Below are 62,852 nucleotides of genomic sequence, written 5' to 3'. Positions count from 1 at the left end.
AACTTATGAAGAGTACCCCGGTACGGATTGTGAATAGAAAGATCTAGTGTTGCGACGACGGACCATTCCTTATGTAAAGGTGCAATGGAGCAATCACTCAAAAAGAGAGGCCACTTGGAGCTCGAGGAAGAAATAAAAGCCAAACATCCTCACTCTTTGGTATTACAGGTACGTAAATTTAGCGGACGAATTTTTTTTTAGGAGGGGAGAATGTGAACCCCCCCCCCAAAAAAAGGGAAACGGGCCGGCCCGAAAAGACCGGGCCCGTCTCCTCTTTAACGATCGTGCCCTAGGCACGATCGTGGAAGAGGGGGCTGTTGAGGGGTGAGGGCGGCGGCGTTGGAGAGGAGGTCGCCGGAGGGTTGATGCCGGAGAGGAGACAAGCGTCGAGATTCACAATGGAACTGGCCGCGGAGGAAGACCACTTCCCTTCGCCGAAGATTCCGACGGGTGAAGAAGCGTGGATCCGAGGGGAGTTGCTCACGGTTCCTCCTCCGATTTCTCGCTGGAAGGATCGCTGGAACCCCCCGCCGGACCGAGGTAATCCTTCCTTTGTGTTTTATTTCCTGAATTTTGGGTGGTATGGGTGAAGAGTTGGCCGGTGAATCGTCGGAGAAGGGCCCGAAACAGGGTACCCCTGTTTCGGCCTCTTCTTTCCAATTTTTGGCCGCCGCCGGCCGCCGGCCGCCGGGATGGCCGAGATGCATGGCGGTGGGGCTGGTCGGGTTCGTATGAAGGTCGGAGAGGATTTACTAGGCTGTGTATGTGATGAGGGAGGGTGGATTCGAGGTCCTCTTCCTCGGGATCCCATCCTCTCCTCCTCTTCCCCTCGTCGGATGGCCACCAGCGGCGATGGCGGCGGCGGTCGTGGGCCACCATGGCTGCTGTCGGGTGGGGGGGAGCCGAGCCACCATCACGGTGGCTGTGAGGATGCTTGCCTTCTGTCAATAATGCAGGAAAAGGGGAGGACCCTTTCGGTTCTAAGGGAAGGAGAAGAAGAGGGATCTTCTCTCCTCTCTTTCTTTGGCCAGCCACCATCGCCGGCGACTGCGCAAGCAAAGACGGCCGATGATGGTTCGGCCAGTGGTGTTGTCGGGTTGGGGAAGGAGAGGGCACAGCTACCATGGCTATTACCCTTGGACCCAAGTAAATAGTAGGAGGGAGATTGTACTCCCAACCATGAAGGATTTTTTCCTTTCTTTTGGTCTTTTCATCGAGACCGGCCATCGTCGCCGGCATGGCAGCGGCCCCGACTGGCGACGACACAGGCCGGTGGTACAAGGGTGGAAGTCGGGCCACCCCGACTGCCCTAGATTTGGAGGGATTGAGATGTTTTGGGGACCTGATGATGGACCCCATAGTAGATATGAATTATGGTTTAGAATATTTAAATATTAAATAATTTAGTTGTGATTTATAATTGATGTTGTAGAGGAAGAGCCGGCGGTGCAGGAGATTTTTGATCAGGGGACTTAGCACCCCAGCGCGTAGGTTGTGATTCGGACCCGTGTTTGAGTCAGTCTACAATCTCTGTAAGAATCCCTACATCTGAGCACTTTATTTATACATATATTGGATTATCGTTGGATATATTTTATCAGTATGTTGCTATTTGTTTTTATGAGCTTGTATGATACATATGAGATGTGCATTTTGATTGCTATGAAAATATGAAATAATTAAATTGGGAAGAATTAACATATTTTTGAGAAATTATGAAAATATGTGATGTGATTGGAATTTGATTAACATGTAAAACTAGACATGTAAAATGGGTTGGACTAACCTTGTCATGGGATAGCCTCTACGAGCTTATGCGTAGGATAGCCTCCACGGGCTTATGCGTGGGATAGCCTCTACGATCTTATGCGTAGGATAGCCTCCACGGCTTACGTGTGGGATAGCTGCCACGAGCTTATGCGTGGGATTTGTGCAGTCTTGGACTGGGACATGAACTTGGTTAGTCCAATGCCAGAAGTGAAAAATTTTGAAACTTGGGAATCAGAGTAATATGTGAATGGATCACATAATGTGAAAAAGGATTTATGTATATGAAATAGTTATATATATTTGTTGTTTGTTGAGCTTTTTTGAATGATGAAATAGCATTTATTTGATGCTTGATTTATTTTATTAATATTTTGTGTGGGCTGTTGGGATTTTTAAGGGCTGGAAAAGCTCATATTACTCTTACTTTCTTTTTCAGAGGCACTGGATTTGTAGAGTCCATTGGGTGGGACGAGAAATGAGATCAACATGGAGTCTGACTGCTAGATAGATAGAAGTTAATTTATCTTTTGTTTATGGACATTGGAAATTATGTAATAATTCCGCACATTTTGGTTGGATTTGATTTAATTTCATTAATCATTAATTTTGGCATTTATGAAATTATTGAAATTATTTGTTTATCTTAGGCCTTGCATGATCTTTAGGGCACTGCTCTAGGGCTCATGCGGCCGGTCACGTACCGGACCCGGGTGATGGGTTCGGGGCGTGACAGAGTGGTATCAGAGCGGACCTGGCCCATAACTTATGTGGACTAGGGAACACTGCAGTACGGATCCATTGGGGTTGACCACGGACCGTTCGTGGTGTTTGTGATTAGATTTGAATGGATTTTGAACCCTTAGCCTGACGAGGACGTCAGGGCTTGAACAGGAAAAGTATGCGAGGACCCATGCGGGCATGTGTTTAGTCCCACATCGGTTATTCGCTGGGTAGATCTTGGGTACTTATACAGGATCAAGGAATCCAAACAATAACTTCCGGCTAGCCATTTTGGGTGAGGTCCTGGGTTGTTACAAATATGCTTGGACCTGTGCATGGAAGACTGGATTTTTAAACAAAAGCAATTGCTGACATGTTGTCACAATAAATGATAGTTGGTTGAACTTGAGTTTGTTGTAGGTCCAAGAGAACTTTTCCTAACCAAACCGCTTCACATGCAGCATCTGGTAGCTGCGATGTACTCTGCTTCTGCTGAAGATAAAGCAATTGATTTTTGTTTCTTTGAACTCCATGAAATCATCTTTGAACCAAGACAAAAAATTAGCCAAACGTGCTTTTTCTATCATCAATTGAACCAGCCTAGTCACTATCGAAATAACCAACAAGATTGTTATTTTCTTCTTTAACATATTTTATGCTTTGCCTTTTGACTTCCTTGAAGATATCTCAGAATGCGTTTTGCAGCAGCATAATGTAGTTTGCTTGGTTCTTGCATAAATCTTGAAACAACATTCACAGCATAAATAATGTCAGGCCGTGTGTTGGCTAGATATATTAATGAACCAACTAAACTTCTTATGAGCTGTGCATCAGCTTTTTCAGCATCATCATCTTGTTTTAACTTTTCATTCAATGCCATTGGAGTTGAAACTGGTTTGCTCTTGTCCATTTGAAATTTCTGTAACATATCTTTAATGTATTTCTCTTGTGAGATAAAAATTTCTCCTTTGGCTTGCTTTACTTGGATTCCAAGAAAATACTTCATTAATCCGAGATCTGTCATCTCGAATTCCTTCATCATGCTTTGCTTGAATTCTTCTACAACTTGTATGTTAGCACCATGTAGATAAGTTCATCAACATAGATACATGCAACAAGAAAGTTAGTAGCATCAAATCTCTTTACATAAAGAGATGGTTCACTTGGGCTTCTTTGGAATCCATTTGAACAAAAGTATTTATAATCCTTCTGTTCCAAGCTCGTGGAGCTTGCTTCAAGCCATATAGAGCTTTATTGAAGTTTATAGACTTTGTGTTCCATACTTGCCACTTCATAGCCTTAAGGTTGTTTGACGTATACCTCCTCCTTCAGTTAGCCATTGAGAAAAGCAGATTTGACGTCAAGTTGGAGGACTTGAAGCTCAAGTTGTGCAGCAAGAGCAAGAACAATATAGATTGTCTCCATTCTTGCAATTGGTGCAAATTTTTGGTAAAATCGATGCTAGGCTGCTGTGAGTATCCCTTGGCGACAAGTTGAGCTTTATGCTTTTGAATAGATCCATATTCTTTTATACTTGATTTTGTAAATCCATTTTAGCCCGATCAGTCTTTCCCTTTTGGCAGGTTGACGAGCTCCCAAGTTTTATTCCTTTGAAGTGTTGCAATCTCATCATCCATTGCCTTTGCCTTTTTCCGTTCTTCCTTTACAACAGCTTTCTCAAAATTCTGAGGTTCATAACCAAAGAAAGCAAAGTGAGAAGTGTTATAAATATCTTGCATAGATCGAACTTTCTTTGGTAAAGAATCTGTATCCATGGTTTCTAAAAAAGAGGGAGAATGGATTGAACTTGATGAAGAAGAAGAAGTTTGTGAAATAGATGGTGAAATTTGTATTGGTGAAGAAATTGATGTTGGTGTAGAAGGAGTTTGTTGGTGCTCTTCTTGTTTAGCTTGTGGCTCCATGAATTCATATGAGTTTGGCATTTGAGATGAGTTCTGTGTCCAATTCCAGTTAGATGCTTCATCAAAATTACATCTCTTGAGACGACAAGCTTCTTGGTTTTTGGATTGAACAATCTGTAACCTTTGGATTCATCACTGTAACCAATAAATATTAGTTTTTCTCCTTTTTCATCAAATTTCTCCCGGTATCGTGATGGAATGTGAGAATAGGTAATACAACCAAATACTTTAAGATGATGTACTGTTGGTTTTCTTTTGTGCCATGCTTCAAATGGAGTTTTGTTAAACACTGTTTTTGTAGGAGATATATTAAGAATGTAAATAGCAGTATGCACAACTTCAGCCCAAAAATTATTTGGTAAGCCTTTTCCTTTCAACATGCTTCAGGCCATTTCAACAATGGTGCGATTCCTTCTTTCAGCAACTCCATTTTGTTGAGGACTCATACGAACTGTGAGTTGTCTTTGGATACCATTATGTTTGCAGTACTCCATAAATGGTTTGTAGATAAACACTCCTCCTCGATTAGTTCGAAGAGTCTTGATTTGGAATCTACTTTGTTTTCTCAACTAGTGCTTTGAATTGTAGAAACATAGAGAAGGCTTCAGACTTGGCATGCAAGAAGTAAACCCACATCATTCTAGTATAATCATCAACAAACAGAATGAAGTACCTTCGGTTGTTGTGTGATGGAGTTACTGTGGGTCCACATATATCAGCATGAACAAGTTCAAGAGGTGCTTTGGTTTTCCATGAAGACTTTGGAAATGGTAACTTATGCATTTTTCCATATATGCAGCCTTCACATACTTGACTTCTTCCTTCGATGGAAGGGAGACCAATCACCATATTTTTTTGCTTGAGTAGATGCAACCCCTTCATATTCAAATGTCCATATCGAAGATGCCATAAAGTTGACATATTGATAGTTTCACTTTTGAATACGACATCTTGTCATAACATAGTTAGAGGAAAAACATTGTTTGTGCTTATAGGAACAGTAGCAACTAGATAGTTATTCTTTTTATCAAAAATTTTGCAGCTATTGTTATTGAAGTTGATAGCATATCCTTTTGAGTAAGTTGCCCAATGCTTAGGAGGTCATGAGATAAATTTGGCACATAAAGAACATCATTAATAAGCCTTTTGTTACCTCCTTTGGTGAGAACTTCAATAGATCCTTTGCCTTCAATAGTTTGGAGTTTGCCGTCTCCGAGCATAACTTGGAAGAATAATTTTTGTCAAGTTGGATGAAGATCTTTTGGTTCCCCGTCATGTGGTTGCTACACCCACTATCCAAATACCATACATTTTGAGAATCTTTCTTGAACATTCATGCAAGAGAAGAGTTGTTGAGTTTCTGCTTCATTTTTAGTGAAGTTGGCTTCTTCATTTCCATTCTTCTTTCGGTACCAACAGTCCCTTTGTGAATGGTTTGGGGATCTTGCAGTACTTATTGCATCTATATCGATAATCTTTTGAGTCATGGTTGTTCTTCTTGCAAACTCGGCATCGAGGATTGAAAACCATCTGATTGTTGTTGGTTTGCTCCTCCTTGATAGTTGCCTTTTTCCTTCTTTTGGAATGCTCCTCCTCTGTATTTCTGTTTAAAATTCTTTTTCTCTGAGGTGTTGAGCTTGGTTTATGTTGCTGGGGTCCAAACCGAGAACGATTGGCACAGCGGGTGTGAACGGGGTTCCCTTGGAATTACTTCGGTTGCGCTCCACCTTCCGCCGGGAAACCTGCAAGCAAGCCTCGCACCACCACCGGGTGGTGGGGGCCCTCCGACGATCAAGTTAGGGGAGATCGAAGGAGAAGAAGAGGTAGCAGGTAAGATAATACTCTGGAAAATCTTGCTTACCCTCCCCTTCCCCCCCAGCCGCATATATATCAGGCTGGGGGGTTTTTCTGGGGATTGGTCATCGTGTGGCCCCGATGGGGTTGCCATTGACATGGTCGTTACAGGGCGTCGTGGGGCAGCGCTGGGTACGGCCATGGCAGGGCGTAGTGGAGCTCCGCTTTGTACGGCTGTTACAGGGGATCGTGGGCAGCGCCGGATACGGCCGTTGCAGGGAGTAGTGGAGCAGGGGGCCGCGGCGTGCCTCAGGGGAACAGTCTGTTGTTGTCAAGAGATTGCCGACTTGAGGTCGGATTGCTGGATCAAGGGGCAGCCGACTTGGGGTCGGGCTGCGGAGCCGAAGATATCCGACCCGAGGTCGGATTGCTGGATCAAGGGGCAGCCGACTCGGGGTCGGGCTGCGGAGCCGAAGATATCCGACCCGAGGTCGGATTGCTGGACCAAGGGGCAGCCGACTCGGGGTCGGGCTGCGGAGCCGAAGATATCCGACCCGAGGTCGGATTGCTGGATCAAGGGGCAGCCGTAGTCTTCCTGGGCGCGCGTGCCGGTCACGTGGGGCATGGTGGCTAAGTTCCCCCGTAACAGTAGCCCCCCACTTCCGAGCCTGGAACCAGGAGGGGAACGGGTGAAGGGAGTGACGCTTCGAGATTGCCGCCATCCCTCGGAAAGGTGCGCGCGCTCCGAGCTCCCCACCTTCTTTATGGCGTATGGCGGTTGTCGCTGATCTGGCGGTCTGCGGATTTCGGCGGACATCCTTCCTTAATGGCGTCGATTCGCCTTTGGGGCGCGAACGATCCTTCGGCAGCCAGGCGTCCTCTGGCGTCACCGAGGCGTCACCCGCCTTTCCGCCTATTTAACCGGGGGCCCTCCCCCGTCCGCCTTTCTTTTCACAGGCATCCTCGAGTTTCTCCCTTGTGCTGCTGCCGTTGCCGTCGGACTGTTCGTTCGCTCCTCCTTTGACTCTCTCGGAGCCGTTCTCCCTTTCCTTCGCGGACGTGCTCGCCGTTCCAGACCCAGGGGTTCCTCTAAGCTGACTCTCTGTACTTTTCTTTGTTCTTTTCTTTGTATGTTGGCGTTTTGCCATGTTGTATGGGTCTCGGCCCTGATGCAACGAAAGTTAATGCAAACAAAGTGTTTCCTCATTTCACTTTCGTCCTTCCTCTTTTTAACTCCTGGTAGCGCCTCGCCGACTCCTGACTCTTGAAGTTCTTCCGGCGCTAGGCCAGGCATCCGAGGGTTAGGCCTCAGGAAATTCTTCCGGCGCTAGGCCAGGCATCCGAGGGCTAGGCCTCAAGAAATTCTTCCGGCGCTAGGCCAGGCATCCGAGGGTTAGGCCTCAGGAAATTCATCCGGCGCTAGGCCAGGCATCCGAGGATTAGGCCTCAGGAAATTCTTCCGGCGCTAGGGCCAGGCATCCGAGGGTTAGGCCTCAGAAAATTCTTCCGGCGCTAGGCCGGGCATCCGAGGGTTAGGCCTCAGGAAATTCTTCCGGCGCTAGGCCGGGCATCCGAGGGTTAGGCCTCAGGAAATTCTTCCGGCGCTAGGCCGGGCATCCGAGGGTTAGGCCTCAGGAAATTCTTCCGGCGCTAGGCCGGGCATCCGAGGGTTAGGCCTCAGAAAATTCTTCCGGCGCTAGGCCAGGCATCCGAGGGTTAGGCCTCAGGAAATTCTTCCGGCGCTAGGCCAGGCATCCGAGGGTTAGGCCTCAGAAAATTCTTCCGGCGCTAGGCCGGGCATCCGAGGGTTAGGCCTCAGGAAATTCTTCCGGCGCTAGGCCAGGCATCCGAGGGTTAGGCCTCAGAAAATTCTTCCGGCGCTAGGCCAGGCATCCGAGGGTTAGGCCTCAGGAAATTCTTCCGGCGCTAGGCCGGGCATCCGAGGGTTAGGCCTCAGGAAATTCTTCCGGCGCTAGGCCGGGCATCCGAGGGTTAGGCCTCAGGAAATTCTTCCGGCGCTAGGCCGGGCATCCGAGGGTTAGGCCTCAGAAAATTCTTCCGGCGCTAGGCCAGGCATCCGAGGGTTAGGCCTCAGGAAATTCTTCCGGCGCTAGGCCAGGCATCCGAGGGTTAGGCCTCAGAAAATTCTTCCGGCGCTAGGCCGGGCATCCGAGGGTTAGGCCTCAGGAAATTCTTCCGGCGCTAGGCCAGGCATCCGAGGGTTAGGCCTCAGGAAATTCTTCCGGCGCAAGGCCAGGCATCCGAGGGTTAGGCCTCAGGAAATTCTTCCGGCGCTAGGCCGGGCATCCGAGGGTTAGGCCTCAGAAAATTCTTCCGGCGCTAGGCCGGGCATCCGAGGGTTAGGCCTCAGGAAATTCTTCCGGCGCTAGGCCGGGCATCCGAGGGTTAGGCCTCAGGAAATTCTTCCGGCGCTAGGCCAGGCATCCGAGGGTTAGGCCTCAGGAAATTCCGCTCGTTGGTCGGCCAAGGCTGGTGCAAGCCGAGGCGACCGGTCGGGGCTTCAGGCTAGTCTGCTCCCGGGATGATCATCGGGTTAGCCTGGCATCCGAGGGCCGAGCCTCGGGAAATTCCGCTCGTTGGTCGGCCAAGGCTGGCGCAAGCCGAGGCGACCGGTCGGGGCTTCAGGCTAGTCTGCTCCCGGGATGATCATCGGGTTAGCCTGGCATCCGAGGGCCGAGCCTCGGGGAATTCCGCTCGTTGGTCGGCCAAGGCTGGCGCAAGCCGAGGCGACCGGTCGGGGCTTCAGGCTAGTCTGCTCCCAGGATGGTCATCGGGTTAGCCTGGCATCCGAGGGCCGAGCCTCGGGGAATTCCGCTCGTTGGTCGGCCAAGGCTGGCGCAAGCCGAGGCGACCGGTCGGGGCTTCAGGCTAGTCTGCTCCCGGGATGATCATCGGGTTAGCCTGGCATCCGAGGACCGAGCCTCGGGGAATTTCGCTCGTTGGTCGGCCAAGGCTGGCGCAAGCCGAGGCGACCGGTCGGGGCTTCAGGCTAGTCTGCTCCCGGGATGGTCATCGGGTTAGCCTGGCATCCGAGGGCCGAGCCTCGGGGAATTCCGCTCGTTGGTCGGCCAAGGCTGGCGCAAGCCGAGGCGACCGGTCGGGGCTTCAGGCTAGTCTGCTCCCGGAATGATCATCGGGTTAGCCTAGCATCCGAGGGCCGAGCCTCGGAGAATTCCGCTCGTTGGTCGGCCAAGGCTGGCGCAAGCCGAGGCGACCGGTCGGGGCTTCAGGCTAGTCTGCTCCCGGGATGGTCATCGGGTTAGCCTGGCATCCGAGGACCGAGCCTCGGAGAATTCCGCTCGTTGGTCGGTTAAGGCTGGCGCAAGCCGAGGCGACCGGTCGGGGCTTCAGGCTAGTCTGCTCCCGGGATGATCATCGGGTTAGCCTGGCATCCGAGGACCGAGCCTCGGAGAATTCCGCTCGTTGGTCGGCCAAGGCTGGCGCAAGCCGAGGCGACCGGTCGGGGCTTCAGGCTAGTCTGCTCCCGGGATGGTCATCGGGTTAGCCTGGCATCCGAGGGCCGAGCCTCGGAGAATTCCGCTCGTTGGTCGGCCAAGGCTGGCGCAAGCCGAGGCGACCGGTTGGGGCTTCAGGCTAGTCTGCTCCCGGGATGATCATCGGGTTAGCCTGGCATCCGAGGGCCGAGCCTCGGAGAATTCCGCTCGTTGGTCGGCCAAGGCTGGCGCAAGCCGAGGCGACCGGTCGGGGCTTCAGGCTAGTCTGCTCCCGGGATGGTCATCGGGTTAGCCTGGCATCCGAGGACCGAGCCTCGGGGAATTCCGCTCGTTGGTCGGCCAAGGCTGGCGCAAGCCGAGGCGACCGGTCGGGGCTTCAGGCTAGTCTGCTCCCGGGATGATCATCGGGTTAGCCTGGCATCCGAGGACCGAGCCTCGGAGAATTCCGCTCGTTGGTCGCGCCCCTATCACTTGCCGCTCGACGGGGTTTCTCCGTGGCCAGCTGCGATCGTGTTTCTCCTCCTCTCGAAGCGTCGCCTGGGGAACACCAGAAGGCCATTAAATGCTAATTGAGGCGTTACCTGGGAAATCGGACCGGCCAGTTGCTGCTTGCGAGGAGTGCCAGTTAAGCGGCCGCGATACGCGCGTTCTTCGAGGCGGATGCGGCCTGGACGCATGCGGAGATATGTGGGCTGCGGGATACACGCCGCCCGGAGTATCCTGCACGAAGAATGCAATTAAGGAGAACGACGCTTAGGAGATCGTGGGGGGATAAACCTCGAGAGCCGGAACGGCTCCTGATTCGATGTGCCCGCATTTATTGGAGCCACCCGCATCGGAACGACCAGGGGGCCACAGTTTGGCTATAAATATAAGCGCAGGTGCGGTGGAGCCTGCCAAGCCGGAGCTGTTCAGGTTGCCATGGATCGTGGACCTCCTCTCCGGCGCGTGGCTGGGAAAACCCCTGCCGGAGGAACGGGAGGCACGCCCCTCGCAACTTCCGCCAACTAGTCGTTTCATCTGGGATCAACAGGGAGATTCTCCCCGGTGGAACTCCGCTCTAGGCGTTTCATCCGGGATCACATCCCCCCTCTTTTCAGTCCCACCTCCCGATTGAGCTCTGCGCTAGACGCTTCATCCGGGACGCGCCTCCTCGCGCTCTTCTCCCTTGTATTCCTTTCCTCCCCTTCTCCTGGGGAGGACCGGAATATCCCTTGGAGGTGGCGTTCCTCTAGAAGCAGTGCGAACTTCTTCTTCGTCCGCGCCGGCTCTTCGTCTGTTGCGTGAGGCGTCGATGGCGCCTCCGGAGGGAAGCACCCACGTCCGGTGGGATTGCAGCTGCTTCGGGTGGAGGGTTCGGGATCCCGGATCTTCAGCTCCACGGAGTCCCCACCTCTTCCTTACTTTCTTTACTCCCCAATTCTCCTCCGGGAATTCTTTGTAATCACACGAACACGCCATTGTAACCAGGAATTATTGAGATGAAAAGGACTATACATTTTTTGAACTGTCTTTCTGGCTTTGTCTTTCTACTGGCAATACACCCGCAGGTTAGCGGAATTCCAGCTCCTTGGAATTTCTCGACCATCTAGGGCCTCCAACTGGTAGGAGCCAGGTCGGTTTACCCAGCGAACCCTATACGGGCCTTCCCAATTTGGCGCCAGCTTCCCACCTTCCGCGGGTTGAGATGCTTTGGCTCGCCTTAGCACCAGATCTCCGATTCTGAAAAGTTTTGGTCGGACCTTGGAGTTATAATATCGGGCTACCCTCCGCTGATACATCGCCATCCGAACCTGCGCCATTTCCCTCGCTTCTTCCAAGAGGTCCAGGTTCCCTCGGAGTTGCTCCGAATTGGCCTCGGGTTGGTGCGCAGCCACCCGGGGCGAGGGGAGTCCGAGCTCCACGGGGACAACCGCTTCCGTGCCATAGGTTAGGCTGAAAGGCGTCTCCCCGGTAGGGGTCCGATGCGTGGTCCGATACGCCCAAAGGACGTTCTCGAGTTCTTCGACCCAAGCTTGCCTCGTCCGACCGATTCACGCCTTAATTCCTTGGAGGATTGTCCGATTTGTCACCTCGGCCTCGCCGTTGGTTTGGGGATGCGACACAGATATGAACCGATGCTCGATCCCGAACCCCTCGCAGAAGTCACGGAAATGCTTGTTGTCGAACTGTCGACCATTATCCGAGATGAGGACCCGGGGTACCCCAAATCGGACAATGATGTTTTTCTTCACGAACTTCCGGACTTGCGCCTCCGTGATAGTGGCCAGCGGCTCTGCCTCCACCCACTTGGTGAAGTAGTCGATTGCAACAATCAAGAATTTCCGCTGGGCGGAAGCGACGGGGAATGGTCCGAGGATATCCATTCCCCATTGTGCGAAGGGCCAGGGTGCGGTGATTGGTGCCAAGGGGACAGAAGGGACTCTCTGGACGTTGGCGTGGCGCTGGCAGGCGTCGCATTTCCGTACGTGACCCTTTGAGTCCTCCAACAAGGTAGGCCAATAATAGCCTTGCCTCATGATCTTGTGCGCCAAGGACCTAGCCCCCGAGTGCGATCCGCAGACGCCCTCGTGGACTTCGCCGAGGACGTAGGCCGCCTCCGAGGGGCGGAGGCACCTTAAGAGGGGGGCGGTAAATGAGGTCCGATACAGCCTCCCTTCATAGAGTACGTAGTGGGCGGACTTCCTGACAAGTCGCCGAGCTTGATCTTCGTCTTCAGGGAGGATTCCTTCGGCGAGGTAGGCGACGAGCGGGTCCATCCAAGACGGCTCCGGATCAATCGCCATCACCGCTCCAGCCTCGCCGATGCTCGGGGCATCCAGGGTCTCCAGGTAGATTGCCCTCGACAAGTTGTGCGCCTCTGCGCCCACCAAGCGGGACAACCTGTCGGCCCTGGCATTTTTCGCTTCTGGGGGACCTGCTGGAGGTCGACGCTGCCGAGGTCGGGGAATGAGTGCTTGCACCTTCCGGATGTAGTTCTGCATGGTCGGGCTCCGGGCCTCGAACTCCCCACGGACCTGCCCGACCACCAGCTGGGAGTCGGTGAAAACCTTCAAACGCCGGATGCCGAGCTCCCCTATGAGTTTGAGTCCCGCGACTAGGGCCTCGTACTCCGCCTCGTTGTTGGTCACTGAAAATCCAAACCTCAAGGCATACTCGGCTATCACTCCATCAGGACTGGTAAGGATCAGCCCGGCTCCTCCACCCTCGGGGTTCGACGACCCATCGATGTGAAGCGTCCAGGTCGGGAGGTTCGAGGCTGGGCATTTCCGACGGTCTAGGCTCCGCCTCCTGCACCGTGCACTCAGCGAGGAAGTCCGCGAGCACCTGGGCCTTGATGGCGGGTCGAGGCTGGTAGCGGATGTCGAACTCACCGAGTTCTACTGCCCACTTCACCAGCCGTCCCGCATTCTCGGGGTTGCTGAGGATCTGTCGTAGTGGTTGATCAGTTAAGAGGGTGACAGAATGGGCATGGAAATAGGGGCGGAGCCTCCTGGTCGCGGTCAGCAGCACGAAGGCGATCTTTTCAGCCTTCGTATACCGCGTCTCGGCATCCCGTAGGACCCGGCTGATGTAGTACACGGGCTTCTGGAGCTTTGCCTCTTCCCGAACCAGCACCGCACTGACCGCGGTTGGGGAGACCGCCAGATAGAGGTAGAGCATCTCCCCTTCTTGCGGCTTGGACAGCAGGGGAGGAGACGCCAGATATTCCTTGAGCTGGTCGAATGCTGCTTGGCATTCGGCCGTCCAGAGGAAGTCTTTCGGGTGTTTTAACACTTTGAAGAATGGTTGGCAGCGTTCGGCCGATTTTGCCACAAATCGTCCGAGCGCGGCGACCCTTCCAGCGAGCTCCTGAACCTCCTTCACTTTGGTTGGAGGGGACATACCTTGGATGGCCTTGATTTTATCCGGGTTGGCTTCGATACCCCGCTGGTTGACAATGAAACCGAGGAACCTCCCGGCCGAAGCGCCAAAGGCGCACTTCGCTGGGTTCAGCTTCATGCGAAACTTCCGCAAGGTGGTGAAAGTCTCCTCCAGATCCACGATGTGCTGGTCTGCCTGGCGACTCTTCACCAGCATATCGTCCACGTACACCTCCATGTTCCGGCCGATTTGCTCTTTGAAGATTTTGTTGACGAGGCGCTGGTAAGTGGCGCCAGCATTCTTCAGACCGAAGGGCATTACCTTGTAGTAGTACAGCCCCCGGTCTGTTATAAAAGCAGTTTTCTCCTCGTCCTGTGGGGCCATCATTATCTGGTTGTAACCGGAGAAGGCGTCCATGAAAGACAGCAGCTGATATTCGGAAGTCGCGTCGACCAGTTGGTCTATCCGCGGAAGCGGAAAGCTATCCTTAGGGCACGCCTTGTTCAGGTCGGTATAGTCGACGCACATCCTCCACTTCCCGCTCGCCTTCCGGACAAGTACGACATTTGCCAGCCACTCGGGGTAACTCACCTCCCTTATGAATCCTGCCTCCAAGAGCTTGTCTACCTCCTGGTCGACCACCCGGATCCGATCCGAGGCACAGTGTCTCTTCTTCTGCTTCACTGGCCGGTGGGTCGGGTCGACGTTGAGGGCGTGAGAAATGACCTCCGGGTCGATCCCAGGTACATCGGCCGCCGACCAGGCAAATACATCGGCATTGGCTCGGAGGAATTCCACCAATCGGGCCCGAGCTCCCGGGTCGAGATTGGCGCCGACCCGGACCGCCCGGTCCCGGCGGCCTTCCTCGAGGGGAACTTCGACCACACCCTCGGCCGGCTCCCCCTGCCGCAAGGCCACCTCGTCTCTGGCATCAAGGGACTCGACGTTGAGGGCTTCTGCGGGCTTCTTCCTTTGAGGGTCGCTAAGAAATATTGCCGTGCGGTCGGTTGGTCACCTCGGACCTCCCCGATCCCGACCGTCGTGGGGAACCGCATGAGCAAGTGGTACGTAGAGACCACCGCGCGAAGGGCGTTCAGTCCGGGTCGTCCGAGGATAGCGTTGTAGGCCGAGGGAACACGGACGACCAAGAACCCGAGTCGCACCGTGGCTTCTGCGGGTGCGACGCCCGCAGTCACAGGCAGCTCAACGACACCTTCCGCCGGGACAGCGTCACCGGTGAATCCTATGAGGGGGGTAGATATTTTGTGCAACAATTGTCTGGACAAGCCCATCTTTTGGAAGGCCTCGTAAAACAAGATATCAGCTGAGCTTCCACTATCCACAAGAACACGCCTTACGTCATAGTTTGCCATAGTGAGGGAGATTACCATGGCGTCATCGTGGGGGGTCTGAACCCCCTTTACATCCTCATCACAAAAGGTGATTACATTGCCGACCCTCTGCCTCTTTGCGACGGCCGCACCTGACGCCTCCGTCGAGCCCCCTGCGTTCCTCACGGGCCGGGGGCAGCCCCCAGTGATAGTGTGGATCACGCCCGCAACGGGTCGATTCTGCTCCCGAGGCTCCGGAGGAGCCGGGTCGGCCGGACGCGGGTCTGCGGGGGGACGTCGGTCGCTCACATATCGACCGAGACGCCCTCGGCGGATGAGAGCCTCGATCTCGTCCCGAAGCTGGAAGCAGTCTTCTGTGTCATAGCCGTGGTCTCGGTGGTACTCACAGTACGCCCGGGAGGGCCTCTTCCCAGGGATCTTCCGCATCTGTCTCGGGGCCGGGAGGTCCTCCCGCCCCTTGATCTCCATAAGGATCTGGGCCCGGGGAGTCAGGAGAGGGGTGTACCGGTTGAAACGTCGGGGCGGAGAACGAGGGCGTGGGGCGCCGTGGTTCTTCGCCGGCGACGGGCTTCTGCGCCGACGCTGGGGCGTCGGGCTCCTCCTCTGGCGTGCCTCTTTCCGCCTTTTCTTCCCAAGCTTTGGAGGGATCTCGGCGGCCTCCTTGCTCCGGTGGGCGGCCGCCTCCTCGGCGTCCGCATACTGGTTCGCCCGGGACAACAGCTCTGGGAAGCTCCGCGGCAGGCGTTTGTCCAGGGAGAAGGTGAGTCTGCCCTTCCGGAAGCCACACTTCAGGGCTGAAAGAGCTACCTCCTGACTTAGGTTCCGGACCTCCAGCGTAGCCCTGTTGAATCGGGTAAGATAATCTCGCAGGCTTTCTCCCTCGTTTTGCCGGACATCAAAGAGGGAGTCGGAGACCAGTCGCCGCCGGCTACTGACGGCGAAATGAGTGACGAAGAGGCGAGTGAACTGGTCGAAGGACCGGATTGAGTCAGCCTCCAGCCCGGCGAACCACGCCCTCGCCGGGCCACGGAGGGTTGCCGGGAAAGCCTTGCAGAGAAGGGGATCTGATGCTCCGTGGAGGAGCATAAGGGTCCTGAAACTCTCGACGTGATCCCGCGGGTCCGCCGCCCCGTCATAGGGCTCGATCGCCGGCATTTTGAACCCCGGCGGATTCGGGGTCCGCAGGATCCTCGAGGCAAGCGCCGGCTGGGAGGAGATCTCTAAGTCGGCGAAGGGATCTTTGGAATGGCCCTTCAGGACCTGGAGTTGTCGGTGGAGATCGTCCACCCGCCGGTCCAGGGAGCGCGACCGGTGGGTGGGAGACAAGGAGCGGCGAGAGGGGGACCGACTAGAGCGCGGGTTCCTCGAGGACTGGGGGGTCTGGGAACGCGCCCGGGCCCGCCTCTCGTACCCCGCGCAGCTTCGGTGGGAAGGTCCCGGTAGAATGGAGCGTGCTCGAGAATCCTCCTCGCGCCGGCGCTCCTCCCCATGGGAGAGGAAGGAGCGCGGGTTGAGGAGGACAGGCGAACGCTCAGGCAGCGGCGGCTCCTGAGCCCGCTGCGGCGCCCGGGACATCGTACCCTGCAGATTCTGCACCGCCTCCGCGAGGGTGCGAACCTGCTGGGTTAGCTGGTCGAACTGGGCGGCTTCGACCGTCTGAGCGGGCGGTGGGGAGGTGGAGTGTTGCTGAGAGTGTGTTGGAGATGCAGCGGCCCTCCGGCCAGAGGCGCGAGAGGCCCCGCGACCGGAAGCATTGGAAGCTCCACGACCACCTTGCCGTGCCATTACGATCGCTCTGAGATCCGGGCCCTTCCTCTAGCGCCAACTGTTGCTGGGGGTCCAAACCGAGAACGATTGGCACAGCGGTGTGAACGGGGTTCCCTTGGAATTACTTCGGTTGCGCTCCACCTTCCGCCGGGAAACCTGCAAGCAAGCCTCGCACCACCACCGGGGTGGTGGGGGCCCTTCGACGATCAAGTTAGGGGAGATCGAAGGAGAAGAAGAGGTAGCAGGTAAGATAATACTCTGGAAAATCTTGCTTACCCTCCCCTTCCCCCCCAGCCGCATATATATCAGGCTGGGGGGTTTTTCTGGGGATTGGTCATCGTGTGGCCCGATGGGGTTGCCACTGACATGGTCGTTACAGGGTGTCGTGGGGCAGCGCTGGGTACGGCCATGGCAGGGCGTAGTGGAGCTCCGCTTTGTACGGCTGTTACAGGGGATCGTGGGGCAGCGCCGGATACGGCCGTTGCAGGAAGTAGTGGAGCAGGGGGCCGCGGCGTGCCTCAGGGGAACAGTCTGTTGTTGTCAAGAGATTGCCGACTTGAGGTCGGATTGCTGGATCAAGGGGCAGCCGACTTGGGGTCGGGCTGCGGAGCCGAAGATATCCGACCCGAGGTCGGATTGCTGGATCAAGGGGCAGCCGACTCGGGGTCGGGCTGCGGAGCCGAAGATATCCGACCCGAGGTCGGATTGCTGGATCAAGGGGCAGCCGACTCGGGGTCGGGCTGCGGAGCCGAAGATATCCGACCCGAGGTCGGATTGCTGGACCAAGGGGCAGCCGACTCGGGGTCGGGCTGCGGAGCCGAAGATATCCGACCCGAGGTCGGATTGCTGGATCAAGGGGCAGCCGTAGTCTTCCTGGGCGCGCGTGCCGGTCACGTGGGGCATGGTGGCTAAGTTCCCCCGTAACAGTTTAAAAGCTTGCTCAAGAGGTTGAGTAGAAGACCTATTCATTCTTTCCTCATGAACTTGTAAAGAACTCATTAGTTCATTAAAACTGTAGGTAAAGAGATCTTTTGATTCTTCTATTGCAGTGACAACATGATCATAATTTGTAGGAAGACTTCTAAGAACCTTTTGAACAACTTTTCTATCTTTAATAGTATCTCCAAGACTTCTAGTTTGATTAACAACTTCAGTAACTTTGGTAAGAAAACTTTGCATACCTTGGCCTTCTTTCATTTGCATGTTGTCAAAATCTCTCCACAGTGATTGTAACTTTAATGAGATGACTTTCTCATTACCTTGGAAACCTTCTTTGAGTATTTTCCATGCTTGCTTTGCTTTGCTTGCTCCAAAAATTCTGGGATAGATAGTTTTGCTTATTCCTTCTTGAATGTATCGAAGAGCACGTGCATCTTTCTTCACATTCTCCTTGTACTCTCCTTGTTGTTCTACTGTCCAATTTTTTGTAACTTCTTGTGGTTGAGGTGGCTCTGCATATGAACCTTCGACCATGTCCCAAAGGTCTTGGGAGATAAATATGGTTTGCATTTGACTACTCCAATAGTCATAATGCTCACCATCAAGGATGGGAACTTGGTTTGAAGTGTAGGAGAACATGGTAGTTGATGAAGATGCCATCTTGACAAGTATTTTTTTCCAGGCTCTAATACCAAATTTGTTGGAACAAAATGTAAAGTTGATGGGATAGGATCATGAATGAAGCAAGAAATATTTTTCATTCATAGTTTTTTCTGCATCTTACAATCTTGCTAAAGCCATTTTTATATAGAATGACACTTTAAGTAACATTTAATGCCCTTGGAATACTAAAATGACTCTTTGAAATATAAGTACTTCTGAGATTTCCAAAGTGACACTTTGGATTACAAAATGACTCTTTGGATTACTAAGTTGACTCTTTGGAATAATAGAGTTGTATCAACACCGAAAAGTCATGTGCATTAATTGCAAATTACTTCCTAATATCTTCTTGGTGAGAGGTTGGATTAAAATCTGGGTTACGATTGTATCTTTTGCACGAAAAGAGTATTCATCTTCCTTCACGCGAATCCATCAATGGATCAACTAATGAACAGATCTCAAAGCACTCTGAACTCTGTTATTTATTCACCTACATAGATCTCAATGCAACCAATGGGTAATTCAAAGGACCTGTGAAAGATACAACTCTAATCCTTCAAGGCTTCAAGTAGTAAGCTTGGTGATCTGTTCTGGACTCTGGTACCTATGGAGTAGGTAAGAGCAGGTGGTGGGGTGGGTTGGATCCCCCTTTTTTTTTTTTTGTTTTGAAAAAATAATCGCACGTGGTACCTATCAGCTCTTATATATGTGCTTGATCTCAAGACTGTTTGTTAGAAAGTTTTCCCATCCACATTGGACTATTAGTTGACATCATGATGAGGTCAAGAAACTGTCAACCAAAGAGTCTAAAAACAACCAGTCAAATCCTCTTCACAAGTGACTGCCATTATGGTTTTTTAACAGAACTATTCTTCACAATATTTTCTATTACACAATTGCATCTACTCCTCGAGTTTGTAGCTAAATCCTCATCTTCTAGGTGAGAGGTTGCGTTCAAAGCTGGCCCGTGATTGGATTTTTGCAGGAAAGAAGTATTCATCTTCCTTTGGACGAATTCACTGTTGGATCATCCAATACACAAATCTCAAAAAATAATTATTATTTTAAAAATAATTATTTAAGAAAATAAAAGTGATTAAAAAAATTTAAAGAATTATTAATTAAGATCCTATTTAAAGAAATAAAAATGATTAAAAAATATTTTTGATATGAATAGTATCGTGTCAGCTAATATCTTGGATTTTATTGATTTATCTTGATTGAGAAAATAGGCCAGGACTTTTGCATATATTATATCCAAAGTCACCCTACAAACCGAGATCTCGACCAAGATGAAAATCCTGGTCCTATTTGATATTGATGCTGGGGGATCATCAAACTCTATGTAGATCATTTTGGCCATTATAGGTAGGATTGGATATAGTCTAGGAGCAAGATTCACTTTTGCATAAAGCCTCACCGTGTTTTCGGTGAGGGACCTCCGATGCTTAAGTTAGCGTGGAGTTTATGTTGACCAAAAAAGTTCTTTAGGCGTTACCAGATTGGGCTATTTATAGTCCTCACGGAGGTGCCCAGGTGGCGGAGATATGGCTCATCCTCATCATGGGAGGAGATGGCACTGGCCTAGTGACGCGCGGCCATGGTTTGCTTGAGGCACACAGTTTGAGCTGTCCCTGCCCACGGTATGGCTCTGGCGCATGCTGCAGGGTATGAAACTTGTCAGCAGGCATGGCTAGGGTAGCAAGGTGTAGTCCTTTGTTTCGGTGTCTTGGCGTGGCCATCAAACGAAGCATGGTGCGGTGAGGTTGTTGCTGGGCATGGCCGCGGCGCGTACTGGATGAGATTAGCTCAGCCTTTAGTAGGGACCGAGATCGGCCTTGCCCGCTTGGTAGGGTGCTGAGGTCGTGCCGACAGGGGGGGCCACGACAAATATTCGGTGAGGTTGGCTCAGTAGGCGTTGAGGTCAGGCCGATTTGGGGGCCACAATGCTTGATGAGGTCAGCTTGGCGGGTCCTGAGATCAGCTTAGCCTCCTTGACTTTAAGATCTGCTCAGCAGGACTCCCCGAGCTTGAGCCGGGGCGCGTCGTCGAATAGGCTGCCCCGAACTTAGCCGGGGTAGGTCGTCATTGTAGACTCCAAAGGAGGTTGCTGTAGGTCGTAGCAGCGGAGAGATCTGGCTAAGGTTGGCTTGACCTTCGGCGATGTCCGAGATCGAACTGGCTCTTAGTAGGATCGAGGTCCCGCCTGGTCGGTGTTGAGGTCTACTTGGCCAGAGTGGGGTGGTCCCATGTTGTGTGCAGGATGATTCATTTTGCCCCCCATCAATATTAATTATTAATATAGTCCACAAAAATATATTTATTAGTCCTATAAATTATTAATCCTATAAATATATATTAACTATTATTATAAAACTGATATCTTTATTTATGCTTATAATATATTTTTAGTACTAATATTTATTTTGATAAAAAATAAGGTAAATAGAAGTAATATATTAAATAATTTTATTATATAAATATAAAATACAATAATATATTTCTACTATAATTTAAAATTATCATTCAATATTAATTTGACAATAATATGATTAATAATATATTATAATATGATATATATATCATAAATACAATATATATAATATAAATATAATATGATTATATATATATTATTAATATAATATATTAATGGTGTATTGATATACTAATTTGTTTTGCTAGATTAAGAGATATTTTGTCCGCAAATTTTAGTCCATGATCATTTTCTTGAGGCGATCATGCATTTCCAATCTTAAGGACGAGTATCCTATCGCTGGGTTCAAGGCCGGCCCGAGCGTTAGGCGACTGAGGCAGTCGCCTAAGACCTCAAGCCAATGGAAGGCCTCCGAGAGGCGTGACCAAAAGGAAGCAAAGGCCCCATATAAAAACGAGAATAGGAGCTGGCTACGAGTCTTCCCCCTTGATGGAAGGGAGGTGGAGAGTTTCCTGGCCTGCAGAGGGGCAATTTGGAAAGTTGGGGACAGTAGTTTTGTTTTGGGTGGAGAGAGAGAGAGAGAGAGATTTGGTTGGCTTGATACACGCCTGAAGCCACTCTTATCTTTCATCCCTTCTCTTTTTTGGTTTTGGTCTTGGTTTTCCTTCCCTCACATTACTCCCAATCCAGCTGGGCCATCAGGAAAAAGATAGGGGGATTGGAGATGGACTTCTTGGAGGGTGGAGATTCTTTTAATTTTCTCCTCTCGGTTTCTTCTCCCCTCCTGGCTGGTAGAGAGAGAAAAGGAGGGAGGTTGGAGATTGAATGGCTACTGTGCTGTGATGTTGCAGTTGCTGCTTGGGTACTCGCTTGAAGGGGAGATGGTGGGATGGGACTTTTATTAATTAGATGAAGTGAATTTCCCATAATGCCGCTACTTTCTCTCATAGAGAGGACCCTTTTTGGACAAATTCTTTTATTTAAAAATTATATTAAACTAAAGAGGCTTTTTGTCTAGATTCATATATCTTTGTTGGAATAATGTACTTGATAGCTACTTATTATCATATTATTTTTTTAAAATTACATATTAAAATTTTTTATTATTGAATAAAAAGATGCCTCATTCATTGGATCCGCCACCGCCCAACCCCCGCTATAGATGGGACTTCTATTAATTAGATGGAGTAAATTTTCCATAATGCCCCTACTTTCTCAGAGGTTCCTTTCTGGACATATTCTTTTCTTAACTTGGCCATGAAGTGCCCTGGGATGACCTTCCCTTTTTTGCTCTTGCTTGACATGGTAAACAGTATTGCCAAGCATCATCCCAGTTATTTAATCAGTTTCATGGCCCTTCTTTTAGAGCAATTATATTTTTGCGCCTCCATTCAAAAATTATATTAAACTGAAGAGGCTTCTTGTCTAGATTCAGGTATCTTTGTTGGAATAGTGTACATGATAGCTACATATTTTCATATTATTTTTTTAAATTATATATTAAAAATTTTTATTATTAAAAAAAGAGAGGCCTCATTCATTGGATCCGCCTTAGTCCTCCAAATGTATTGAGCCGCCCCCCGCCCACCCACCCCCCACCGCCCCACCCCCGCTATAAAAAATACCGCCCGCCCTGCCCTCCCCACAAACCACACTCGAAACCAAACATTCAGAATTAAGATCTGGCTTCAATCTAGCAATGGCAGAAAAGGTTGCAAATTCTCCTATTTGTTGTGTCTTATCTATGTAATTTTCAAAGGCTTATGATGATTTTAACTCATTTCACTTATAGAAGTCACAATATCATGATCTTTTCCCTAAAACTTACAGTTATATGTTTATGTAGTACGAAGCTTTAGCATTCCCTTTTATATTTTTTTATCATTATAAAACTTGGAAGCAGGTCGTTTCATCACTCTTGAATCTTTTGTTTCGTTCTTATTTAGATCAATCTGACCATGTTTAACTTTGATATACATTATTTATCCTTTCTGTATTAGCTTTAGCTCACAATTATTATTAAATTATTTTTAACTATGCTAGTGAAAGCAAGTTTCAAGTTTTCTATTTTTTTTCTCACTCGCTCTCTCCTTCTTTCTTTAATATATAGCAGGCTAAATGCGTCGACTCTAGAAAAGTAGATAACTGCATTTTTGTTGCCTTCTTTTTTTTCCTTCCTTCCTTTTTCTTTCTTATTATTTTAATACTCATATTAAGACAATGGTATCATCATTTGTAATGCATATTTATTTTCGAATATTCCCTAGCTGAGATCCTTCATATTATTTTCACATTCACTAAACAAATCGTATCACATATCTCCAAGTTAGCCATAAAATTTGTTGGAGGCAACGAAAGCAAAGTGGGATGAAAAAGACTAGAAGAATGGATTTGCTTCAGAATGTTTTCTTTTCATTCAAAATGGGGGCTGATTACAATAATTCAGATACATCAGAGCTACTGCATTTTTAAAGTTCTGTATCTTTTTTTTAGAATGTTTTCTTTTCATTCAAAATGGGGGCTGATTACAATAATTCGGATACATCAGAGCTACTACATTTTTAAAGTTCTGTATCTTTTTTTTTCACATTTTTGTTGAGCCTACAATGAACGACATATTTCTAGTAGATAATCCTAGAACATCATTTAAGCTGATTCAACAAGTTCCAAAGTCTAGGGAATATAAAGAGTTATTCAACATTTAGTCAAAAATATCTTCTGCACAATCTAGAAAATTAATATATTAATCCTATAAATATATTTATTAGTCCTATAAATTATTAATCCTATAAATATATATTAACTATTATTATAAAATTAATATCTTTATTTATACTTATAATATATTTTTAGTACTAATATTTATTTTGATAAGAAAAATAAGGTAAATAGAAGTAATATATTAAATAATTTCATTATATAAATATAAAATACAATAATATATTTCTACTATAATTTAAAATTATCATTCAATAATAATTTGACAATAATATGATTAATAATATATTATAATATGATATATATCATAAATACAATATATATAATATAAATATAATCTGATTTTATATATATAAAAGGTTTGTGTTTTGCTTGCAATTCTAATTCTTACGAGCTAAATATAGGTTCCCCACTCCCTCTTTCTTCGGCAAGAACTTTTGAAATACATTTATGGTTGAACCTTTAGGCCAGGTTGCAAACTATGGTCATTGAAAGCCATAAACCAACTACCAAAGAAAGCCATAAAAACCCTAGTAATTTGTATGACAATACTACACATGACAGGCATCTATAGAGAAGTATTGTACTCCTCAATAATCTATATGTCCTACCTTGTATATGATGAATAGATTAAAAGAACAATCGGTAATCTCTTTCACACAAAAAAAAAAAATTCTGCATGATTAGCAATATTTTGAGAATTATAATATTAATTTTAATTATCCCAACATGGAGAGTCTTCTGATCCATTGCACCATATTTGTGATCTTGAGAATAATGATATCGATTAAGAACAGAAGAGAAGATAGCAATATTTTTTGATGGGGAGGTCGTGACAGATTTCTTTCTGGTTGACATGAGCATGACTGTGGTAATTTCAGCCAATCATCTGGTTATTGTTGTCCAAATATTTACATCCATGTATGTACGAGCATGAGTTATCAAGAGAGATGTCATCTCAAGATCAGCTCAAACTTTCTCCGCTTTGGGAGCGAAGAAAGCGATAACCATTGCACCAAAAGTATCAAACTAGGAAATTTAAGATAAGATGTGAAAGAAGATCCATAAAGTACCTCTAGATGTGATAGAAGACTCGTTGTACGAGGGAATAGAATTTGATTTTCTCTGCAAGGAAATACTGCACCTCATGGCCTTAAACATTCTGCATGAAAATCCACAAAATGATGTAGGAAAAAATGTCATTGCAATGGTGCCAATGGTTGGATGAGAATCGACGGACTGAGATTGGGGGCCAAAGTTTCCTGCACTCTAGTCCTCTTGCTGCAAGTCCATATCATAATTAATCAGGAGAAATTATATAGTCCATTGTATGCACTATATAGCTGTTCACCAGGCCAATCACCTCGGCTCATTCCTGTGGCTCAAATTTTATTAGGTCTGACCTAAAAATCTCTGATAAAAAGAACTCATCGAGCCAGGCAAAATGTTACACCTCAAACCTAGAGCGCAATAGACGCCGCATACCTATAGGGCGGACCATACGAGCATGCAATGCTACTAATTAAATCATATTATCTCAAAGTAATAATAATAATTCTTCAATTTTTAAAAATTTATTTAATCAAGAACTAAACAAATCATTATAATCAATTGTTCCAAAGCACATCAGGCAAAAATGCTAACTATTTATTATTATTCAATTCAAAAAAAATTGTTCAAACCAAACTAGTATAAGTAGTCTAAACCGGTAATTGCAAATATCTTCAAAATATCTAGCATACTTCCCCAAGTTCCGATCAATTATGATTCAGGATCTCAAAAATAAAGAAAGAAAAAGTAATGAGCTACACTAGCTCAGTAACCAACATAACACCACAAAATGAGGTCTACTTATACAAATTAAATAATTAAATAGCATGATAATGACTGAAAATAAATCAAATTTCAAATAATACATATATATCTTTTAAAATTTATTATTATTTTCATAAACTGATATTAAAGATCCAACATCAAGCTATGGCTATATAACTTAGTGGCATGGGTCAGATACAGGATGCACAAAGTGCCAGATGTCACTATTCTAATCACCGGTAGTTTAGTGTCGAAATCAGTTTCTCATATTATAAGTTGATGGGGCATTGGTGGGGCTAGATCATAACCGTGTTGAGAATACATAAATATTAAACAAATTTTTTAATTTATCTAGTCATATTATCTAAATTTCATAACATAATACATAATATATATATATATATATATATATATTAAAATAAATACTATTGTAATAATAACATGCTTGACCCATGTAATTAAGTGTAAAATAAATATCACAATCAAATATAATAAACTAATTACCACAATCAACATGATTTTTTTTGTCAAAATATCAACTAATATTAATTTAATTGATCTATCACAAGATCATAAACTATAGCACTTTATCCATCGTAGAGCATTTGAGCATAAAATATTCTTCAAGATTGATAATTATACTCAAATTCTTTCAAAAGCATAAGCTAAAAATCTAAGAGAAAAAAGAAAGTCCATAATAAAACGTTCAAAATCCGAGATCAATTAATGCTGGAACCAACATTCCACTAATCATAGACTTCAGTTGCTAGAAATTTTCTTTGCATGGTATATAGGAGAACCTAATAATGAAATAATATAATGATAACCTAATCAATCAAGAATCAAAAATACCATCTTTTCCTTTGAAAATGAAATTCTCCCTGACAAGAAAAACCATCAAAAACTTTTCCAAAGCAAAGCGATGCTATTTCTAACCAACCCAAAAATTATTCAAACTACCAACATTTTCGGGATTTACTAGTTGACTTCCGATCAAAATACCAATCTTCATTGTAAATTGAAGAGAGAGAATCTTATTAGTCTGGGTTCAATCAAAAATTTGGTCTTGGTTGTCAATAGCACGGGCCATCCTTGCATCTAATCCATAGGCCCAAGAGAAATCAGTTTTTTTTTTTAAAATTAATAAATAAATAAGGACAAAGTGAAGAGAAAAGAAGAAATAATAATAAGAAGAAAATGAGATGAAAGAGAGGGAAGAGGAGAGACGAGACCAAGGAACGGTGGTGGCAGCCAAGTTGTGGTGGTAGGGGGGTCAACGGCCAGCCGGAGGCGGTGGTGGCTGGTGGAAATGGGTCACATGGCCAAAACTAGAGAAGGAAAGCAAAGAGTGGCAGCGCCCCTAGCTGCCTCGATGGCAAGGAAGAAGCAAAAAGGTAGAAAGAAGCTCTTCGATGAGCTGTAGTGGCGATGGCACTCAACTGTGGTGGTAGATTTCAGCGGATTTCGGTGATATAGGTCTTGAAATAGAGAAACAGGGCAACAGAAAAAAACAGAGTGAGGACGAGATTTCGGGCGACAACACTTGGCTGTGGTGGCACACTGGAGAAAAGGAAGAAAGGGAGGAGGGGGCTCAGAGGTGGTCCATCGTGCGGGATGAGGAGGGGATTTAAAAGAAGGTTTCTGAAAAGGATAAGTCCGGCATAACAGTGATAACAACGGCCGTTCGCTGGTTGGCAGTGACCTCAATTGGCACCAGCCCCGTAGAGATCATGTCGGCAGCCATATCTCCAATGAATAGGAGATCGGGTAGAGGAATGTAGTTCTTTTATTCCAATCCTTTCTCTCTCTCTCTCTTTTTGCGAACTGAAGTCGTTTGGGCCTGCCAACTTCAGTCCAGAATAGGCCCAATGGGCCAGTTCACGCAAAGACTAAACACAAACAAGTTGAGTAAGCGAGGAGTTTGCTTTTAGGCACATTACAACAAAATTAGGAATCCCTAACATTATTTTAGTGTTGTTTTTCAAAAAATGTTGGGAAATGCTTGTTTAGCCCGCATTTAAATCAAATTACCGGGTCTTTTGTGAAATCCATTGAATTAGCGATATTATTTTCCAGTATTTTTGGGAATGCCATGGAACATTATTTTACCCAGCATTTTTGGTGAAATGCTGGTTATATAAATATATTCTTATTGTATGATTAGCCCATACAAGTTAAACATGCCCGTTAATAATGTACTTTTGCCAGCTTTAATAAAGTAACTAATTAAAAGCCTGGATTAAAATTAAAAAAAAAGTCCTAATTAAAAACTATAACTCCACGCCTAATTTCTCCCCCTCCAGTGCTCCATCCTCCGCCCAAATCTGCCACCGCCCAAATCACCACGAACAAATCCCTCCCACCAGCTGGATCGCAATCCCGGTTGCAATCCAAGTTTCATGATCAAAGGAACCACAAATTATTGTAGTCACTTTAAAAAAAAAAAGACTCGATGTTACAATCTAATTGGAATAATATTTTTTCTTTTCCTTTGAAAGAGTGGGAGGCTAAGGTATAAAGCAAACGGTACGTGCTCTCTATTCCAAATCTATAGGCAGCCATATCCGCCAAACGATGGCGGGGGAGAAAGAAGCAAAGCAAGTGAAGGTCAAGGAAATGACAAATGATAAGATTTTCGGAAGGAAAGCGAATGAATCTAAAACCTATTATGAGATTTTATATTGCAACACTGCTTATGATAAGATTAAAACCACGTTCATCATGAGCTCCATTGCCCCAACTGAGGCAGCGAATCAAAATCTCACAACTAATTCGGCATGGGGAGGACGAGAGGGGATATTAAAGCTCTCTACCAACATATGGGAGGAAAGAGAGAGGGGAGGCAAGGCTAGGGCTTGGGTCGGGCTTGGGCCAGGTTGATGTGAACCTGAGCCCGGCCCATTTATTAGGGAGCTCAAACGTCAGGCCCGACCCAGCCCGTCTACAATTCTCCAACCACAAGCGGGCCAGGCGAGCCACCCGGGATTTGAACAGGTCTAATTAGGCCTCAAACCATATGGAGAACCCTGAGGGAAGGAATGGAGACTCAAACCACTTGACTGGTGTGTGTGAGAGAGAGAGGAGTGGGGAAACGGGCAAGAAAAGGAGGAAGAGAAAGGCACAAGTTTGGGGGCGGGTCAGAGGAGGAATAGAGGAGAGAAACCTTGGGGGGGAGAGAAAGAAGGGGAAGTGCTATAGGGGTTCCCTAGCCACAACGGACCAAGGAGCCTAAGGGAAGAATGCTTCCAAGAGATTCTCTCTCTAAGCATGGGGTTGAGAGAGCCCTGCCTATGAGAAGTCTAACAATAGCTAGCAGCGCCAAATCAAATTCAAAATAAATTCTACTGGATTTGTTATAAATGTCCTTGATTACTTTATGTGAGAGCTTTTTTTGTTGAACATGGGATGCAACCTTTAACCAAGTTGATAGTCGATTGTCTAAGGCTTTGCTCATTTGCCCGCTATCGGATATAGTGTATTTACAAATATAGAATTTGAGTTGCAAGCATCTAAAACAACTATTTAGATATTTTCAATCGCAACTACAAATTGCATTTGGACTAAAAACATGAATCTAAATTTTGTAATTGAAAATATAGGCAAAATTAATTGATCATATTTCTAATTACAAAATTTGTTGCAATTGGAAGAAATCTCCAAAAGAGATATTGCACCTCTCTTCAACTATTGAAACTTAATATTCTATATTTTATTAAAATATAAATTATTATAACAAAATATATAATTAATATAATATTATATAAATTTTCTAAAAGTATATTAATGTAATAATTAATGTTATAATATTGATAATATAATTATTGTTTTATGATCATGCCATACTTGTTTAATTTTTTCTATTATAACATGATGATTCTTGTTGTACAATAATTATGTGTTATTAAAATAATATTCATGATTATAAAAATATATTTAAGGGAAAATTATTTTGTAGTGATATATCGATATAATTACTGTAGCAATTATTATTATAGTAATTTGTAATATTATTAATTTTTCTGTTATAGTTATAAAATTATATGATAATTAATATGCTATAATACAAGGTAAAAAGTTTATTATTTTCAAAGGATAACCTTATTGAATCATTTATAGAGCTATCTTATCTATTGTAGCTCCATAAAACTAAGTAGTCACAATTGTATTTGTTATTTTCAATTATAAGCAATGAAAAAGAAACAATTTTTTCCTAGCAAAAAAAGAAACAATTTTTGCAATTGCAATATCAAATGTAGCATTTATAGTTACAACCTATATTTAGCTCGTAAGAATTAGAATTGCAAGCAAAAAATATACCTTCTAGCCAAATATCTAATCCCATCGAAGCGAAGAAAAAACTTTCTTAATCTGTTCAACTCGCATCTCCCAAATGATTTAGAAAAAAATAAAAAAATTGCAAAATAAGATTTTGGCCTTTTTTTTCTTTCATTGACCAATAATGCATTAAGATATATAGCATCTATTTATGTTAGTGAGGTCCATTTTTGTACAGTTCGAATCAGATTTTTTTTTATAATTCAAACAATACTCAACCTTTCCGAACATAATTAGTAAAATTATATACGAAGAATTTCGACTTCTATATTAATTTTGCCTATTGATGCTCCACGTAATTTTTTATCAAAGGCTCCCGCTGCCCCGCAAAAAGAAAAACCGCACAAAAACATCCTGCCTGATTCACTAATTCGTGGTAAGATACTGAACCATAAAAAAGGTAGGAATGGATAAATAACACATAAATCAAGGGCTATGCGGATCCTCAGACATATATGAAATGGAATAAAGATGGACCAAGCTACTTATGGGAAAAAAATGAATGATTATGTTCCATAAAAAAGGGATAATCCATAACGTGACGCTGAGGATTGCTTCTTATTACGTCGCATTGAGTCAAAGGTTGTTTGTTACGTACGTAATTAAAGGGCACGTCAGGCACTGTGCTTTCAGCCAACGAGCTTAACTACTAGATGCTATTTCGACATCATAGACAGTAAAGAAAGGACTTAAAAATGAAAATAAAAATAATTGTTGTGCCCAACGAATCGATTTTGGTTTGACAATCAATTCCGTACTTGTTCGTGAGCCTATACGTGTCCCTCCAACATTGTAATGATTTAGCTTATGGCTTTTGGCAATAGCTTGTGGGTTGTTTTTGTTTACAACACATCATGATTGATAGTCCCTTGACTTCAAGTCAACCACCAGTCCAACGTGGATAGGAAAACTTTCTGACAACCAATCTTTAGATCGAGCACATGGGAGCTGATAAATAAACCTGAAGTGATTATTTTTTCAAAAAAATAAAGGGGACCCAAGGCACCCCACCACCCACTCTTTCCAACTTTATATATAGGTACTAGAGTCTAGAACAGACCAAGCTTAATATTTCAAGCTTCCAAGGTTTAGAAAGTTGTACCTTTCAAGAGACTTTTGAATTATGCACCAGTTGCTTTGAGATCTGCATATATAGATGAATGACTTGGTTTGGAACACTATCAAATTTGTGCATTGAGTAATCTAATGATGGATTCGTGTGAAGAAAGATGTATAATTCTTTCATACAAAAGATACAATCGCAACCCAGCTCTGAACCCCACCTATCACTTAAAAGCCAAGAGGGTGCGCTGCTAAGCTGCAAACTCAGAGAGTAGATGCGGTTGCTTCATAGAGGGTATTGTGAAGTAAATTCTATTAAGAGACCACAATGGCAAGCTACTATCATGCAGCCTCAGAGTCCCTGCCTGCTTGTACTCCATTGGCAGCTCAAAAAATTCCTACTAGTATATAATTATTGGCAAGCCAGCAGTGGTACCAATAGATATCTTATATCTGAGAGTTCTCGCTTCTCACCCTTTAATTACCTTCCCAGCAGCCTCTGGCTGATATAAATTTATTTATTCTTGGAGCAAAACACTAAGGAAAAAGAGCATCATATTATTCAGGCATCAAGTCCTTTCACACAATATTCAAAACAAAAAACACACCAAAATAACATTTTATTTCCACATTATTCTCCCATGAATCCAACATCCTTCACCCTTATTTCTGTTATTATTTTTTGGCAAAGGAAAACACGGATACACATGATCACATGATGGTACAGGAGGTTGATGGATCCTCCTCACAAATCAACCGGAATCCTCCATGAGAGGTTCCACCATTGGGCATTGGTCGACAAGAGCAGGGCGTCCAGCAACAAACCTGGCAAATTGGTGGTTGACATGGTGGTGGACATGGTACATTTTTTGGTAGCTCCATGCAGGGATCCAGGCATTTTGGATGCTCCCATACTATGATCTCAATGTCGTTGGTCACCTCGTTTTTAGTTTCTATTTCGGCAGTTTTTTTATCCTTAGCATCCTTTTTCTTCTCGGGAGTAGGTTCCTTGATCACCTTCTTAGTCATCGTGCATTTGGGATCCTTGTGAAGGTCGTATAATATGATTTGAATGTCGTTGTGCAGCTCGTTGGTAAGTTCTATCTTCTTAGTTTCTGGTGGGGGTGGCGGCGGCGGGTCTCGTACAATTACTATGTCTTTGATCACCTTGCAGGCCTTGCAGCGGAGCTTCTTGGAGAGCTTCTCGGGATCGAATGGGCCGGAGATTGTGACAGTATTGTTCTTCTCGCCATAGGAGATGGTTTTTATGTTCTCTTGTTCTTTGTTGATGGAGATCATGGGGGGAAATTGGATGATTGGTACGTGCAATCTTTAATTAGTAGCTAAAATACTGAACTAGAATGGAGGCAGTGAAGTGTGGGGAGGTTTAATTACGTACCTTGCAGCTTGCACAGGGTCTTTTGAATCTTTTTGTAGCAACAACGGCAGCCTAGATCAACTTTTATGGCTAACTTGGAGATCTGTGATACGATTTGTTTAGTGAATGTGAAAATAATATGAAGGACCTCAGCTAGGGAATATCCGAAAATAAATATGCATTACAAATGATGATACCATTGTAGTATTAAAATAATAAGAAAGAAAAAGGAAGGAAGGAAAAAAAAGAAGGCAGCAAAAATGCATTTATCTTCTTTTCTAGAGCCGACGCATTTAGCCTGCTATATATTAAAGAAAGAAGGAGAGAGCGAGTGAGAAAAAAAAAATGGAAAACTTGAAACTTGCTTTCACTGGCATAGTTAGAAATAATTTAACAAGAATTGTGATCTTAAGCTAATAGAGAAAGGATAAATAATGTATATCAAAGTTAAACATGGTCAGATTGATCTAAATAAGAATGAAAGAAAAGATTGAAGAGTGATTAAAAATCGACCTGTTTCTAAGTTTTATTATGATAAAAAAAATATAAAAGGGAATACCAAAACTTCATACTATCATTAACATATAACTGTAAGTTTAAGGGAAAGGATCATGATATTATGAGTTCTATAAGTGAAATGAATTAAAATCATCATAAGCCTTTGAAAATTACATAGATAAGACACAACAAAGAGGAGAATTTGCAACCTTTTCCGCCATTGCTAGATTGAAGCCAGATCCTAATTCTGGATGCTTGGTTTCGAGGGTGGTTTGCGGGAGGGCAGGGCGGGCGCAGTCTTGTTTATAGCGAGAGTGAGAGAGAGGGGGTGGGGGGTGGTGGGAGCCTTTTCTTTATTATTATTTTTTTAACTAAGTGGAAGTGCCATCGCACAAATGGAAATATTTTTTTAACGACCATCATATCCACCAAAATAACTTTTCCTATTTGTTATCAAGAGAAAAGTCATCCCAAGATTTGTTCAATATCGTTCTCCACTTTGGGAGGAAAAAATTCGATAGCCGTTGCATTAAATGTATTAAACTACGAAATTTATGAATCTTAAAGTGCTAAATTACCATCCGCATGCAGGGAAATCATAAGACCCACCATTGATGCATGTCTCGCTTCCTTCCACTTTGATGGATATGATGTAAAGGCCTCTTTACGATCAGCCTTCTCATATCTAAGACGATAAAGATGAAGTCTGTATTAAAGTTTAAAAGCCTGACAAACAAAGCCAATGCTAGCGCTGCGTTTGCTTCATCTGCGGGGCCTGATCTACTTCGAGGCTGCTTTTGTACTAATATGAGGTCGGCGGCGCCGACCCAAATTAAGTCAATAGAAGTTAGCTCGGACAGGCTAGCCTCGCATGCCGGTTTATACTTTATATGCTAGCTAGTAGTGGTCTTAGAGGCGGCTCAATGCATTTGAGGACTCTAAAGTAAGACTCTTTTTTTCATAAAAAATGATGAAAAATTTTTAATAAGTCCAGAATATTTTAATCTTTTTAAACAATAATTTGTCTAGCTTTTTAAGATGCAAAATTACTAATCAAATTTTTGTACTCAAGATTCATTAAAATACTATTTTCAAATATAACTAATTCATTTAATTTTTTTTATATAATTGACTGTACATAAGATTTTATTAATTTTAATTTTAAAAAATTTTAATTACAAATAAAACATACGTGGCTCAGTTTGCCGAGCATGCCAGCGCTGAGTTCAATAAAATTGTAGGGAGCAGTTGCGAAGAGCTTGATGAAGCCAGTGTCAGGGTCTGCTTGTCACTTGAAGCTTTTACTTTTACAATACATGACAGCATCTGCTATTTTGCAAAATCTCTCCTCCAAATAACAGCAGTTCTTCTGACGTAGCAGATCATGGCAAACCTGGAGAATCTGAAGCAGGCTTTTAAAGGGACCGCAGAAATTAACAAACAGGACATTGAAACAAATAAGAGGGTGTTGGAGGAATTTGAGGATCAGAACAAGCAGGACCGAAATGAAGGCTTGTCCTTCAAGAACCTGTGGGAAAAGACACCTCAAGGGAAGGCAGAAGCTAAGTTTGAAGCACAGAAGATTGGAGAAGTTACAAAGGAGAGGGCAGGATCAACAATCCAGAGAAATATTTGTGGTCATGTCAGTGCTGCTTGTGACAATTAATTGGAAATGCTATTTGTCACTACTCCCGAGGTAGAATGGAGAAAAGTTGCAGCATAGGGTTTGATATTTGCCGGCCTGCTTGCTCAGTACACTTAAGAGCAGAGCCTGTCATCAATAAATGAAAAAACAAATAAGAAAAAAGAGTAAAAGATGATAGTTGAATCTTCTTCCCTTCTTCTCCTTAGTGCTCTTATATCTGACTGTTGTCACCATGCATGCAGCGGAAAATAAAAATCTTACTGAATACTGTCTGCTCTATAAATTCTCAAAAATTTTGCAGAAGTAATCCGCTTTGTTTGTGTTTTTGAAAATTTAAACCATTTTTATTTTTTTATTAGAATAAGTGGCACATATTAAGTAGTATACTGATATTCTTATTTGAGTGGTATATTGATATTCTAACGGAACGGAGCGAAGCGACGATATTTATTTATTTTTGGAATAATTATGTAATATTTTATTTTACCAAAAATGTTGATAGGAATTAAGGTTTAACTATAAATATTTTATAACTCTTGTTATTTTTAGGTAATCTATTAGTAGATCTGTATGAAGGAAGATGCATAATTCTTTCATACGGAAGATATAATCGCAACCTAACTCTGAACCCCACCTGTCACTTAAAAGCCAAGAGGATGCGCCGCTAACCTACAAACTCGGGAAGTAGATGCGGTTGCCTCATAGAAATATTGTGAAGTAAATTCTAGTAAGAGACCACAATGGCAAGCTACTGTCATGCGGCCTTAGGGTCCCTGCCTGCTCGTACTCCATTGGCAGCTCAAAAAATTCCTACTGGTATATTATTGATTAGCCAGCAGCTTGTATCTGAGAGTTCAAAAAATTCCTGAGACCTCACTTCTCACCCTTTAATTACCTTCCCAATAGCCTCTGGCTGATATAAATTTATTTAGTTTTGGAGAAAAACCCTAAGGAAAAAGAACTTCATATTATTCAGGCATAAAATCCTTTCACACAATATTCAAAACAAAAAACACACCAAAATAACATTTTATTTTCACATTATTCTCGCATGAATCTAACATCCTTCACCCTTATCTCTGTTGTTATTTTTTGGCAAAGGAAAAACACGGATACATATGATCACATGATGGTACAGGAGGTTGATGAATCCTCCTCGCAAATCAACCGGTATCCTCCATGAGAGGTTCCACCATAGGGCATTGGTGGACAAGAGCAGGGCATCCAGCAACAAACCTGACAAATTGGTGGTTGACACGGTACCTTTTTTGGCAGCTCCATGCAGGGATCCAGGCATTTTGGATGCTCCCGTACTATGATCTCAATGTCGTTGGTCACCTCGTTTTTAGTTTCTATTTCGGCAGTTTTTTTATCCTTAGCATCCTTTTTCTTCTCGGGAGTAGGTTCCTTGATCACCTTCTTAGTCACCGTGCATTTGGGATCCTTGTGAAGGTCGTATAATATGATCTGAATGTCGTTGTGCAGCTCGTTGGTAAGTTCTATCTTCTTAGTTTCTGGTGGGGGTGGCGGCGGCGGTTTCTCCACTACAATTACTATGTCTATGATCACCTTGCAGGCCTTGCAGCGGAGCTTCTTGGAGAGCTTCTCGGGATCGAATGGGCCGGAGATTGTGACAGTATTGTTCTTCTCGTCATAGGAGATGGTTTTTATGTTCTCTCGTTCTTTGTTGATGGAGATCATGGGGGGAAATTGGATGATTGGTACATACAATCATTAGTAGCTGAAATATTGGACTAGAATGGAGGCAGTGAAGTGTGGGGAGGTTTAATTACGTACCTTGGATCTTGCATAGAATCTTTTGAATCTTTTTGTAGCAACAACGGCAGCCTAGGTCAACTTTTATGGCTAACTTGGAGACCTGTGATACGATTTGTTTAGCGAATGTGAAAATAATATGAAGGACCTCAGCTAGGGAATATGCGAAAATAAATGTGCATTACAAATGATGATACCATTGTTTTAATATGAGTATTAAAATAATAAGAAAGAAAAAGGAAGGAAGGGAAAAAAAAAGCAGCAAAAATGCATTTATCTGCTTTCCTAGAGCCGACGCATTTAGCCTGCTGTTAAAGAAATAAGGAGAGAGCGAGTGAGAAAGAAAAATGGAAAACTTGAAACTTGCTTTCACTGGCATAGTTAGAAATAATTTAACAATAATTGTGATCTAAAGCCAATAGAGAAAGGATAAATAATGTATATCAAAGTTAAATATGGTCAGATTGATCCAAATAAGAACGGAACAAAAGATTCAAGAGTGATGAAACGACCTGCTTCCAAGTTTTATTATGATAAAAAAAATATAAAAGGGAATACTAAAGCTTCGTACTATCATAAACATATAACTGTAAGGTTTAGGGAAAAGATCATGATATTGTGTGTTCTATAAGTGAAATGAGTTAAAATCATCATAAGCCTTTGAAAATTACATAGATAAGACGCAACAAAGAGGAGAATTTGCAACCTTTTCCGCCATTGCTAGATTGAAGCCAGATCTTAATTCTGAATGTTTGGTTTCGAGTGTAGTTTGCGGGGAGGGCAGGGCGGGGGCAGTCTTTTTTATAGCGGGGGGTGGGGCGGTTGGGGGTGGGTGGGAGCCTTTTTTTTAAAATATTTTTTTAACGACCATCATATCCACCAAAATAACTTTTCCTAGTTGTTATCAAGAGAAAAAATTCGATAGCCGTTGCATTCAAAGTATTAAACTACGAAATTTAAGATGTGATTACTCATGGGGAGGACCACTCCCTTTATGAATCTTAAAGTGCTAAATTACCATCGTCATGCAGGGAAATCATAAGAACCACCATTGATGCATCTCCCGCTGCCTTCCACTTTGAGGGATATGATGCAAAGGCCTCTTTACGATCAGCCTCGTCATATCTAAAACGATAAAGATAAAGTTTGTATTAAAGTTTAAAAGCTTGGCAAACAAAGCCAATGGTAGCACTGCCTTTGTTTTATCTGTGGGGCCTGATCTACTTCGAGGCAGCTTTTGTACTAATATGAGGTTGGTGGCGTCAACGCGAGTCAAGTCAATAGAAGTTAGATCCGACAGGCTGACCTGGGGTGTCGGTTAATACTTTATATGCTAGCTAGTAGTGATCTCTATATCTTTTGGAAATGGTTTCATAAAATTTTAAGAAGGGATGATCATCGCGAGACTAAAGGTGATATTGGTGGAGATAATGAGATGATCTTGTACTATGATGATCCTATATGGTAGTGATTCCAAAGCACACATACTCTTCAAATCACCACACAACCTAGCGATAGGATACTTGTCCTTAAGGTTGGAAATGCATGATCGCCTCAAGAAAATGATGATGGGCTAAAATTTGAGGACAAAATATCTTTCAATCTAGCAAAACAAATTAGTATATCAATACACCATTAATATATTATATTAATATTATATATATATATATAATCAGATTATATTTATATTATATATATTGTATTTATGATATATATCATATTATAATATATTATTAATCATATTATTGTCAAATTATTATTGAATGATAATTTTAAATTATAGTAGAAATATATTATTGTATTTTATATTTATATAATGAAATTATTTAATATATTACTTCTATTTACCTTATTTTTCTTATCAAAATAAATATTAGTACTAAAAAATATATTGCAAGTATAAATAAAGATATTAATTTTATAATAATAGTTAATATATATTTATAGGATTAATAATTTATAGGACTAATAAATATATTTATAGGATTAATATATTAATTTTCTAGATTGTGCAGAAGATATTTTTGACTGAATGTTGAATGACTCTTTATATTTCCTAGACTTTGGAACTTGTTGAATCAGCTTAAATGATGTTCTAGAGTTATCTACTAGAAATATGTCGTTCATTGTAGGCTCAAAAAAATGTTAAAAAAAAAGATACAGAACTTTAAAAATGTAGTAGCTCTGATGTATCTGAATTATTGTAATCAGCCCCCATTTTGAATGAAAAGAAAACGTTCTGAAAAAAAGATACAGAACTTTAAAAATGCAGTAGCTCTGATGTATCTGAATTATTGTAATCAGCCCCCATTTTGAATGAAAAGAAAACATTCTGAAGCAAATCCATTCTTCTAGTCTTTTTCATCCCACTTTGCTTTCGTTGCCTCCAACAAATTTTATGGCTAACTTGGAGATCTGTGATACGATTTGTTTAGTGAATGTGAAAATAATATGAAGGACCTCAGCTAGGGAATATCCGAAAATAAATATGCATTACAAATGATGATACCATTGTCTTAATATGAGTATTAAAATAATAAGAAAGAAAAAGGAAGGAAGGAAAAAAAAGAAGGCAGCAAAAATGCATTTATCTGCTTTTCTAGATCAGTCGACGCATTTAGCCTGCTATATATTAAAGAAAGAAGGAGAGAGCGAGTGAGAAAAAAAAATGGAAAACTTGAAACTTGCTTTCACTGGCATAGTTAGAAATAATTTAACAATAATTGTGAGCTAAAGCTAATACAGAAAGGATAAATAATGTATATCAAAGTTAAACATGGTCAGATTGATCTAAATAAGAACGAAACAAAAGATTCAAGAATGATGAAACGACCTGCTTCCAAGTTTTATTATGATAAAAAAATATAAAAGGGAATACTAAAGCTTCGTACTATCATAAACATATAACTATAAGTTTTAGGGAAGAGATCATGATATTGTGACTTCTATAAGTGAAATAAGTTAAAATCATCATAAGCCTTTGAAAACTACATAGATAAGACACAACAAATAGGAGAATTCGCAACCTTTTCCGCCATTGCTAGATTGAAGCCATATCTTAATTCTGAATGTATGGTTTCGAGTGTGGTTTGCAGGGAGGGCAGGGCGGGGGCAGTCTTTTTTATAGCGGGGGTGGGGCGGTGGGGCGGTGGGGGGTGGGTGGGCAGGGGCAGCTCAATACATTTGGAGGCCTAAGGCGGATCTAATGAATGAGGCCTCTTTTTTTTAATAATAAAATTTTTTAATATGTAATTTAAAAAGAATAATATGAAAATAGGTAGCTATCAAGTACACTATTCCAACAAAGATACATGAATCTAGACAAGAAGCCTCTTTAGTTTAATATAATTTTTGAATGGAGGCACAGAAATATAATTGCTCTAAAAGAAGGGCCATGAAACTGATTAAATAACTGGGATAATGCTTGGCAATACTGTTTACCATGTCAAGCAAGAGCAGAATAGGGAAGGTCATCCCATGGCACTTCATGGCCAAGGCAAAGAAAAGAATTTGTCCAGAAAGGGACCTGTCTATAAGAGAAAGTAGGGGCGTTATGGGAAATTCACTCCATCTAATTAATAAAAGTCCCATCCCACCATCTCCCCTTCAAGCGAGTTTATAGCGGGGGTTGGGCGGGTGGGGGGTGGGTGGGCAGGGCCGGCTCAATACATTTGGAGGCCTAAGGCGGATCCAATGAATAAGACTTCTTTTTTTAATAATAAAATTTTTTAATATGTAATTTAAAAAAAATAATATGAAAATAGGTAGCTATCAAGTATACTATTCCAACAAAGATACATGAATCTAGACAAGAAGCCTCTTCAGTTTAATATAATTTTTAAATAAAGAAATGGAAAAGTAATTACATTAAAGAAAGGCCCATAAAAAACTGATTAAATAACTGAGATAATGCTTGGCAGTACTGTTTACCATGTCAAGAGTAGAATAGGAAAAGGTTACCCTATGGCATTTCATGGTCAAGGTAAAAGAAAGAATTTGTCCAAAAAGGGTCCACTCTATGAGAGAAAGTAGGGGCATTATGGGAAATTCACTTCATCTAATTAATAAAAGTCCCATCCCACCATCTCCCCTTCAAGCGAGTACCCAAGCAGCAACTGCAACATCACAGCACAGCAGCCATTCAATCTCCAACCTCCCTCCTCTCTCTCTACCAACCAAGAGGGGAGAAGAAACCGAGAGGAGAAAATTAAAAGAATCTCCACCCTCCAAGAAGTCCATCTCCAATCCCCCTATCTTTCTTCCTGATGGCCCAGCTGGATTGGGAGTAATGTGAGGGAAGGAAAACCAAGACCAAAACCAAAAAAGAGAAGGGATGAAAGATAAGAGTGGCTTCAGGCATTTTTCAAGCCAACCAAATCCCTCCTCTCTCTCTCTCTCCCTCCCTCTCCACCCAAAACAAAACTACTATCCCCAACTTCCCAAATTGCCCCTCTGCAGGCCAAGAAACTCTCCACCTTCCTTCCATCAAGGGGGAAAACTCGTAGCTAGCTCCTGTTCCCGTTTTTATATGGGGCCTTTGCTTCCTTTTGGTCATGCCTCCCGGAGGCCTTCCATTGGCCCGAAGCCTTAGGCGACCGCCTCGGTCGCCTAACGCTCGGACCGGCCTTAAACCTAGCAATAGGATACTTGTCCTTAAGGTTGGAAATGCATGATTGCCTCAAGAAAATGATCATGGGCTAAAATTTACGGACAAAATATCTCTCAATCTAGCAAAACAAATTAGTATATCAATACACCATTAATATATTATATTAATATTATATATATAATCATATTATATTTATATTATATATATTTATTTATGATATATATATCATATTATAATATATTATTAATCATATTATTGTCAAATTAATATTGAATGATAATTTTAAATTATAGTAGAAATATATTATTGTATTTTATATTTATATAATGAAATTATTTAATATATTACTTCTATTTACCTTATTTTTCTCATCAAAATAAATATTAGTACTAAAAAATATATTATAAGTATAAATAAAGATATTAATTTTATAATAATAGTTAATATATATTTATAGGATTAATAATTTATAGGACTAATAAATATATTTTTGTGGACTATATTAATAATTAATATTGATGGGGGTAAAATGAATCGTCCTGCTCACAACATGGGACCACCCCACTCTGGCCAAGTAGACCTCGGCATCGACCAGGCGGGACCTCGGTCCTGCTAAGAGCCAGTTCGATCTCGGACATCGTCGAAGGTCAAGCCGACCTCGGCCAGATCTCTCCGCTGCTACGACCTACAGCAACCTCCTTTGGAGTCTACAATGACGACCTGCTTCGGCTAAGTTCGGGGCGGCCTATTCGACGACGCGCCCCGGCTCGAGCTCGGGGCACCCTGCTGGGCAGATCTTAAAGTCAAGGAGGCTAGGCCGATCTCAGGACCCGCCAAGCTGACCTCATCAAACATTGTGGTTCCCAAATCGGCCCAACCTCAACGCCTACTGAGCCGACCTCACCGAATATTTGTCGTGGCCCCCCTGTCGGCACGACCTCAGCACCCTACCAAGCGGGCAAGGCCGATCTCGGTCCCTACTAAAGGCTGAGCTAATCTCACCCAGTACGCGTCGCGGCCATGCCCTGCGACAACCTCACCACACCATGCTTCGTTTGATGGCCACGCCAAGACACGCAAACAAAGGACTACGCCTTGCTGCCCCAGCCATGCCTGCTGACAAGTTCCATACCCTGCGGCACGCGCCAGAGCCATATCGCGGGCAGGGACAGCTCAAACTGTGTGCCTCAAGCAAACCGTGGCCGCGCGTCACCTGACCAGCGCCATCTCTTCCCATGATGAGGACGAGCCATATCTCCGCCATCTGGGTACCTCCGTGAGGACTATAAATAGCCCAATCAGGTAATGCCTAAAGGACATTTTGGCCAACATAAACTCCACGCTAACTTAAGCATCGGAGATCCCTCACCGAAAACACCGGTGAGGCTTTATGCAGGTACGCCGGCACGCGGGAGGTGGCGTCCTTTCTCCGTCTCGACTGGCAGCTCCTCCGACTCCTCCGACGTGGTCGCCCTCGGGCCAAACTTGAACCATAACAAATATATTAATAAATATATTAATATTGCATTATAATATATTTATATGATTAATAAATATATTTTATGGGGTATATCAAGGATAGTTTTAGTAATATATAATCAGTAATCTTGGATTTCCATTGAATACCAAATAGGTTGCTTGTGGATACCTGAAAATCTTTAATTACTCGAGCATAATATACTGAACATAGTATCTTAAATTATTTGAGATCAGATTATTCTAAGATAAGAATCACTAGTGATCTAAGATCACGTTGGTGATCTTATTTGGGTCACCAAATACTATCTAAGGCTTCTAGCTCGTGCATCAATGGTCTATGATGCTTACAAAGCTTAGAACCCTTAGTTGGCCTGTTTGGTGGTGGTAGACAGATTGCTGTTGTCAAAAATTTTGGACCACATTGTTGGACTTCGAAATTCTATGCACTAAACTAGTTCCATCTCTATTAATCCCATCCAAAGCATGCGTAACCTAGCATGTATCGAAGAAACAGACAGCCTATTTCTGGCCATTATAACCGAGGTTGCATTATTATAACCTAGTCTACATGGAATGGACACAATTTATTGCAACAAAATGGGAATTTCATTAGATCTAACCTAAAAAACTTTGATCAAAAGAACTCATCGAGTCAAGTAAACACCAAACACAAGCAAGTTAAGCAAGCATGTAGTCTAGTGTAAGACATTAATATGACAGCAGACCACTTATATCACAGGTAACTCCTATATAGTTATAGGGCTTTACTACGGTACTCCAAAAGGCATTTTATTCCTTTTACTGCTTCCTCATCCCTAATCCCGAAAGCGTAGGCAACAACTAGGGCTAGAAATGGGCTCGGACCTAGCTTAAGCACATTGGGTCAGGCCGATTTTGGGCAGGGCTTCAGCTTAGGCTTGAAAGAGTCAAACTGGGTTTGGGCTAAAATATAGAACCCATTTATTTTTCAGACCGGGCTTGGGTATGTCACTGGCCTAACTCGGGCCCGGAGTTAGGCCAGGCCCGAGCCCGAGCCCAAACAAGGCTCGAAACAAAGTCCAAATTTAGGTCCGAATCAATTAATTTTTGTATGTTGTTATTTAAAGAAAATAATGAGAAAGTAAAGGACAAATCAAAATGAATTTAAATGAGAATAATGTCTTATGTATCATTTACTTGTATTATAAGAGAATGCATACTTTTTAATCAACTCATTTTTTTATAAAGCAATATTATGAACTATTAAATTTCAATCGAATTTTGGTTGGACCTATTTTTGGCCCAAATGGATAATTCGGGCTGGAACAATTGGGTTCAGGCCTGGGATTAGGCCAAACTCGGGCCAAGACTATCTAAAAATACCTAGGCCCAATCCTGACCCAAAGCCCAAAAAAAATTCGGGTTGGGTTCGGATAAGAGCTGGCCCGGCCCACTTCCAGCCCTAGCAGTGGCCTGCATCCACCATCGCGACGGGTTAGTGAAGTAGAGCCAAAATAATAGAATGTTCTATTTTTCAAAAAAAAAGGAGGTTGGTAACTTGGTAGCTTACCGATAACCTGTTAACAATAAAACATCTTAAATATCCTAATTTATTAAAGGGGTGGTGCCATGTTATAAAGTTTGAAAAGTTATCTGATTTTTGAAAAAAATAATCTTAATCTGGCATCGTACAACCACATTGTAGCTTTAGGAAGTTTAGCACGTGATTTGACTTCTCAATGTTGTGAATCTTGCTCCTAGACTATATCCAATCCTACCTATAATGGCCAAAATGATCTACATAGAGTTTGATGATCCCCCTGCATCAATATCAAATAGGACCAGGATTTTCATCTTAGTCGAGATCTCGATTTGTAGGGTGACTTTGGATATAATATATGCAAAAGTCCTGGCATATTTTCTCAATCAAGATAAATCAATAAAATCCAAGATATTAGCTGACACGATACTATGCATATCAAAAATATTTTTTAATCATTTTTATTTCTTTAAATAGGATCTTAATTAATAATTCTTTAAATTTTTTTAATCACTTTTATTTTCTTAAATAATTATTTTTTGAGATTTGTGTATTGGATGATCCAACAGTGAATCCGTCCAAAGGAAGATGAATACTTCTTTCCTGCAAAAATACAATCGCGGGCCAGCTTTGAACGCAACCTCTCACCTAGAAGATGAGGATTTAGCTACAAACTCGAGGAGTAGATGCAATTGTGTAATAGAAAATATTGTGAAGAATAGTTCTGTTAAAAAACCATAATGGCAGTCACTTGTGAAGAGGATTTGACTGGTTGTTTTTAGACTCTTTGGTTGACAGTTTCTTGACCTGATGATGTCAACTAGTAGTCCGATGTGGATGGGAAAACTTTCTAACAAACAGTCTTGAGATCAAGCACAAATATAAGAGCTGATAGGTACCACATGCGATTATTTTTTCAAAAAAAAATAAAATAAAGGGGATCCAACCCACCCCACCACCTGCTCTTACCTACTCCATAGGTACCAGAGTCCAGAACAGATCACCAAGCTTACTACTTGAAGCCTTGAAGGATTAGAGTTGTATCTTTCACAGGTCCTTTGAATTACCCACTGGTTGCATTGAGATCTATGTAGGTGTATAAATAACAGAGTTCAGAGTGCTTTGAGATCTGTTCATTGGTTGATCCATCGATGGATTCGCATGAAGGAAGATGAATTACTCTTTTTGTGCGAAAGATACAATCGTAACCCAGATTTTAATCCAACCTCTCACCAGGAAGACAAGAAGATTTGCTGCTTAGCTTCAAACTCAAGGAGTAGAGGGTAATTGCGTTATAGAAAATATTGTGAAGAATAACTCTATTCAAGACCACAATGGCAGTCTCTTGTGAAGAGGATTTGGCTGGTTGTTAACCGACATTTTGATTGGCAGTCTCTTGACCTCAAGTCAACTAATAGTCCAATGTGGTTAAGAAATTGGTAAACAATCTTGAGATCAAGCACATAGGAGCCTGCTCTTACTCACTCTATAGGCACTGAAGTCCAAAACAGGCCAAGCCTAATACTTAAAGCTTCAAAGGATTAGAGTTGTATCTTTCACGGGCCTTTGAATTATCCATTAGTTGCTTTGAGATCTATACAGATAAATAATAGAGCTTGGAGTACTTTGAGATCTGTGCATTGGGTGATCCAATGATAGATTCGTGTGAAGTAAGTTGAATTCTTCTTTTGGGCGAAAGATGCAATCGAGACCCAGCTTTGAACCCAACCTCTTGCTTAGAAGACGAGGATTTGCTGCTCAGCTGCAAACTCTAGGAGCAGACGCAGTTGTGTTATAGCAAATATTATCAAGAGTAATTTTGTTAGAAGACCATAATGTAAGCTACATTTGTGCAACTTCAGAGTCCTCGCCTCCTTGTTCAGTTCCTGTAGCAGAACAGGAGTTCGTCCTACTTTCCTAAAAATCGGATCCTTCCAAATTTGGCTGGAAGGGGGCTCCACCATCGGTACAAGGATCGGTAACCTTGCCTCTCTCGCACCTCCAACGAATCCCACGTTAAAATCCTCACTCTTTACCTTCCCAATAGGCTTTATCAAGAAAAAAACACTAAGAAAAAAGACTTCGCATTATCAAGCATATATATAATATTTCTTTCACACAATATTCCAAATGAAAATATTACACGGAAATAACACTTTATTTCCACATTATTCTCCCACATATAACTCTAACATCCTTCACCCTTATTACTATTATTATTTTTTGGCAAAGGAAAAACATGGATACACACGATCGATCACATGATGGTACATGACGTTGATGGATCCTCCTTAAGAATGAACTGGTATCCTCCATAAGAGGTTCCACCATAGGGCATTGGTGGACAATCAGGCGCACATCCGTAGATCCTTCCACAAGAGTAACAGCAAGACCCTCCTTGGTTCCCCCCAGAGGAGGGCATCCGGCAACAAACCTGACAAATTGGTGGTTGACACGGTGGCGGACACGGTGGCGGACACGGTGGTTCACACGGCGGTGGACTCGGTGGTTCACACTTTGGCTGACATGGTGATTCACACGGTGGCGGACAGGGATCCGAGCATTGTGGACGGTCACATACGAAGATGTGAACGTCCTTAGTTTTTTTCTCGTCATCCTTTTTGGATGGAGTGTCCTTAGTTTTCTCGGTGATCCGCTTCTTAATCACCGTGCATTTGGGCTTCTTGCAAGGCTCACATACTAAGATTTCTTCTGTTATCTCCGTAGTTTTTTCTTTGGGTGGCGACGGCTTGACCTCTTCACTTTTTATGTCTATGATCACCCTGCCGGCCATGCAGCGGAGCTTCCTGGAGAGCATCTCGGCATCGAATGGGCCGGAGAGTGTGACAGTATTGTTCTTCACGTCATAGGTGATAGTTTTTATGCTCTGATATCGTTCTTTGTTGATGGATATCATAGGGTGAAATTGGATGATTGGAACAATCATTAGTAGCTAAAATATTGGACTAGAATGGAGGCGGTGAAGTGTGGGGAGGTTTAATTACGTACCTTGGATCTTGCATAGAATCTTTTGAATCTTTTTGTAGCAACAACAGCAGCGTAGGTCAACTTTTATGGTTAACTTGAAGGTCTGTGATATGATTTATTTAGCGAACGTGAAAATAATATGAAGGACCACAGCTAGGGAACATGCGCAAATAAATATGCATTACAAATGATGATACCATTGTCTTAATATGAGTATTATTAAAATAATAAGAAAGGAAAACGAAGGAAGGAAAAAGAAAGGCCGCAAAAATGCATTTATTGCTTTTTCTAGAAACGAAGCATTTAACCTGCTATTATAGAGAGAGAAAAAGAGAGCAAGGGAGGGGGAGAAAAGGAAAGATCAAAACTTGCTTTAACTGATAAATGTAGAAATAATTTAACAATAATTGTAATCTTAAGCTAATAAAGAAAGGCTCAACAATGTATATCAAAGTTAAACATAGTCAGGTTAGAAAAGATTCAAGAGTGATGAAACAATCCACCTCTAAGTTTTATTCTGATAAAAATATAAAAGGGAATACCAAAGCTTCATGCTATCATCATTATATAACTATAAGCTAATTTCAGATCCGTTAGATTTCTATGCTTAATTTTTTTATGGAATATTCTCATTTCAGATTGCTCAAATAGAGAATTCTATTTTTTTTTGTCAGCATAGTTCTGCCTTGGTTGCATATGATGAAAGTTCCAACCAGCTGCATCTTCTATGAAATATTCTCTTGGAAGTCAAATATAATCAGAGCATATTATATTCTAACTACTATTTAACTGACAAATTTTAACTTTACAACTTCAAAACTTTTAGCTTAATCATTTTTTACTCCTCTCTTTGTTGTACATAGTCCTCCATTGTGCACATTTCTTTTTCTCAATAAAATCTGGGTGGCCTTTTTTTGGGCCTCCCTTATCATCAAAAAAAGAAAATAAAATAAAATAAAAACATATAACAGTAAGCTTTAGGAAAAAGATCACGATAATATAAGATCCACTAGAGACATGAGTTAAAATCATCATAAGCTATAGCCTTTGAAAAATACATAGAGAAGCAAGGTTCTGAAGGGAGGAGAATTTGCAACCTTTTCTGCCATTGCTAGATTGAACCCAGATCCTAATTCTCGATGTTTGGTTTCGAGTGTAGTTGGCGGGGAGGGCAGGTCTTGGTTAGCCCTATTTATAAACGCGAAATGACCGACAGAAGAGAGAGGGGAGACGTGATCGGGAACCTACCAGCAAATGTGCGATCACTTGAGAGGCTCGCCGGCTGCTTGGAAGTGTCATCACGTACGCTAAGGGTAATAATTTTTTGCCGTTTTCACCAAAAAAAAGGGAAAAAAAGGGTAAGAATTTTTCAGCGACTGCTACATCCAAACTACTGAATAGGATGGAATAGAACACTAGGATGGTGACGCTGGTGGAGGCTGTAATTAAGGAAGCTCTGATATCATAACCGGAGTCGTGTGTAAGGAGAAGCGACGGGACCTGCGGGTTATGATTCGTGATCGCATCAGCTCTACGTAATGCATGACAAAGCTGGCTACATTTCATGCACAAGGCTCATGCAGTCATGTTCGTCGTGCATGGCAAATTATGGCCATTAATGCACTGTGACCGTGATTACATGGGTCTTATACGTAACTTTCTGTGCCATACAGTATATGGAGACCAAAATATATGATACTATATCAAATAATACGTAGCACACTGCACACAGTATCATATTAATTTAATACTAGTATATAATAAAAGGTGCATCGATATTTACATATTAATACAATAATAAAACGGCTTCGATGCAGAATTCGTGTTCAAAACCACATATTTTGATAGAGCTATACGATCATGGCTGTCATGCAAGGCGGAGAACAAGTTCAATCCAAGTTCATACGAGTGAGTGGGCCCAGCTTTCAATCTTAAAAGAAAAATATAAAAACAAATAGATATTATTATTTTATCTTTTTTTTTTTGCTGAAATTATTACTTTATCTTTCAACCACTATTTAAGATGAAAGTAAAGTGTGATGGATTGCCGACACTGTACGCAATTATCATGACGCGTGCTCATAGAACCGTGTCGACGTCATCTCTCAATCGGACTGTCGCCGCCCATGTGACAAAAAGTTGTGAGCTTGCCCCTGATGCATCATGCCGACCAGCTGGGTCGCAAGAATCTGGTGCTTAATCCTCCGTACGTCCTTTACTTAACGCGCCCTAAACGCTGGGCAACTAAAACAGGGTTTTCCTGCTCCTACCACCTTTTTAATCCTATTCCCATATTTTCCTATACCCTTCTTAAAATCGCAATATAGCATTATATGAAAGAAAACAAATAAAATAAACTAAAATATATAATATACTAGCTACTTTAGTTTTAGTTATCTCATTTTACTAACTATTATATTCTAAGATCACCATTTTATTAGCTTTTTCTTTCTTCACTTTTGTTTCCTTCAAGAGATTTTAGGCGTATCAGTCCTTTTTTTTTTCTCAGCCCAATTCCAACGTAGTTCTTCTTTGTGTCAAGCTTAATTTTTTTATTAAAAGATGGAGTAGTCTCTATATTCTAATTAATTAGTAACTAATTTTATTGATTTTTTATATTTAAATAAAGATTATAAGCATAACCTATTTCATTTATTACCATTTGAAACAACAAGAGTGGACAGAGTTTATATTTTTTATAATAGAAAAATTAACATCATACTTATAATTTAATGTGAAGATATTAAGAAAATCAATTATTAATTGCACGACAAGGACTATTTTGTTTCATTTAACTTAGGATATTTTGCATGAATACCCTTTTAAAAATTCAAATTTGCATGAATATCCTTTTAAAATTTATATTTATTTTTGTACCCTTATAAAATACTGTTTTTGCACAAATGCCCTTAATATAACGATTCCTCAAACACCGTTAATAAAAACCATGTTTATTTTAATTAAAAATAAAATAAAAATTTAAAATTACTATTTTGCCCTCCATCGCAATTGCCTTATATATGTTTCTTTTTTACATCTATCTATTAAGGATATTTTGGTCGTTTTAATTTGAAACAGCCAATTTTTTTTAACAGTATTAGATGACGTGGGTACATATGCAAAAACAAGAATAAAAAAGGATAGAATAGCAAAACAAGTGTTTTACGAGGGTATATATCTGCAAATATCAATTTTGGAAGGGTATTCATGCAAAATTGAATATTTAGAAGGGTATTCATGCAAAAAATTCTTTAATTTATAACAAACAATGGTTATGATTGGCCTTTCATTGATAAGGAGTCTCGAAGAAGAGAGACTAATCCACCAGAACACCTTGGTAAAACTGGTCACCGAGAAAGAGAAACTACCTGCATATTAATTTTCCAAGTCTCAATACTTATAAACTCTCTATCTAAGATTCAAATCCAGAATATTTGACTCCTAAGAAGAGGATGTAATCTTTGGCACAAGCCTGGTTCATTAAATGAAATTTAACTTTAATTAATCTATTTGATCTACGACATAAAGCATAGAATTAATCATAGCAAACCAACCAAATTAATGACAAGACTCGTGAATGAACCTGACTTAAGCTAGTCTGAATTTGAAATTAATGGACTAACTTTTAACTCGTGCCTACAAAGTTGAAACTCAAATAGGATCTTCGAGGTGAAAGCGAATAGGCTTGGTAGAACTCCCCCCATGAGTCGAAAGGGAGAGAATTGCTGGTATGGACCCTCCTCATGTGGGACCCACCCATTTGAATTAAAAAAAAAAAAGTGGATAAGAAGAAAACCACTGGCTTGGGTGAGGCGAATTGAAAAGAAATTAGGAGTCTTGGGGTTCTACGGAAATGGAAGAGAGAAAAAAAATAGAGAAGAAAAAGAAATAAAAAATGTGTTGCTTTATCGAATGATCGGATGATTGATTGTATCCAAATTTGGCAGAAAATTCAGTATATTGTTCCCGGTGAGAGCTACAGGTTGAACTGTTTGAATTTTTGAAAAGTGATCTCTTTTGATTATTTCAAGCATCAACACTCAGTAAGATCTATTCTCTATTTTACTGTTTATTGTTGAAATTTGTCTTATTGATCATGATGTTCTTATTGTGGAAGCCAAAATTAAATCTTGTTAATGTTTGTACCACCACTAGTTAAACTAGAGAGAATCTATTGTAATCTCATTATTCTAAATAGTGAAAGATTTTGGTTGGACTAGATCCAGTAGTTTTTTTTCTTCACATAAAAGGATTTTCTACATTAAAATATGTGTTGTCTCTTGTTTCTGGATTACTTGACAATTTTATCTGTTAATTACTTGAGTAGATTATAGAGATTATTGTTGCTTGGTGAGTGATATCCTATTTAATTATATAAAGAGAGAAAATAAATTTGCGGCATCATTATTTTTTTATTGTATTTTTTTTCAATACTTAGATGGTGTCAAAGATGGACATGGGCTGAGGTTGGTGGCTCACTTGGCTGGCACTCCACTTCTGCTGCAAGCTCCTACATCACTAGCAACCAGCTCAAGAGGACCACTCCCTTTATGAAACCTCTCGCTCTCTCTCTTTTTTCTGGGTGATGAAAACAGGAGAATTTTCAACATCCTGTACCCAATTCCATAAAGCGATGCGACCACCACATGTGGTCCATGAAGAGGGAACGTAGTTGTATTTGGACCCAGACCCGTTCGTGTGGGACTTTGATTCGATTACTCCGGTAAAAGCTTGAGAATTTGCATTTTCCCATTTGCCTTCATAACAGGAGGTCCATTGTTTCAGCAGCATCATGCTAGGTTGAAACACCTTAGCAAACGAGTATGCTAGCTTCCAACTGAAAAAGCCAAGCATTCCTCTCTTTCCATGGCGGGCAGCAGATCACGGTGTTAAAATTAGTGCAGTTGAATTTTTGGAATGGTTTAGATATATATTAATCTAAATTCATGCAAGGATCATTAATATATACATTCGTTTACTTATCCATCTTTGCATCTTTCTACAATGGCTACTCATTTTTCCCTGCGATCTTAATAAAATATAATTTATGTACCAGGTCGTTTCCTCACTTGGCCGACACTCCACTTCTGCTGTAAGCCCATACATCACTAGCAGCCAGCTCAAGAGGACCACTCCCTTTGTGGAACCTTTCTCTTTGTTTTTTTTTTTTTGGTGATGAAAACGGGAGAATTTTCAACATCCTGTACCCAATTCCAAAAAGCGATGCGACTACGACGTGGTCCATGAAGAGGGACGTAGTTGTTGTCTACCATGACTCAGGATCCAGACCAACGGTTCATTGGGACTTTGATTCGACAACTCCACTAAAAGCTTGAGGATATGCATTTTCCCATTTGCCTTCATAGCAGGATGTCCATTGTTTCAGCAGCATCATGGTACGTTGGAACACCTTAGCAATAGAGTATGCTTCGAACTAATAAGGCCCAGAATTCCTCTCTTTCCATAGCGTCCAGCAGATCACGATGGTCGAATTAGTGCAATTGATTTTTTGGAATAGTCTAGATAGATATTAGTATAGATTCCTACAAGGATTATTAATATATTTGTGTGCTTATCCAATGTCTATTCATTTTTCTATGCACTCTTAATATATGTAATTAATGTAAATGCATGTACTAGAAGTCTCCATAATGTCTATAAAATACTTTCCTATCCGCTGTATTTGGATACACAACGACAAGTTGATTGTTTTCTGTCTTTGCATTGAGTTGCTAGAAGTTGAGTAGCAATGATAATGCATTCGTATGGCATGCTAGACTCGGGCATCTTAACATGAATAAGTTAAGAGTTATGGTGCAAAAGAACTTGGTAAAAGGACTTCCAAAATTAACAAATTTTGATAATGGAGAAATTTGTGGAGGTTGTTAATATGTAAAGGCACATCGTCTTCTATTTGACATATCTCTCTTAACATGGAAGGCACCATTAAAATGTGTACATAGTGACGTAATGGGACTCACTAGAATTTTATCTTATTTTGGATTTCATTACATGTTAATTTTTGTTGATGATTTTACAAAATTTGCATGGGTGTAAACCATAAGTCATAAGTTTTCGCCAGATTTTGGAGTTCAAAGAGATAGTAAAAGGCGAACTTCGGATGAAAATCAAACGGCTGCGAACAGATAAGAGAGAATTTAGCTGTGCTTAATTACATGTAATTAATGTGAAGGCATGCATTAAAAGTCTCCATAAAGTCGATAAAATACTTTCCTATCAGTTATCATTGGGAACACAACTACAAGTTGTTTATTCTTCAATTAATTGTTCACTCTTATTTATCTTTGGAGTCTTTTGTGTGTAGCTAGTTTTTTTTTCTACACATTGTGGTTGGCAGTCTTGACCTAGTGTGACATTGGTTACATTATCATTTCCTAACTGTCCCACACTCTGGCTTATGCTAGATCACCCTTTTGTTGTGCCATCCTTATGGGGGAAATCATGAGAACCACCACTGATGCAATCTCTCGCTGCTTTGCGCACCGGTGGAGATAAGGTAATGGCCTCCGTAAGTCATATCTAGAAAGATGGTGAGGTGAGGTTTGAATCAAAAGCCTAACAAAAAAAGCTTATAGCATGGCTGCTTTTCTTTTGGTAGGGTTGGTGGTGTCTAATTCTATTCTTAAGGCTGCTTTTGTTCTATCAGGCAGGTGGTGTCCGCACGAGTACGGTGAAGAGGAGTTAGGTTTGGCAGGCTGGTCCAGTTTGTCCTTTTTACATACTAGCAGTGTTCTCTGTATCTTGGAAGATCTTGGAAGTGGTTTCATGTTGGCGCTCATGAATCTGCGATGCCCAACAAAAACCCTAAATGTCTGCACGGTGGATGATGACAAATGGAATACTGTTGTCCAAAAATTTTGACCCACTGTTTGGGTCTTGAAGAACTATGCAAGTTCGATGCCTATTACTCATCCAAAGCATGCGTAATATGCAAATAATTAGGAAATGGATAACCTGTTTCTAGCTATCCAAGGTTGCACAAAAAGGATTCATTAGGCATAGCTCTTGCAGCATGAATTTTTTAGCCTAGATCTTAATGAATTTTTACCCTCTCATAAAGAGCCATCACTTAATTTCATCATAAAATTGGTGGAAGTGGAATATGACGTGTGCTGATCGTGTAAAGACCTGAAATTGGGCCCGTTCTTGGGCCCAATGAACTGAAGTCGGCAATGGATGCCGACTTCAATCTGTTCATCGTGGTCTTCCCACGATGAACACGCCGGCCGAACGGCCAGCGGGATCTCCGCACCCCCCCCTCTTCCCTCTTCCCTCTTCCCCTCTCTCTCTCTCTCTCTCTCTCTCTCTCTCTCTCTCTCTCTCTCTCTCTCTCCCTTTCTCTTTTCTCTGAGAGCCCATCCCTTCCTCTTCTTTTTCCCCTCTTTTGAGAAGATCGCCGGAGCCACGTCGTCGCCGGAGCCGCCATCGCCGCCGGGGAAACACTCGTCGACGACCGGAGGTGAGCAAGACAACATAGATCTATTTTTTTTTGGATTTAAGGGAGAGAAATGATGGGGAATCAGTCGGTTTCACTTCCCCTGTTTCGGAGGAAGTTTTTGATGAATTTCTGCCGGCCGACGGTGGCCGGCCGGGGTCAATCCGGCCGAAATGAGTTCGGCCGGAGGTGGGTGAACGGGGGTCGGGCTTCCAGCCCCGGTCTCCCTCTCTCTTTCCTTCCTTTCTTCCTCCCTTTCTTCCTCCCCTTCTTCTCTTCTTCTTCCCTTCCGCCGCCTGTGACAGCAGAGTGGCCGGCGGCGGCTGGCCGAGAGCCGCCGCCGAGGGCCACGGTCGACCGCCGAGGGCCGACCGGAACCACCAGCCACCCTCCTCCCTTCTTCTCCTTCTTCTTCTTCTTCTTCTTCTTTATTCGGCCTGGGTTCTTCCTTGCTTTGAAATCCGTGCCTTAAGGGTGAACCAGACTTTGAACCGGGTTTAAATTGTGAACCGGTTCCACCTATTCCATGAATGGGTTTTGTTATGGTCTGATCAGACCTGGTTTGGGTTGGGCTAGGGATCTATGTTGGGCTGAGTTGGATCTAATTGGATCTGTGGGCTGGGTTGGTTTGGGCCCGAGATCTGATCTGGACCTGTAATCTGGTTTGGTTCAGTTGGGCCTAATCTGTGTTGGGCCACAATTGGTTTTGGGTTTAAAGGATTCTGATTTTTGGAATTTAGTCTATTTATTCTTAGGGTCTATGCTTGATTTTGGGGACCCATTCTTGGATCTTTGAACTTAGGATTTTAAGGGGTTGGAATTAGTTTAAATTATGTTTCTAAATTAATTAAATAATTAATATTTATGTTTAATCAGGGGTTCGTGATATCTGTGGCAGGGATTTTAAGCGAACCCATGTAGGTGACCGTTGCTTTAAAGTAGAATTTTAACATGTATCTTGCATATGTTGATTTATTGATTTATTTTTGGCAATATGTGTTAGAATTAGAAATTAGTATTTAATTTCATAAATTGTTATGTGCTTTACTGTTGGGAGTATGATTAAGACTTTGATATAGAAAGTTGATTTATTGATTTTTAAAATCCGCGTGACTATAGTCTAGGCCCCGCCAATGGGATGATACGTTGGCCCTGTCGACTTGTACTGAGAAACTAGTTCCGACACCGCGACCACCGGTGATAGAATAGTGGCGGCACAGGGGTGCATTTTGCTCTTCGGAGCGGCTCAGTGGAGCGTGAGTTTGGCACCAGGGGGTGCGGCACAGTGGTGCGTTGGCTCAGTGGAGCGGCTCTTCGGAGAGTTGTATTGGCACTTCGGTGTAACCATGCCACTGGGTGATGTGGCCGTAGTCATGCGGTTGAGTTATTTTGAGTCTCGGATCGGATTTACGGATTGTCGTGTGAATTTTTGGATTCATGAGTTTTAGCTGCTTTTTATATGCATCGTGACATGTTATATGATGACTTTATTGTATGATGTTGCCTACTGAGCTGTTAGCTCACTCCTACTATTTACATTTTTGCAGGTGATGATATATGATTATGGGGATTACGGGATAGAGTGATCATGATGTAATTAGCTAGTGGATATTGACTTCTCCTTTGACATTTGCATATGTAGACATTTGAATTGAAAGTTGGAATTTATCTTTATTTAGTCATTGATGTTGGATCTGATTTATCTGCCTTGCGTGCCTGCGGGGTCCGCCCTGCAGGTGCGCGGCGTCTGCTCGCGCCCCGGGCCCTGGGTTCGGGGCGTGACAGATTTATTGGTATCAGAGCATAGGTTAAAGATCACTAGGGACATTAAAACAGAATCATAATAAATATAATAATAATTAATAATAATTTAAAAAAAATTAGGAATATAGGAATACATGTGAAGAAATGAGAGTGGGGTAGAAAATCTTATGGGTGGGTGGATCTAACACTAATGAGGTGTTATTCGTAAAAAAAAAAAAAAAAAAACTTAGGAATATAGGGACACATGTGAAGAAATGATAGTGGGGTAGAAAATCTTACAGTGGATGGATCTAACCCTGATGTTGTATTATTTGTGTATGTATCAGCATGCCGCCCCGCCGTGCACGTGTGGCACCTCGCCACCTGATCGAGACTATCGGGAGTGATCCAGCCACTTTTCATCCGACTGAGAGAGTCCAGGAGGACGAGACTGATCAGACAGTACTGGATGGACCAGATCATGGCCAGGAGAGCAGGATGGGAGGACCGACCCAGGTGATGGAGCTGATCAGAGAGGTTGTTGGGTTAGTTCGGCAGCAGAGGGGACCACAACAGCTACTTCCCTCTGCTAGTTCTTCAGATCAGGGGAGGAGTATAGCAGAGTTCAGGAAGTTGGCTCCTCCGGCCTTCAAGGGAACTACCGATCCCCAAGAGGCCGAATGGTGGATAGATGAGATGGAGAAGGCCTTCAGGGCCATGGGTTGTACTGAGGAGGAGAAGATCAGATTTGCCACCTATATGTTTCAGGACTGGGCTCATCATTGGTGGGAGTCTGTAGAGAGGACCATGATGCAGGATGCAGGATCGGTGACCTGGCCGGGATTCCGCATTGCCTTCTACTCCAAGTATTTCCCTTCCAGTCGTATCAGGGAGCTAGAGAGGGAGTTTCTGAGCCTCTCTCAGGGGAGTATGACTGTGGAGGACTATGAGACTGAGTTTGATCGGTTGTCCCGTTTTGCACCATCTCTTGTCCAAGACCCTAAATCTAGGATGAGTAGATTTGAGGAAGGACTGAGGCCTCGCCTGCGTCAGGGTTTAGCTGCTGTTCACATCGACTGATTATGATGACTTAGTTGACAGAGCTAAAAAATATGGAGATCATCTGGAAGGAGACACAGGATGCTCAGAAAGGGAAGTCGAAGAGGACCAGGGACTTTGATTCTGACGGTGAGCGGCATCTGCGCCGACCTATGCAGTTCCATCCAGGAGCAGGACAGCGAGTTCCACATGGGAGGACTGCACCAGATCGCAGGGGGATAGCAGGAGTGTGCTTCAAGTGTGGCCAGACTGGACATAGAGCTATTGAGTGTCTTCAGACACGGCCTGGTATTGGGGCATGTTTCAGGTGTGGTCAGCAGGGCCACCGGATAGCTGAGTGCCCTCAGACTCAGACTATTTCTGGAGTTTGTTTCGGGTGTGGTCAGCCGGGTCACAGGATTTCCAGTTGTCCTCGTACTAGATCTGCGCAGAGGCCACCGAGTTCTGTAGCACCTCAACGACAAACTTCCTTCACTCCAGTACAGGCTACCCAGTTAGCTGTCCCCAGGCAGCAAAGGGGAGGAGGATCTCGTACCCAGGGACGAGTTTATGCGCTGACTCAGCAGGATGCTCAGGCATCCAACACTGTAGTGATAGGTACACTGTTGGTATCTTCCACTTATGCTTATGTGTTATTTGATTCTGGTGCTACGCATTCTTTTATCTCATCTGCATATGTGCATAAGTGCGATTTACACTACTCTTCCTTAGAGAGGAAATTATGCATTAGTACTCCAGCTGGGAGTACGATGACAGTTAGTCAGATCTGCATTTCCTGTCCAGTACTAGTTGAGGGTAGAGATTTGAGAGCTAATTTGATTGTTATGAATCTGCATGATTTTGATGTAATCTTGGGTATGGATTGGTTGGCTGCATACCACGCTACCATAGACTGTTTTCTAAAGAGGGTGACCTTCCGGATCCTGGGTATTGATGAGTTCAGTTTTATAGGTGATGACTGGGGTGTCTCTTCTCAGGTAGTGTCTGCTATGCAGGGCATAAGATCTCTTAGAAAGGAGTTTCCCATCTTTATGGCCGCAATTGCAGATTCTGAACAGTCTGAACAGAGAATTGAGGATATACCAGTAGTCAGTGAGTACCCTGATGTCTTTCCTGATGATCTGCCTGGCTTACCTCCTGATAGAGATATCGAGTTTGCTATTGATATAATCCCTGGTACAGCACCTTTGTCTAAAGCTCCTTATAGAATGGCCCCTGCTGAACTAAAGGAGCTGAAGGACCAATTACAGGAGCTATTGGATCTGGGTTTCATTCGACCTAGTGTCTCTTCTTGGGGTGCCCCAGTATTATTTGTAAGGAAGAAAGATGGTAGCATGAGACTGTGTATTGATTACCGGGAAATCAATAAAGTGACTATTAAGAATAGGTACCCTCTACCCCGGATTGATGATTTATTTGACCAGCTTCAGGGTGCTCAGGTATTTTCCAAAATTGATCTTCGGTCTGGATATCATCAGCTGAGAATAAAGAAGTCTGACATAGCCAAGACTGCTTTCCGTACCAGGTATGGACACTATGAGTTCCTTGTGATGCCTTTTGGTTTGACTAATGCACCAGCAGCATTTATGGACCTGATGAACAGAGTGTTTAAGCCTTTTCTAGATAAATTTGTGATAGTATTTATTGATGATATTTTTGATATATTCAAGGAGTCAGGCAGAGCATGAGCATCACTTGAAGATTGTTTTGGAGACTCTGAGGCAGAATCAGTTGTATGGTAAATTAAAGAAATGTGAATTTTGGTTGGACCGGGTGATGTTTTTGGGGCATGTTATCTCTAAGGAAGGAATTATGGTTAACCCAAAGAAGATTGAAGCTGTGGTTGATTGGAGCAGACCGAGTAATGTGTCTGAGATTCGCAGCTTTCTTGGACTAGCCGGTTATTACAGAAGGTTTGTGGAGGGCTTCTCTAGTATTGCCGGACCCCTGACTCGACTCACTCGCAAAGGAGTGAAGTTTGAATGGTCGGATCAGTGTGAGAAGAGCTTCAAGGAATTGAAACACCGTCTAGTATCAGCACCTATTCTGACCCTACCAGTTACCGGTACTGATTTTACCATTTACAGTGATGCTTCCAAGAAGGGTTTGGGTTGTGTGTTAATGCAAAATGGGAAGGTTATTGCTTATGCCTCCCGACAGCTTAAGCCCTATGAAGAGAATTATCCCACTCATGATTTTGAGCTTGCAGCTGTGGTTTTTGCCTTAAAGATCTGGAGACATTTTCTTTATGGAGAGACTTGCCAGGTATTCACTGATCATAAAAGTTTGAAATATCTTTTCACTCAGAAGGAGCTGAACATGAGACAGAGAAGGTGGCTGAAATTGCTGAAGGATTATGATTTATCTATACATTATCACCCTGGGAAGGCAAATGTGGTAGCAGATGCTCTAAGTAGAAAATCTTCAGAAAATGTTGCAGCCTTGATTACTACTCAGAGAAATATCCTGGAGGATCTGAGGAGGGCAGAAATAGAGGTATATCTGCAGGATGCTACCCTGAAGTTGGCAAACTTGCGGGTCCAGCCTACACTCATTGACAGAATTAAGGCAGCGCAAGTGGATGACTCTCGGCTCCAGAAGATCAAGAAAGATGTTGAGTCTGGATCTCAGCCTGATTTTCATATACATGAGGATGGCTCATTGAGGTACATTGGCAGAGTTTGTGTTCCAGATGATCCTAGTCTGAAGAAGGAAATTATGGAGGAGGCTCACAGTACGGGATATACAGTGCATCCTGGTAGTACAAAAATATATAGGGATCTGAAAGTTGTGTTCTGGTGGAACAATATGAAGAGAGAGATTGCCCAGTTTGTATCTCAATGCTTAACTTGTCAGCAAGTTAAGATTGAGCATCAGAGACCAGCTGGTATGCTTCAGCCCCTGCCGATCCCAGAGTGGAAGTGGGAGCATATTACTATGGATTTTGTGTCGGGGTTACCTCGTACCCTCAGAGGTAATGATTCAGTCTGGGTGATTGTAGACAGATTGACCAAATCAGCATATTTTCTAGCATTTAAGACTGGGATGACACTAGAGAGATTTGCAGAGTTGTACATTGAGCAGATCGTGCGGCTGCATGGAGTTCCAGTATCTATAGTGTCTGACAGAGACTCCCGATTTGTGGCTCATTTCTGGGGGCAGTTTGCACAAAGCTTTGGGAACCACTCTTAGCTTCAGTACAGCTTTTCATCCACAGACAGATGGGCAGTCCGAGAGGACCATTCAGATTCTAGAGGATATGCTGAGAGCCTGTTCTATTGATATGAGGGGTTCTTGGGATCATCATTTGTCGTTGGTAAAGTTTGCTTATAACAATAGCTACCAAGCAAGTATTCAGATGGCTCCTTATGAGGCGTTGTATGGTAGGAAGTGTAGATCACCTATCTGTTGGGATGATGTGGGGGAGAGGAAAATTCTGGGTCCAGAGATTATTCAGCAGACAGTGGAGAAGGTTCAGCTGATCAGAGAGCGACTTCGGGCAGCTCAAAGCAGACAGAAGAGTTATGCTGATATTAGGAGGCGGGATCTGGAATTCCAAATCGGAGATCATGTTTTTCTCAGAGTGTCCCCTTCTAAAGGGGTAATGCGATTTGGAGTTCGGGGTAAGCTCAGCCCGAGATATGTGGGACCATTCGAGATTCTCGAGAGAGTTGGAGTTGTTGCTTATAAGCTGGCACTTCCACCTGCCTTATCGGGGGTTCATTCTGTTTTTCATGTCTCTATGTTGAGGAGGTATATTGCTGATCCCAGTCATGTGATTGAAGTGGCACCTTTGCAGCTCCGCGCAGATCTTTTTTATGTTGAGCAGCCTATCCGTATAGTGGATAGGAAGGACCAAGTTTTGAGGAGGCGCACGATTCCTTATGTAAAGGTGCAGTGGAGCAATCACAGTGAGAGAGAAGCTACTTGGGAGCTGGAGGAGGAGATGAGAAAGAAGTTTCCTGCCTTGTTCTCTGATTGAGGTATGTTTAATTTCGAGGACGAATTTTTTTTTTAGTTGGTTAGAGTGTAAAGACCTGAATTGGGCCCGTTCTTGGGCCCAATGAACTGAAGTCGGCAATGGATGCCGACTTCAGTCTGTTCATCGTGGTCTTCCCACGATGAACACGCCGGCCGAACGGCCAGCGGGATCTCCGCACCACCCCCCCCTCTTCCCTCTTCCCCTCTCTCTCCCTCTCTCTCTCCCTCTCTCTCCCTTTCTCTTTTCTCTGAGAGCCCATCCCTTCCTCTTCTTTTTCCCCTCTTTTGAGAAGATCGCCGGAGCCACGTCGTCGCCGGAGCCGCCATCGCCGCCGGGGAAACACTCGTCGACGACCGGAGGTGAGCAAGACAACATAGATCTATTTTTTTTTGGATTTAAGGGAGAGAAATGATGGGGAATCAGTCGGTTTCACTTCTCCTGTTTCGGGGGAAGTTTTTGATGAATTTCGGCCGGCCGACGGTGGCCGGCCGGGGTCAATCCGGCCGAAATGAGTTCGGCCGGAGGTGGGTGAACGGGGGTCGGGCTTCCAGCCCCGGTCTCCCTCTCTCTTTCCTTCCTTTCTTCCTTCCTTTCTTCCTCCCCTTCTTCTCTTCTTCTTCCCTTCCGCCGCCTGTGACAGCAGAGTGGCCGGCGGCGGCTGGCCGAGCGCCGCCGCCGAGGGCCACGGTCGACCGCCGAGGGCCGACCGGAACCACCAGCCACCCTCCTCCCTTCTTCTCCTTCTTCTTCTTCTTCTTCATCATCTTCTTCTTCTTCTTCTTCTTCTCTTCTTCTTCTTCTTCTTCTTCTTCTTCTTTATTCGGCCTGGATTCTTCCTTGCTTTGAAATCCGTGCCTTAAGGGTGAACCAGACTTTGAACCGGGTTTAAATTGTGAACCGGTTCCACCTATTCCATGAATGGGTTTTTGTTATGGTATGATCAGACCTGGTTTGGGTTGGGCTAGGGATCTGTGTTGGGCTGAGTTGGACCTAATTGGATCTGTGGGCTGGGTTGGTTTGGGCCCGAGATCTGATCTGGACCTGTAATCTGGTTTGGTTCAGTTGGGCCTAATCTGTGTTGGGCCACAACATTGGTTTTGGGTTTAAAGGATTCTGATTTTTTGGGATTTAGTCTATTTATTCTTAGGGTCTATGCTTGATTTTGGGGACTCATTCTTGGATCTTTGAACTTAGGAGTTTAAGGGGTTGGAATTAGTTTAAATTATGTTTCTAAATTAATTAAATAATTAATATTTATGTTTAATCAGGGGTTCGTGATATCTGTGGCAGGGATTTTAAGCGAACCCAGGTAGGTGACCGTTGCTTTAAAGTAGAATTTTAACATGTAACTTGCATATGTTGATTTATTGATTTATTTTTGGCAATATGTGTTAGAATTAGAAATTAGTATTTAATTTCATAAATTGTTATGTGCTTTACTGTTGGGAGTATGATTAAGACTTTGATATAAAAGTTGATTTATTGATTTTTAAAATCCTCGTGACTATAGTCTAGGCCCCGCCAATGGGATGATACGTTGGCCCTGCCGACTTGTACTGAGGAACTAGTTCCGACACCGCGACCACCGGTGATAGAATAGTGGCGGCACAGGGGTGCATTTTGCTCTTCGGAGCGGCTCAGTGGAGCATGAGTTTGGCACCAGGGGGTGCGGCACAGTGGTGCGTTGGCTCAGTGGAGCAGCTCTCGGAGAGTTGTATTGGCACTTCGGTGTAACCATGCCACTGGGTGATGTGGCCGTAGTCATGCGGTTGAGTTATTTTGAGTCTCGGATCGGGTTTACGGATTGTTGTGTGAATTTTTGGATTCATGAGTTTTAGCTGCTTTTTATATGCATCGTGACATGTTAAATGATGACTTTATTGCATGATGTTGCCTACTGAGCTGTTAGCTCACTCCTACTATTTACATTTTTGCAGGTGATGATATATGATTATGGGGATTACGGGATAGAGTGATCATGATGTAATTAGCTAGTGGGATATTGACTTCTCCTTTGACCATTTGCATATGTAGACATTTGAATTGAAAGTTGGAATTTATCTTATTTAGTCATTGATGTTGGATCTGA

General features: G+C 43.1%; 3 protein-coding genes across 4 annotated transcripts; all 3 read right to left on the bottom strand.

Annotated features, from left to right (window-relative positions):
• Nucleotides 1-31,213: 31,213 nt before the first annotated feature.
• Nucleotides 31,214-31,930, bottom strand: LOC113462754 (protein PYRICULARIA ORYZAE RESISTANCE 21-like). The gene has a single exon (XM_026804835.2). The coding sequence runs from the start codon at nucleotides 31,928-31,930 to the stop codon at nucleotides 31,343-31,345; it is 588 nt and encodes a 195-aa protein (XP_026660636.2). The 3' UTR covers nucleotides 31,214-31,342.
• A 3,174-nt stretch (nucleotides 31,931-35,104) lies between these two features.
• Nucleotides 35,105-39,016, bottom strand: LOC120109203 (protein PYRICULARIA ORYZAE RESISTANCE 21-like). 2 transcript variants are annotated; one of them, XM_039122949.1, is made up of 3 exons: nucleotides 38,955-39,016; nucleotides 35,950-36,031; nucleotides 35,105-35,834 (listed from the first exon to the last, which is right to left on the bottom strand). In XM_039122949.1, exons 1-3 carry the CDS (start codon nucleotides 38,964-38,966, stop codon nucleotides 35,275-35,277), a joined length of 654 nt encoding a protein of 217 aa, XP_038978877.1. In that variant the 5' UTR covers nucleotides 38,967-39,016; the 3' UTR covers nucleotides 35,105-35,274. The 2 variants fall into 2 exon arrangements, with proteins under 2 accessions (XP_038978877.1, XP_038978876.1); XM_039122948.1 differs by lacking the exon at nucleotides 38,955-39,016 and adding an exon at nucleotides 36,635-36,688.
• Nucleotides 39,017-45,622: 6,606 nt separating this feature from the next.
• Nucleotides 45,623-47,671, bottom strand: LOC120109202 (protein PYRICULARIA ORYZAE RESISTANCE 21-like). The gene is made up of 3 exons (XM_039122947.1): nucleotides 47,621-47,671; nucleotides 46,545-46,626; nucleotides 45,623-46,433 (listed from the first exon to the last, which is right to left on the bottom strand). Exons 1-3 carry the CDS (start codon nucleotides 47,630-47,632, stop codon nucleotides 45,793-45,795), a joined length of 735 nt encoding a protein of 244 aa, XP_038978875.1. The 5' UTR covers nucleotides 47,633-47,671; the 3' UTR covers nucleotides 45,623-45,792.
• Nucleotides 47,672-62,852: the final 15,181 nt, after the last annotated feature.

This window comes from Phoenix dactylifera, unplaced genomic scaffold, assembly GCF_009389715.1.
Source record: "Phoenix dactylifera cultivar Barhee BC4 unplaced genomic scaffold, palm_55x_up_171113_PBpolish2nd_filt_p 001902F, whole genome shotgun sequence".
NCBI lineage: Eukaryota > Viridiplantae > Streptophyta > Magnoliopsida > Arecales > Arecaceae > Phoenix > Phoenix dactylifera.
The sequence above is the reverse complement of the archived record's forward strand: the minus strand, read 5'-3'. Positions and strand labels throughout refer to the sequence as shown.

Excerpts from the sequence above, each read along its gene's own strand:
- LOC120109203 (XM_039122949.1), bottom strand. Across the intron at positions 35,835-35,949 it reads GATTCTATGCAAGATCCAAG|AACGAGAGAACATAAAAACC; the intron begins GTACGTAATTAA and ends CCATCAACAAAG.
- LOC120109202 (XM_039122947.1), bottom strand. Across the intron at positions 46,434-46,544 it reads GATTCTATGCAAGATCCAAG|AACGATATCAGAGCATAAAA; the intron begins GTACGTAATTAA and ends CCATCAACAAAG.
- LOC113462754 (XM_026804835.2), bottom strand. The coding sequence starts at position 31,930 with ATGATCTCCATCAACAAAGAACAAGAGAACATAAAAACCATCTCCTAT.